General features: G+C 50.0%; 1 protein-coding gene across 1 annotated transcript; it reads left to right on the top strand.

Annotated features, from left to right (window-relative positions):
• Window positions 1-14,495: 14,495 nt before the first annotated feature.
• On the top strand, window positions 14,496-59,387 carry LOC309410740 (uncharacterized protein; the record flags this gene model as incomplete). The annotated part of the gene is given in 36 exon segments (XM_082007186.1): window positions 14,496-14,546; window positions 15,051-15,248; window positions 20,548-20,709; window positions 22,714-22,854; window positions 23,489-23,674; window positions 23,837-23,926; window positions 24,288-24,644; window positions 26,759-27,041; window positions 29,096-29,326; window positions 30,129-30,496; window positions 30,691-30,747; window positions 31,474-31,556; window positions 31,959-32,124; window positions 32,856-32,962; window positions 34,252-34,479; window positions 35,072-35,168; window positions 35,657-35,755; window positions 36,062-36,223; window positions 36,551-36,729; window positions 37,168-37,350; window positions 38,296-38,440; window positions 38,723-38,869; window positions 39,076-39,306; window positions 41,200-41,393; window positions 43,692-43,819; window positions 44,025-44,194; window positions 45,040-45,195; window positions 45,651-45,952; window positions 47,212-47,371; window positions 48,147-48,464; window positions 48,896-49,021; window positions 49,278-49,398; window positions 51,142-51,296; window positions 53,073-55,607; window positions 56,381-56,536; window positions 56,959-59,387. Coding segments are annotated over 36 exon segments (8,694 nt in total). The 3' UTR covers window positions 57,181-59,387.
• Between the last annotated feature and the right edge of the window lie 11,264 nt (window positions 59,388-70,651).

The raw sequence follows: 70,651 nt of genomic DNA, 5'->3' as shown, positions 1-70,651 counted from the left end.
AGGCTCATCTGGGTCATATTGCCCCCAGAGAAACATCTGCTTCCTCCTGCCCTGGGGGTTCCATCATTTGGCATCAGCCAGCACCTGCGTACAGCTGTGCCGCAAAATCTGCTTGGCTCAGTGGCTCAGCTCTGGGTCAGGTTAGCTGGTTGGGTCAGTTCTGGTCAGTCCGTTAAGCCAGTCTGGCAAGTTTAACTTCTCTAGTCAAGCAACACCTAGCGGCACCAGGCTACGAAAAGCCCAGGCAGGCCCTCATGCACCAGCAGTTGCTTGCATCAAAACACCCAGCACTTCCCGAGCTTCTCTAGCTGAAGGGTAGCAGAAAGGGAGGACAAGGCAAAGGTCCACTTTCATCTCCCACATGGGAAGGGAGGGGCAAGAGAGCAGCATTTCCATCCGGAGACCTTTGAGAACCCGTAGGTATTACAAGCCAGGCCAGCGCGGACTCCAGCTGAATCTATAGGATAAACAGAACTGTGTACGAATGAGCAGGGCTGGCATGTGCCCCTGGGGCTCTGGGGATGAGCTCCAACTGTTACTCACCATCATTTGCAAGTCACAGGGAACTAAGGGCAGAGTGGAGGAAAGGAGAACAGCAAAGAACCACCTGAAAATCAGTGAGAGGAGAGATTCTGGAAGTGGTTGAACCTTAAAGCCAATATCACATAGGAGGCAAAAGGGAGAGAAAATAAAGTGATTTAGCAGCAACTCTGGGCTCTTCTGAAGGGGAGCTGCTCTAGCAGTAACCTGATGTCATTTCCTCTGCTTTTAATATACTCAAGTGCAGCCCTGCGGAGAAAGACTTGGGGGTACTGGTGGATGAAAAGCTGGACATGAGCCGGCAACGGGTGCTCGCAGGCCAGGCGGCCAACTCTGTCCTGGGCTGCACCCAAAGCTGTGTGTCCAGCAGGGCGAGGGAGGGGATTCTGCCCCTCTACTCCACAGGGGTGAGACCCCCCTGCAGTGCTGCATCCAGCTCTGGAACCCTGGGCACAGGAGAGACATGGACCTGTTGGAGCGGGGCCGGAGGAGGCCACAAACATGCTCCAAGGGCTGGAACAGCTCTGCTGGGAGGACAGGCTGCGAGAGCTGGGGAGGTTCAGCCTGGAGCAGAGAAGGTTCCGGGGAGACCTTATTGCAGCTGCCAGGGCTTAAAGGGGTCTTAGAAGAAAGATGGGGACAGACTTTTTACCAGGGCCTGTAGCGATAGCACAAGGGGTAACCCTAAAAGAGGGTCAATTTTGACTAGATCTAAGGAAGACATTTTCGACAATAAGGCTGGTGAAGCAATGGCCCAGGTTGCCCAGAGAGGTGGTAGATGCCCCATCCCTGGAAACACCCCAGGTCAGGTTGGATAGGGCTCTGAGCAACCTCATGAATAGAACAGAACAGAATTGAATCGAATAATCTGGGTTGGAAAAGACCTTTAAGACCATCGAGTCCCACTATTAACCTAACACTGCCAAGTCCAACACTAAACCATGTCTCTGAGTAAGTGCCACATCTACACATCTTCTAAGTACCTCGAGGGATGGTCACTCAACCACTTCCCTGGGCGGCCTGTTCCAAAGCTTGATAACCCTCTCAGTGAAGAAATATTTCCGAATATCCCATCTAACCCTCCCCTGGCACAACTTGAGGCCTTTTCCTTTATCCTATCACTTGTTACTTGGGAAAAGAGACTGACACCCACATCGCTACAACCTCCTTTATGGTAGTTGTAGAGATAAGGTCTCCCCTCAGCCTCCTCTTCTCCAGGCTAAACATCCCCAGTTCCCTCAGCTGTTCCTCAGAAGACTTGCGCCCTAACATGTTGAAGATATCCCCACTCATGGCAGGGGGGTTGGACTACATGACCCTTAAAGGTCCCTTCCAACCCAAAGTATTCTGATTCTATGCAATACGTTGACACAGGCAGTGCCGTTTTGCCTCTCCCATAGCTCTGCCTTTTGAAAGCATCCTTTTGCTGACTGAAGCACATGTAGCAGAGACCCATCGTGGTGAGGTGAATCAGCCCATCTCCAGGTGACTGCATTCATGGTGGAGAGAGTGAGACACCTCAGCTCCACTACTATACCCCACCAAGGGCTCCAGCCCACTGTGTTTAAGCACATCTGCCACTCCTTTCCCAACTCCCAAAGGGAGACGCCTCAGCTGGGCTGACGCTGCTGTGGGGCCGCATCACCTGCAGGAGCCCATCCCACAGGGAGGTGGATGCGAGAGGACCTTTGCTCAGCGACTAGAGTTTAAATACCATGAGGCTGGTGCTTAACACAGGGCAAGCCCCATTGCTGCTCCCACTGCCAGGACCAGTGGGGCAACTGTTCTCACCCACACTCTGCTGGCTGCTGTTGCTTCCAGCTGGCTTCCTACCATCTTTCTTCAGCGCTTGCCCACCTGCGTGCACTCCGCTGGGTCTTGTCCCTTACACTAGCTCCTTCCCTGGACAGGAGATTTCCTGCAGGCGTGGGACATAAACAAGACAGTCAGCTGTAACTCAGGGAAACAGTATCTAAACCCCTCTCTGCTGGGCAAAGGAATTAGAGCGAGCCGAGGGGCAGGGAAACACACTGAAATGCTAAACGGCCACCAGCCCCTGCCTTTGGTTGGAAAAGAGTTTTGACCGAGTGCTCAGGGAGATTATCTGCACTGCTCAAAGCTTCCTTTAAAAGCAGAGACTTTGCAAATGCCCCCCACCTCTATTTTCTTTTTTTTTTTCCCCCCAGATGAGGAAACTTGGTCACAGGGTCAGAGACTTACCTAACACTATGTAACAGGTAGGGCAGGGCTTCCCATGCTTCCCACCTGGCTAACCAGTGCTCTGTCCTCTAAACCGAGCTTCCACCTTTTGCCTCAGCCCCTCAACCCCAGCCAGCCGGTTTTGCCGTAGCTTGGACTAACCAGCTCCAAAGCCTGGGCAGGCAAACAATGCGCCAGCGAACACGGGGAACACACATCGCTCTTACTTGACACCAGGGACATTAACACAGACAAATGAGATGGGAACAGAACATTCCTACAAGACACAACTTGAATTCATGTTTATTTTTTATATATATATATATTTTTATATATATTTACCTTTGTCTAGATTAAACTGGGTGAGATTTTATCATATACATTTTTTTGGTATAATACATGAGAAACAGGAACGGGAACATAGCAAATATAAATCAGTACATTCCTTGAGCAAATTCTTTGCCACACTGAGACTGAAAAATGGCATGCAATGGGGAGACAGAGAGAAGGGAAATCAATTTTATTTAAAAAAAAAGAGGAATAAAGACAATCTAGGTACAACTGTCAACAGAGGAGCAGCACTATATACGGCCAACGCGTATAAATTAAAAGTAAATTCCACTCTGACATCTACTATGCTTTAAAGTGCAACGAAGCCCAATTTATTTACCTACAGAATACAGGAAAGATCACCCCCTCTCCCCATTCCAATCTATCCCTTAAAACAAACAAACAAACCAAAACCCAAAACAAACCCAAAGAAAAAACCCAATAAAATAAATCTAAAGGATATACATTATCCATAGTCCAACAGAGACGTCTACATCTACTCAGTAGCACCAAGAATCTGATATGGGTGTAATTAAAATCAATTAAAACTCGGGAGCAATGGTAACATCTGTTTGCTGCTTCTGCAGACCTCCTGCCCTTTACTAGTGTCTTGGAGGAGAGGCGGCTCTCCCTGTGCTGAAAGCAAAGGCGACAGTGTCCTGTCCTCTCTCCCGTCACCGGCCGAACCGTTCTGGCAGCAGGCTACAAGGACGCGCGCACACACATACACAGCACGGTGAGAGCAGCCGAAGGTTACACGCAGGGGATGGGAAGCCGAGGCCCCATGGGTGCGCGTGGGTGTCTGTACGTACGTGCGCACATGGGTGTGCGTGCGTGGAGGGAGCGGGACCCATCGACACAGAGGTGAAGGGCTGTGCAAGTCCAACACACGCCACGAGCCTCTGGTGACAGGGTGATGGGAAGGGGAGGGAGGGAAAGGGAGTCAGCACAGTCCCCTCTGGTTGTGTTGTCTTCCAAGGCCGGGGGCCTGTGCGTCACAGTTCATCTGTCTCGACACGCCACCTCCCGGCAGGCCTCAGTAGCCAAAGGTTTCCTGGGAAGCATAGACCATGTAGAGGAAGCCATCCTCGTCCTTCTCCTGCTCGTAGATCTCTGAGATGGGGGTGGACACACTCACCATGCTGTGCTGGTTCACCAGCAGGAAGAAAGCCTGGGTGGGATTCAGCTGCAAGCGACGCCTGTGGGGGCAAGGGCAGGAGGGCCTGAGTCAACCCACCTGGGGCAGGCACCGCGACGGCACGTCCACCTCCCCCCAGCAATGCTGTTCACATGGGGCCAGGCCCTCCCACAGGCTCAGGACATGGTGCCTGTGAGCCCAGCGGAGCTGCTCGGGGCTCCAAGGCCTCCGGAGTCGGGACTCTGCAAAGCCCCTTTCTCCAAGCGCTGCCGGCACGGGCAAAGCAGAGGGGCCTCTTCCATCTGAGCTGGAGGATAAAAGAAGGGGATTGGAGTCCCCCTCATCAGCTCATGGGGCATCCCTATGAGGGAGACGTCACGGTTCCTCACCAGTTGCTAGGAACCTGCCTCCCCTCAGCCCCCCAAGCACTGTACCACAACACAAGGATGCTGTGGTTGTCATGTCCCCATCACCACCCTCATCAGCTGCCTCTGCCTCACCCTCACCCCACCACCCTGTGTGCAGGGCCTGTGGGTGAGGACAGGCTCACAGCACGCCAGCCGGGGCCACCCCACTCACCAGATTATTTTGACCAATTCACTCATGTTGACATGGTCTGGGACGAGGAACTTGGTCTTGTCCAGCACTGGCAGCTGTTTCTCCCCTTTATAGCGTTCGATGATGACCTGGGAGAAAGTCATCAGGGTCAGCCACAGTTTACAGTGCCCCAAGCACTGGCCTCAAGGTCAAACTAGAACAAGTGGAAAAGTTGAGCTAAGGCCCCACTTTGCTTCACCCTCCCAGGAAAACAACAACAACAACAAAGGACATCAGCAATGACCATCAGGTTGGCTACAGACAGCTCTTGAGCAACGAGTCATCTGTCTGCCTGAGCCACATGGTGGAGAGCATCCAAGGTAAGTGAACTACAGCACCACTTGCTCTGGCTGGCTGACAAACAGCAGGCGTCAGTGGATTGATATAGCTACCTCTCCTGACATGCAGGAGATCCGGAAGAGGAGTGAAGTGTATTTTAACATCATTTTCAGACTGACCAAAACCACAGGTTTTGCTGGCTTGAGCTAAGGATTGAACTCCTGGTGCACAGCAAGAGACATTTTTCTTCCCTTTTGTGCCACTGCTCGGGGCTGCTGCTGTTCAGCGTCACCCTGCTTGCTCGGGAAGAGCTGCGGATATTCCCCAACAAGGAGCTGTTAGAAATCACCCTGAAACCACCCAAAGCATTCCTTCAGAAAAGGGTAGTTTGGATTTCACCAGTCCCACTCCTCATGTTAACGCTAGACACACTGACGCCAAAAAGGATCAGAAACCCATGGACGTTTCTCCTGTGTGCTACCACAACTGTGCGGTGAGCTTCCAGACTTCGGCACAGTGCCACCACGGGGACAGCCCAACCAAGAGGCCTTACCACACTTACGTTCTGAAATGGCTAAACAATGTTTAGTTCGGTTTTCCTGCTATTACAATTAATGAATTTCTTCTGTTAAGGAGTGTCCGCTGACGGCTACAACTGCTATTCTACACCAGCTTGGAAACGCACTATTTGTATTCTAAGAAAGAAGGCAGTTAAAAGAAGTAATTACATTACTTATAAAGCTCAATACGTGCCCATTACAGTGATACACTGACTCTCACATCTCTCCAGTACGTAGTTGTTTTCTCCACAGAAAGACGCTTGTATACTAATCAGTTCATCATCCTCTCCGAGTTGAGACTGAACATTATTTTTCACTATAAGGCAAGGAGTTCCCACAAATAATTCTCCCAGGTCTTTTCCAAAAACACACGGAAGACTGCAAATGCCTTTGGATAGTGAAGGGATGGAGCAGCACGCAGAGAGCAGGATCCCCAGAGGATGGCTCTGTGGAGCCAAAAGCATGAAGGGAACCTCTGGGAACGTTGATTTGCCTTTCCCTTAATCATTTGTTGACACACCAGCCTCCATCAGCAGCAGCAACGTAACTGCTGCTGCCTCTACCCTAAAGCAAATCAGACACTGGTTGGGATGCTGCGGTATCACCAGTGAGCTGGGAATGTCTGATGAGTTCCCCAGACTTGTTTGTCTCAAGGCCTGCCCGGACGGGCCAAGCTTTCTTGCAGGCAGTTCCCGGATGAGGGAGGAGTGCGAGGCACCTTGGCGAGAGCTCTCTACCTAAATGTCCTCTGAAGAGCCCATCCTGGACAAAGCTCACACAAGGGGAACCCAGGAGCCCGAGGGCTGGACAAGCAGCATACGAAGGCCTCCGTGAATCCACAAATGTATTCTCACATTGTCCATTGTCTCCTCTTGATACTAAGCAAGAGTGCCAGAGACAAAGACCAGAGAAAGCCAGGTATTACTCCTTCAGCGCCTCTGGCAAGACGGAGACCTGATGAAAGACTAATTTTCTGCAACAGACTAAATCGTACATCAGATGCCCCTCACCAACCTGCTAATGTCCCTTCCTCCCACCAGGAGGAGAGCAGAGGAAGGAGAAAGACAAGCAGAGCCATCCTACTGTATTTAATTTGAGTCTTACTTGGACAGATGAGAATTTTTGGGAGATGAACAGTCTCAAGGGGCTGGACACTCACAACAACCACATACAGGGCATGCTGCTCTGGCCACTGGGAAACAGGCAAGAGCAGGACCTCAAGTTTCTAACGGCAGTTTGCAGAACGGGGCAGCTACGCAGCAACTGTTTGTGTATATACAAAAGAGGCAGAGAGGGCCCTGCGCACCTGGGCTGTGCCTCATTTCTCACATCTAGCAGGAACAGAGGCGGACATCTCTAATTACCAGCCAGTTCCATCCCACAAAGAAAAGCCTCTTAATTAGCCCGAGAATGGGCTGAGAAGGATGTCCTGGCTGTTAAAGCAGCAACTGCCTTGTGCCCTGAGGAGACAGAGGGCCTGTCATGTAGAAGAGCTCCAACAGTTTCTGTCTCCGGAACACGAGCTGCTCTTTGGGTAACCCAGCTATGGGAATAGGTGGCCAATGGACAAAATGTTCTTGTCTAGCTTTGGAGGGAAACGCATGATCACATGCTAATATTACATCCCTGTGGCCACAGGGCTTGTATACAAAGCCACCTCCCCTGCCGCATCCTCTTCTAAGCTGCTGCCTCAGGCCAGGGGCTTCCTCAGTGTGGGACGCCTGCTCTTGCAGTGGGAACCCACCATAGACCTCACCGCAGAAATAACATGAGCTGGGCACAGGTGGAAAGGCTTAGGGCAGAGCCTGGGGTCCCAGTCCCATTGCAGAGGGGGCTTGGGCAGCATTTCAAAACTCAGACCTTGTTCTGGGGCCAGTCTGAAGACGTGGAAAGGGATTTTGGTAGAGGATGAGGCCAACCTGGGAGCATGGAGCGGTGGCAGCTCCCGAGTTTTAACTGCTTTTAATTACACCCACAACAGATTCTTGGTGCTACTGAGTAGACGTAGGTGTCTCTGTAGGACTGTGGATAATGTATATCCTTTAGATTTATTTTATTGGGTTTTTTGTTGATCCATCTTGAGTCATGTCAGCCCTGGGCACTGGGCCTGCAGCTCCCTGGCACAGCCCTTGCAGGAGCCTAGAAAAGGCTGCCCCTTCCTCCAAGTCTGCACTTTGGGTTTCTGTGCACCACTGTGCCGGGGCAGGGGATTTATTTGGGCTCCCTCACCTGCCGTTGCCTCTCCATGCTCCTCTGTGGGTGTGCAGATGAGCTTTTTATCACGCAACCTAAGAGATCTCTCTGCACGGCCCAAACACGCCGTAGTATTCAGGACAGACCCCTTCACACTGGGATGATGCCACCATTTGCTTTCAGTGGAGGTAACTTCACTGAAACTAGTAATTTGGGCCAGTCAAGCAGCGCTGAGGTCCCCAGGGTGATGGAGGCATGCAGACCTGCCTATTAAAAACAGCCGCCATCCCTACTGAGTAACTGGGGCAGACATCAGAAATGCCCAAGAAGCCCTGTCCTTGTTCCAGAGACCTCCTGTGCACTCTGTTGCCTTGCAATTGTGAGATTTCTCAGTCCCCACAGCAGCATGCTCCCAATAACCCACTGCCGACCACCTACTGCTGCCTCTGGACCACCACTCCAAGCAAACGGCTTAACGGCCCTGGGCAATCCCTGCAAACACAGGTTCAGCTTTACACTTGCACTAAGCACAGGAGTATTTCTTTCAAAAAAAGAAACAAAACAACCAAAAAACACACTCAGAAGGTTTGCAGGGACTCTGGTTAGATGCACTTTTCCTCTACTAATAGCAGGTATCTAGCAAATTGTCAGAACAGGAAAATAGCCAACTCTCCTCAAGGAGCTTTGCCCCTTTTCCCCGCCGCCCCCACAAAATGCAGCCCTAGATAAAACCACATGTCAAATTTGTCAAAAGGCTAAGAACAGCGTTTTCAAAAACGCCCATTAATTCAGGATTTTTTTTTCCCCTCCCCTCTCTTCCCGCCCCACACCTTCACTTTGATACCACAAGAAAAAGGATTAATTCGCTATTATGAGCAAATGCCAATAAAACCCGAATGAACGCTTGCTTTCATAAACTTTCCACCATAACTTTTCAACTATTTTCACTTTCTTTCTTCTGGCCAACACTCCAGCCCTCCGATTCAATACTTGGACAAGGATTACTATGAGATCGACATATATCCTCTAAGATTTTTCCAGCCATGAGGACATTCCCTCTGACCCACAGGACACAAACACTGACAAACCATCTGTGCGCGCTGCTCTCACACTGGCAGCCTGATCACTCAGAGCAGCGGGGAGGGGAGATGCACGACTTTCCCTCAGCATAACACAGCAGCGGGAGAGAGGCTCACGTCAGGAGGAGCTCAAGAGGGAGAACAATCCCCATTTCTCTGTGACAACAAGAAGATACCAGAATCCCTTGGCAAGACAGGAAGGCCTTGCTTCCAAACCAGGAGAAAAAAGGTGTAAGGCAGCATCTGGGCCGGGCACGTTAAAGTTCACCAAGTAAATGGACATACAGAGCTATTCAAGACGGACATCACCAATGGCTCAAGACAAACCTGAGCTACAAAACTACTTGGAGACTGGACATTTGCTACCACTGCCTTGGCACCTAGCACTGGCCTCTGACAAACAGCGTGCTGGAACACGCGGACCTTCGGTCTGACCAAAACAAGCTGTCCTTGAGCAGCAAGGGCAGAGCACGCTAACCAAAACAGTTCTGACAGGGGCTGGGCTACCCTCGCGTATCCCCTTCCCCCCCGGCCAGGCTCGGACGCGGCAGCGGGCGAAGGAAAAGGGCCACGACACAACGCACACGCACCAACCAAAGCTCCTCCCGGGACGCTGATGCTCAGCAGCACACAGGAGGGGCACGACTGCCTTCGCCTGCCGGTTCCCAACCTGCCCAGGCACAGCAGAACGGCTGCCAGCGGCCGCACACCTGAGCCCAGCCCGGCCCGGCAGCAGCAACCAAGACCGGCCGCCTCGGAGCGCGGCAGGACGAGGGCCCACAGCCGATGCACGAAGGCTTCTGGCGGGCGGCGACGGGGCTGGAGCCGGGCGCCGAGGAGCCGCTGCCCGCCCAGCTTTCCAGCGCACAACCCGGCCCCGGCCCTCCCGCCCCACGGTACCCCGGTCCCAGCTGCGGCACCACCGGCCCCGCCGCCTCACAGAACCGCCCGGCCCGGCCCCGCTCGACGCCCCGCCCGGCGCCCCTCCCGCTCCCAGACCGACCCGGCCGGTGCTGGTGTCGGCGGCGGCGCGGAGCAGGGCGCAGAGCAGCGGCAGCAGGGAGCCCGCCGCGGCCAGGCCCCGGCGCCGCCTCGGCGCCATGGCAGCGCGGCGGGGCTCCCGCCAGCGCTCCGGCCCAGCGGCGCCTGCGCGCGGAAGCCGGAAGTGGAAGGCAGCCGCCGCCGCCGCCCCGCCTCTTCCTCCGGCGGGCCGGGCCGGGCCGGGTCGGGCCGGGCCGTGTTCGGGGGTGCCGCTCGCTGCTGCGGCTGCCTCACGGCGTCGTTGGTAACGGTCTGATGGTCTTCAGCAGACGTGTGTGTAGAAGCCCCCGGTGCAGGAGGCCAGCCGTGTACACCCCATGACGAGCCCTGAGAAGAGGAAAAGTGGGGCTGGCAGTTTGTTGGCCGGGGGTCCTGCCTTGAAGCCGTCGCAGTCTGAAAGGAAGTGGGGTGCTTCTGAGATGTGCAGCCAGGTGGAAGCATGGATTTCTGTGCTATCTCAGAGAGACCCAAGGGCTGTGTCAGACCCCATGAAAAGCTGGACATGAGCTGGCGATGTGCCCGTAGCCCAGAAGGCCAGCCAGGGCCTGGGCTGCACCCAAAGCCACATGGCCAGCAGGGCAAGGGAGGGGATTCTGCCCCTCTGCCCCGCTCTGGGGAGACCCCCCTGCAGTGCTGCGTCCAGCTCTGGAGCCCTCAGCACAGGAGACACAGAGACTTGTTGGAGCGAGGCCAGAGGAGGCCACAAACGTGCTCAGAGGGGTGGCACAGCTCTGCTGTGAGGACAGGCTGAGCGAGCTGGGGTGCTTCGGGCTGGAGCAGAGAAGGCTCCGGGGAGACCTTAGTGCAGCCTGCCAGGGCTTAAAGGGGGCTTCTGAGAAAGCTGGGGACAGACCTTTTAGCAGAGCCTGTAGTGGTAGGACAAGGGGTAATGGTTTTAAACTGAAAGAGGGTAGATTTAGGCTAGATGTAAGGCAGAAATTTTTGACAATGAGGGCAGTGAAGCACTGGCCCAGGTTGCCCAGAGAGATGGTAGATGCCCCATCCCTGGAAACATCCCAGGTCAGGTTGGATGGGGCTCTGAGCAACCTGATACAGTCGAAGATGTCCCTGCCCAATGCGCCAGTCTATCTGGATTCCTCTGCAAGGCATCTTGTCCCTCAAGAGAGTCAACAGCACATCCCAGTTTCGTATCCTCAGCAAACTCGCTAATGGTGCATTCCACTCCTCCATCCAGATCATTGATAGAAATATTGAACAGAACTGGCCGCAGGATTGAGCCCTGAAGGACACAGCTGGTGACCGGCCGCCAGCCAGATGTAGCCCCATTCACCTCAACACTTCAGGCCCTGCCCTTCAGCCGGTTCTTCACCCACCGCACCATAAACCTGCTCATCCCACAGATGGACAGCTTGTCCAGAAGGTTGCTGTGAGGGACAGTGTCAGAAGCCTTACTAAAATCCAGAAAAACATCCCCCCCCATCCTCAGGGATGTTAATTCAAAGCTTTTGGGGAATGATAGCATCTAATTGCATATTATTCGACTCAGCCAGTCCCCGTAGCTCAAGGATCCATTGCCTGCGTCTGTGCAATCGCTGCTGCAGCACTCCTAGTTGAACAGAGTGGAAACTGGTGCTTGGACATCCTCCAATGGTATAAGCAGGCAATGTCACCACAGCAAATACACCACTATGAGCTGATTCTAACAATGAAAAACATAGAACTTAAGCAGTGTAATACACTGGACCCTGCTATTCTGCTCCCTTTACCTGGGGAAGGAACTCCTATCAGGACTGTATAGTAACAAGCTGTGAAGCTGAAAAGGCTCGAGGACATTGAACAGATGTGCCATTTCTAGATCCCAGTCTGGAACTATTTGTAAGTGGGTCTTCATATTATCTGAATGGCAAGTGTGTTATGGGTTATTCAATAACTACGGAGAATGGAGTAGTGGAGACTTCACCACTCAGTCTGAAGCTGAGTGCACAAGCAGCAGAATTAATGGCATTAACAGAGGTCTATCAGCTGGCCAAAGAAAAGACTGTGAATATTTGTACTGATTCTCAGCATGCATTTGGAGTATGCCATGCTACTAGGCAGTTATGGAGGCTGTGTGGGTTTATACTAGTGGAAGTGAAACATCCAATGCTCTTCACATTACTGAACTGTTAAAAGCTGTACAATTCCAGAGAAACTTGCTGTCGTTCATCAGCCAGCCCACACCCACAGAAGGACAAAAGAAGAGTTAAGAAATGGTCTAACAGATATTGCCGTTAAAGCCGCAGCACGACAGCCGTACCAACCACCGGGCTTGCAAACAGTCCCAACAGTCCAACCTGGTGTTGCCCACTCCTGCAAGGATGTGTTTGACTGTTCCTGGTGAAGAAATGGCCTCTAGGAAGAGGTATGAAGTTGGTGTACAGCAGAAAATTAGACTTTTCACTAAGTATCCTGTGAAACAGGAGGCCGGGTTACTTCTGGCGTGCCTTACTAACCACCAGCCTCTGGAGGAGGAACTGGAAAGAGGGACTTCAGGGATTGATGAAGGAAACATCTTGCCACAAGGAAGCGCTGGTATGAAATCATCAGAATCCACCATAAGTGGGGGAAAGGTAAAGGCGGCAGGCGGAGATCGCAGCCACTGACTCAACTGAGGGACTGTGCAAATTGCCCCCCCACCTGCCAAGAGCACGCGTGCTGATTGACATAGCAAGCGAGGCTAATTGAAAGATAACTGACCAGTAGCAAGTGTTACGGTAATCACTAGCCAGTGAGCATAGGTTTAGGTGGGTTTTTACTAATCAAGTAACAAGATAAATACGTAGTAGTTCCTTTGTGTGGGCTGCTAGCTTTGTGGAATACCGCCAGCACCCATATCTGCACAAAGACGCAATAACAGAACACCTCTGCGCTGTGTGTATATTGGCGTGTTGCACACCGGTTCTTAAGGAAGAAGTTGAAGTTGTTATTTGTATAAGCTCTGCATAAGACGCTTCGGAGAAGATACGCAGCAGTAGCATAGTTTTGTTTCCACACATTGTAACATAGGGAAGAGATCCCTCGTTTTGTATTTGGAGTTTTTGCGTATGAAACGTTGGCTTAGGAAATTTTTCTCAGTACCGAAATGGGTAAGTACTATCTTTCTAAAAAGCTCCTCTTTTTTCTCTCTTAGGATGCATCCTAAAGAATTGGAATAAATTTGGAGGGGACCAATGACTAAAGATAAATTAAAATGGTATTGTAACCAATGGTGGCCACAATATCAATTGGAAGATGGTGAAAGATGGCCTGAAAATGGGCTTTTGAAGTATAACACTATATTGCAGTTAATGTTGTTTTGTCATCAACTTGGGAAAATGGGATGAAGTTTTGTATGTTGATGCTTTTATGATTCTGTGCAGAAATCCTGATATTCAGAAAAAATGTAAACTAACAACTGACCTAGTGATGTATACAGCTTCTGATTAGAAAAAAAAAAAAGAGCGGTTGTAGCCTAGGCTGTGATAATAAAAAATTGCAGATGAAAAAGAACAGAGGGATGTACAACTGTTAGTCCCAGCAGCCCCACCTGTATTGAAAAATAGCGTGGGACAATTGCCAATTGATTCTAATTCACAATCGGGTGATGAGAATGTCAGCCCCATTTCCAGTCAGACTAGAGGGCACACGCAGCCAGTTATTGAGGCTCCCTGGAGACAAGCAGTGGGACTGAGCGATTGCCAGTTTTTGTACATGTTCTGTTCGCTACCTCTGACCTGTTTAATTGGAAACTGTTGGTTTGTACAGAGAAAATCCTGAAGGAATGCACTGGCTTTTAGAGACTGACTTACAATCCTAGCCAGGGAGGTGTACAACCGCTTTCTTTACAGCAGAGGAAAAAAGAATGATAATAAAAGCCAGGGAAGAGGGTGGGAAAAGAAATCAACAGGAGGACCCTGGGGTTTATTTGCCTCCTAGAAAAGATCCAGAGTGGGATCTTAATAGAGGCGGGGAGAGCCCAGCTGAGGCAATACCAACAGTTAATATTATATGGGGTCCTGCATGGAGTACCAAAACCGAAAAATGTGCCTCCTCCCAGCTTCTTGTGCACGCCCCCTTCTCGCTGGCAGGCCGGCGTGGGAGGCTGGACAGTCCTTGACTGCTTGGCGCTGGCTGGGGACGTGAGTACTTTATCAACATTGGTTTTGTCCCAAATACAAACCACAGCACTATACCAACTACTAGGAAGAAAAGTAACTCTATCTCAGCCAAAACCAGGACAGAGGTGAGACAGGGCCCCAGTGAAAATCCATCGGCCTTTTACGAGAGATTAGGTGAAGTAGTTAGAAAATGGATGGGCTTGAATCTGGACAATGCGGTAAATCAGAGGATGTTCAATATGTTCAAAATGTTCATTGGGCAGTCGACTCAGGATACAAGGAGAAAGTTGCAGAAAGTTGAGGGGGCTGGGGGAATGTCGATTTTGCAAGTGATAGAAATGGCATATAAAGCGTATAACGATTGGGAGGAGGGAAAAAAAAAGGAAAAACAGCAGAATGAGGTTGCAAGTATCTTTGCTGGCAGCAGCAATAAATGGAAACGATGTCAGAGGAAGAGGCAGAGGAAGTGTATGGGGAGGGTTCAGAGGTAGAGGTAAGGGTTGTGGAGGTAGTAGCGGAGGCCACTGTGAAACCCCTCTAAAAACAAATCAATGTGCCCATTGCCAACAGGAGGGTCACTGGGAGAAAGAATGTCCATGTCTTTTGAATGGAGAAAAGAGGGAAACGGGGGAAGCTGTTGGGGTAATGACAGAGATTGCATTAGATTGAAGGGGACCAGAGGAATCTATTAAAGTTTCCCCAGCCGATCCTCTGGTTCTAGTTAAGCTGGGGAATGAAATAATAGATTTTCTGTTTGATCGTGGGGCCACCCATTCTGTAGTGACTAGTTGTAAGGGACCATTAAGCAAGACTAAGATAAGCCTTGTTGGTGTGACAGGGAAAAGAACTTCCAGACCATGTTTACAGCCTATGGAGCTCTCAGTTGGGGATGACACTTAAATTCCTCTATATGCCAGAATGTCCTTTACCATTACTCAGATGAGATTTACTTTGTAAGTTAAATGCACAATTAACCTTCTCTAAGGATTCTGTTCAGTTACGTATTCCTCCAGAGAATGCATGGAGGGCCCAGATGTGTTTGTTAACTGAGAATAATGATGTGGAAGAAGGAGGCATTCCAGATGAAGGAGGCATTCTGGATGCGGTGATACCTTTAGTATGGGCTTCGAGAACGCCAGGACAAGCAAAGAATGTGACTCCGGTCAAGATTGAGCTAAAACCAGGAGCCCAGACGGTAAGAAAGGAGCAATATCCTATTAAATGGGAAGTTTGGAGGGGACTGGAGCCTATAAACAATTCCTTCTTAGAACATAGACAATTTGGGGAATGTCAGTCAATGTTTAACACCCCAATTCTGACTGTAAAGAAACCTCACTCTCATGAATATAGGTTGATACAGGATCTACGAGAGGTTAATGCAAGAGTTACAGACGTGCCCCTATGGTTCCAAATCCATATACCCTCCTCGCCTCAATCCTGATAGTGATACCTACTTTACCGTATCGGACTTGAAAGATGCTTTCTTTTGTATACCTGTGAACTAACAGAGCCAGACCATTTTTGCTTTTAAATGGGAAAACCTGACCACAGGACAGAAAATGCAACTCTGCTGGGCGGTCCTCCCTCAAGGGTTCAAAATTAGCCCCACACTGTTTGGTAATGCATTGGCAAAAGAACTAGAGCAATGGCACAGTTTAGCCAGCTACCGAGTGTCCAAGAAAAAAACCCCATCGGAAAAGAAAGAGTCCAGCATATGGGATTTGAGGTTACAAAAGAAAAAAGAGAATTAAGTACCAAAAGGAAGGCGGCTATTTGTAGGATTGCAGTACCTGCATCAAAGAAACAATGAAGGGGATTTTTAGGAATGGCCGGATGGGCTTGGCTACGGATTCCTAATTTCAGACTAATTGCCAAGCCGTTGTATGCTGCTATAAAAGGACTTGGAGGGATCTTAGAATGGACAGCAAAATGCCATGAAAGCTTTGATGAAATTAAGAGAAAACTGATGGAAGCCCCTGCCTTGGGACTACCGAATTTAAGAAAACCCTCTCAATTATATGTACATGAGAGACAACAGATAGCATTGGGAGCACTAACACAAAACCTGGGAGTCTGGGAGAGACCAGTGGGGTACTTTTCCAAACAAGTGGATGAGGTCAGGAAAGGTTGGCCTACCTGCTTGAGGGCAGTAGTAGCAACTGTAACCCGAATTGTAGAATCTTGAAAACTGACACTGGGGCAACCCATTACTGTGCTTGTGCTTCATGCTGTATGATCCCTCCTTGAAAATAAAGGACACCACTGGATTTCCCCAAATTGATTAGCTAAATATCAAGTTGTGTTATTAGAAGAAGGTGATGTCACACTTTCTTTGACTTCCACCTTGAATCCTGCCACCTTACTCCCAATCTCTGAGTCTGATGAACTGCAACATGATTGTCTAACCACTATTGAACAAGTGTATTCCAGCAGACCAGACCTACGGGATGAACCCCTGCCTGACGCGGAAGTGGAGCTCTTCACTGGTGGCAGCAGCTACACGAGGGAAGGAAAACGAAGAGCTGGATACACAGTGGTAACCAATACCCAGACATGAGAAACCAAAGCACTGCCTAGTCATACATCCGCTCAAAAGGCAGAATTAATAGCCTTGAGCTATTAATTTATTTCCTATTAATTTAGCTATTAATTATAAGTTCCTCGAGACTGGAACTAAGTTGCGGAAAGAACACGGATATATATATTGATTCCAAATACGCATTTGGAGTGGTACATGTACATGGGGCAATTTGGCTATTAAACTCACCGGGGACTCTCATAAAATATGGAATAGAAATTATGAGGCTATCACAAGCAGTCCTCCAACCAAAAGAGGTTGCAATAATGCATTGTAGAGCCCACCAAAAGGGAAATAATGAAATTATAAAAGGAAATAAGAAAGCAGATTGGCTAGCTAGAGAGCCAGCCCTAAAAGACTCAAACCTAGAAGGAGCTTTAATTCAGGGTCTTGTTTAGAATTGCTGCCACCAAAATACATTGAGAAAGAAAACCAACTGGCATAACAATTAGACTGCACCAAAAATGATCAAGGATGGTAGGTAACACCACTAAAACAGTTCTTGGTCCCTGAGAAAATGGTGGAAAATCTGCTTAAAAGACTACACCAAGAAACACATACAGGAGCAGATGCGCTGATAATAACTGCTAAGAGAAATTTTTTTTGACTGAAAACGCAGATTGTAGCAGCCGTTGTAGTGAAGAAATGTACTATCTGCCGTACCAATAACCCAAAATTGGGGAAAAGATTATAGGAGGAAGTGTGAAACAAGGAATAACTCCTGGGTAATACTGGCAAACAGACTTTTCAGAATTACCTAGATGTAACCGATATAAGTATCTATTGGTATTAGTAGATACCTTCTCTGGTTGGCCAGAGGCTTTTCCTTGCTGTACCAACAAAGCTAGAGAACCGATTAGGATTTTGTTAAAAGAAATTATACCTAGATTTGGTATTCCAGAAGGTATCTCTTCTGAAATTGGGCTTTATTCTACTGCAGAAGTAGTGCAAGTTTTTACAAATTAAGTGGGAGTTGCACACCCCTTGGTGGCCAGAGTCTAGTGGGAAAGTAGAAAGAATGAATCAGACTTTCAAAAGACAAGTTGCAAAACTTTGTCAGGAAGCCCACCTTAAGCGGACAGAGGCCTTACCCTTAGCTCTGTTGCAAATTTGAATAAGCCCTAGGGTTAAGGAAAGAGTAAGTCCCTTTGAGATTGTATATGGGAAGGCGAATCTTCTGACCATCAGGGGAGACCAAATGCATATAAAAGGACAGACCAACGTTAAGAATATTTGATTTCTCTTTCACAGACTTTATCTTCACTGCACGGGTACCTAAATCAAAAGGTTTCTCTTCCATTGGATACACCAGTTCACCCATTCCAACCAGGAGACACCGTTTACCTACAGACCTGGAAAGATGAACCACTAAAGGAGAAGTGGAAAGGACCTTATACTGTACTATTAAAGACTTATACTGCAGTCAAAGTAGAGGGGATTGATTCCTGGATACACTACACACGAGTGAAAAGGGCACCAGAACCAGATCAAGAAACGTGAACCTCCACGCCATCTGGAGAACTCAAGCTTCGATTGACCAGGGACTTTTAAAATGCAATTTGCTTATGTAGATGTTGAATGTCTACAAGGCCAATTGTTTTAGTGTTGGGAAAGCAAAAGTCTTGGCAGTGGTTTCAATTTGTTTAATGCTCACTGTGTGTGAAGGCAATCTAGTTTTGCGACTCATCCAGTCATTTGGGAGAATCCATAATAGTAGTTACCTGAGGCAAATGGGAGGCTCTAGTGTGCAGGTGGGTAGGAGTTAACAATACCATAAAGGTTACAACATTAGAATGAAACCAGATCCTGGTGGTCAAGAAGACGAAGAAGTGTTTGTACTTAAGCAGTAAACCGTGAAGACTTAGCTGTTCCCGCACTCTTGAAAAACGTAACTGTCATGAGGTCAGCAGAATCCACAGTAATTGGGATAAAGGTAAAGGTGGCAGAGGGAGATCGTGACCACCGAGTCAAGTGAGGGACTCTGTGAATTACCCCCCTACTCTTTCTAGGACCATGCGCACCAATTTGAGTATGTGTAACCAGTAACGGGCAATGTGGTAATTACCAGCCAGTGAATTTAACCTTGGTGGGTTCTCTGTTGTTTTTGCTGATAACAGGATAATGTAACAGGATAAATATGTGGTAATTCCTCTGTGTGGGGTGCTAGCTTTGTAGAATACCACCTAGCACCCGTATCTGCGCAAATATGCTATAAATAAAATAACTCTGTGTGTATATTGGCGTGTTGCGCACCGGCTATATGACTCCATGTTTGGGACAACGCTATCACAAAGTGTGATGAGCAGGAAAGATTCAAAGGGGAATGCGGGAGGTAGTAACAATTCAAGGGTGGGTTTCACTGCAGAAATTTCTGGGGGCGTTGTTATGCGCTTGGAATTTTACACATCTCCATTCTCATCAGGTCTGCAGTTCACATGAGCGATATAGGTTTGCGCAGACATTGAATGTGTAATGCAGCACGTGCGTTTGGGACGTTCAGATCTTCCAGGAGAGAGTGTGTGTGATTGCCAGGGAGTGTCACAGAGGATTGGCACCTAACAGCCGTATCCCTTTCAAATTCCAGGATGAAGTTTTAACAACGTTTTTCTTTTTCTCTTTCTTTTGTCATGTTGTGTTGATTTACTGCTCGCTGAGCTCCTGAAATTCTCTGCTGTAAAATTCAGTGGATGTCTTTGCAGGGATGTCACCATGCTCACAGCATCACAGGCTATCCCAGCTGATGTGTAGCCATCAGATCCTTCCCCTGATCTTTACTGATACCTAACACACTACAATTATGAAATAGTCTTTATTTTAGGAATGATTGAACTGCAGAGGTCTGACAAACCTTTGAAGGGGTTCTTAGTGTAACTAGAACCTTCTCCTTTTCCGATACCCTGGCATCGAGTGCACAGGGAGTTCTGCTGTGCCATGCCTGGCCTCCCTCTGTCTTCTTTTCTCTAAAGACACAAATCAGGAAGTAGATGTTAACAGCAATGGGTCAAAAATCCCAATCAGCACAAGTCCCCGAGTTGAGCCGCTTGAAACATGGCACGTTGGAAGGCGAGAATGCTGGCGTTCGACATGCAGAGCCGGCTCTGCGCTTTTCTTTCCGCTTCACGGCTAAAGTGAACCCAGGGAACGAAGGGCAGGAGAGTGGGAGAGCGTTCCCGGGCTTCGGGTCGAAGTGAGCGCTCGCGGTCATGAGCTGAGGATGCCTCGCTGTGAGAGTGCAACAGTGGGAGACTGAGGAGAGCTGCTGCCATTAGCTAGTAACGCCCCTCCCCTCCCTTCCTGTCCGTAGTCACGACACCGTTACGCCGGGAAGGAGCCCCGAGCTCCTGAGATGATAGCCAGCAAAGGGAGGGGAAAGCGATGGGTGCTGACGGGAGCGAAGGGAACAGGAGAATTTGACTAAACATGTCCTTTCTCCTTCAGGGCTCCCTTGCAGGCAGGTGGGAAGCCACCGAAGAGCACAGCCTGGAGAAAGCACTGCTTCAGTGGGAAGAGGAGCAGCAAAGGTACCAGGAAGGAGTGGTACTTGGTACCCTGGATGCTTGTGGAAGTGAGGGGAAACCCGTCAGTGCTACCTGGTCACCCCAGGGGAAGCGGCTGGGCAAGCGGCTTTGAAAGGAGAAAGGTCCACAGTCTGTTTTCCGTGGGGCAGTCCTAGGAGTGTGTGCCGAACAGCTCTGTTTTGGGCGGGGGGCTATTCCGGGCGACCTCCAAAGGACCCTTTCCAGCCTAAGCAAATGAGTTTGCCCTCACAGAGAGCTCTCAGTTAATGCTAGAAAGCACTTCTACTGCCTCTCGGTTTGACAACAAAGTCTGTGTGGAGGGAGCTGGGAAATGACGGGGATGCTGCTTGTGGATAGCAGTTGTTCAGAGGCCTCATTGCTGTTTCTCCCTTTCCAAGGTTTTCCTGGCCAAAGTGAACACTGTCCTGCGGGAGCACCTCGATAAAGCGAATGAGGTTAATTCAGCCCTCAGAGAAGATGTTGGAGAACTGACGGCGGATTGGATGAGGGCCCGGCAGGAGCTGGAATTGAGGGAGAGTGAATGGCGCGCTGAACGTGAGGTAAGGAGCGGCTACGGGAGCGTCACGGGCGATGCCAGGGCAGAATGCGAGTGCGTTTTATTTGTGGCCTAGAGGCCTTGCTGTGGGAAGGTTGTGGCTCTGTTGAGGCTGTGTTGGTGTTGACGAGCAGAAGCCAGGGGTGTGAGATGGAGGAGTGTCAGCAAATTGTGGTGATGGAAGATGCCCACCTGCTGTGAGCGTACTGCTCGGTCTTGGAGGCAAATGCTTGCTGTTGCTGGGCACTGCAGGGCAGTCACAGAGGACCGCTCGTCTTTTTAATAGTCCTGGAGTGTCCGTCTAGAGCAGTGGAGACCAGAGAGGACTGTGTGCTTTGAGGTTCAGAGGAGCCAGCAGAAGAACAAGGCAGGCCTCCCTTACCTCCCGTAACAGCCCGTTGGCAGGAAATCTGACGCGGGTCTCGGAGGGGCTTGTTTTTGTCTTCCTCCACCACGACCGCTGGACACCTCGGCAAGGCGAGAGGAGGAATCGTGATCAGTTTGCTTTGCTGCCGTCCACTCCTGCAGGAGGAGCGTGGACGTTCCCTTCTTGGCAGTCAGGTGGCAGGTCTGCTGAGGATGCTTCTGTGGTGGCTCCTGAGCCCTTGATGCCCCTGTTGCAGTGGTTGCTAAAGGAGACCTGGGGATGGTGGCTGTAGTCTCTCCTGTGTAGAGAGACTTGTGCAGTGGCAGCGAAGGCTGACTTGGCATTTCTTTTTGTCTTTGCACGTTCAGCTTTATGACAGCTACTTAAGGGGTGAACATAACCGTCTCCTCGGCCTGTGGCGCCAGGCGGTAACCTTCCGCCGTCATTTCCTGGCAACGAAGACTGCCACTGACCGGTGAGTAGAAGCTAAGGCTAGAGCTCTTGCAGAAGAGCTGTAGCTTCCCTTCACACCTGCTTTTGGAGCCGCGATGTTAACGTTAGTTGCGGCTACAGCTCGGATTTCTCCTAAAGCATTAAGCGTGCTTTAGGCTATTTTCAGAACCGTTTTTGTTCGATGCTGGTTTTCAGCTAAAGCTGAGGGACTCGGGCTAGAAGCAATGCAGGGGCCCTAAACAGGTGACTTGACTATGGTGATGTTTGGTGATTCACAGAGACACGGGCGAGTGTGGACACATTGGAAGTGACTCATCAGCGCTATGCATGCCGCAGGTAGAGCAGTCCCTTTTACAGAATGATGAAAATCTGCCTTAAATCTCACTGAGTTGCTTTTCCCGCTGCTCCCGTTGGAGAGGTCGTTCATGGATGTATTTTTTTTCCTTCTCATTCCCAGCTTACATTTATTCTGGTCAGTTTGCATCCGCTTCTTCAGTGCAAGTCCCCGACTTGAGGCTGCTTTGCCCGTGACAGGGAAGAGGTCGGAAAAGGAAAAGGGGGTAAACCCGAGCCAAGCCCGAGCACCTTTGGTGCGGCAGTCCCTTGCGTCTCCTGCCAGTGGGCGAGGATGCCGGCTTGGCTTCACCGAAGCACGGAACAGTCGAGGTGGGAAGGGGCCTGTGGAGATGGCCTCTCAAAGCCCGGTCAGCAAGAGCGGGTGGCCCTCGGGCCTGTCCAAACAGGCCTCCAGGCGGGCCCGCCCCACCGCCCGGTGGACAGCAGCCGGGCGGCGTCTCGGCAACCCAGTGAGGTGACAATGTGGCGACGTGGCAACGCGATGATGGAACGATGCGCGATTGCGCTCTATAGCTGCTGGCTGGGGGACCGGCTGGGGCGGCCGCAGCTGGGTGCCTCTGGAGCGAGAGGTGCCAGCGCAGGGTCGCAGCTCCAGGAGAGCTCTTGGAAGAGGCCATGGAGCGCCGTGTCGCTGCTGGCGTCCGAAAGGCAGACGCAATGCCGAGCGCACCAGGGAAGGGGAGAGAGGTGAGCAGCGGGCCGCTGGAGGGGGCTGGGCCGGGGAGCCTGCGCCATGGGGGGGCTGCTCCGGGCCCTGGGGACGTGCTCTGTCTTGCAAGGGCCGTGCAGGAGGCCTGTTGAGCTAGCGCCTGATTGTCTCTGTCTTCCTAGTGCGGGCACAGAAGACGGGACCCGGGAGAAGGAGCTGCTGGGCTGATGGACCCTAGGCTGCTGGACCTCCCCCTCGGGTTCAAGGTCCCGATGCCGCCCGGCTGCAAGCCTGTCTTCTGCAGGGCAAAGCTGGGGGAAAAGGTAAAGGCAGTAGAAAGGGGTAGAAAAGCTCTGCTCTTTGGCGGGGTCCCCGTCACGCAGAGAAGCCCTCGTGGCCACCTGCCGTACAGCGGCAGCTGCAGCCCTTGCGTCGGACAGGGCTGGGGAGCCGAGGGAGGCGCCTGGCTCCGTGGTGCCGAGAGGAAGGAGGACTTGCCCGTAGTTCCAGGCTGGCCAGAGGTGGATGGAGAAGAGTGTTGGAGTCAGCTCTTCCCACTACCTTTCCCTTTCCACAAGGGCGGCTTGTGGCACCTCCCATTTTGCAATCGGACTGAATTGCCCGAGGAAAAGACCCGGCTGTAGGCACTGCTTCAGCTTAGCTCCTTCCAGCTGCAGCGCCGGGCACAGCCCTCTCACGCCCGCAGTACGCAGCTCCTTGTATTGCTACAGCAACAGTAGACAGCCCCCAGATGGAGGATGGGGGCACAGGGCCGCTTCTCCGTTGGAGAGTCTCGGAAGTAGAGAGACCTTTCCTCTGGGTGGGAAGTAAGCCCGGGATTAGCCTGTACCTCGGAGGTTTGGAAATGCCGCCCTGCGCGAGGGAGGAGCTCGGGGGTGCGTTCGTCTCTGCTGCGCTCTGCTGCCCCGTTCCTAGTCCGGAACATCCCTCTTACAGCTTCACCGGCCCTCGTGCTACTTTGACCTGGGAGATCCCTACTGTCGCCTAACGCGCACAGAGTACAACAGCCTGCATGACCCGCACCTGCGGGTGTACCACAAGCGCAAAGTCAACATCCGGAGGCTGAAGAGAGGGGGTTACGTCACCGCCGACGGCAAAGTAGGTTTGGACGTCGTCGGACTGGTAAAAAGGCTTCCCTCCGAGCGGGGTTCCCCGAGCGCAGAGGGCGGGTGTGCAGGGGAGCAGCTGCCCTCCGAACCGCTGGGTTCGGGCCGTTTCGGGGAAGGCAGTCTGCGTAGCTGGCTTGACAGCACTCGGGGCATTTCTGCCCTCGTCTCTCCGCAGGTGGTTTGCACTCTGAAGGAGTTCAATGAGTACAGGGAGTACCTGGCCAGGCTCAAGCTGGAGGCAGAGAGAAGGTCGAGGCGAGAAGAGGTAGGCAAAGCTCAGTGTTGGCGGGCAGCGGCCGGCGGCGCGCTGCCGAGGGCTGGGGCTTTACTTGCCGCATCTCGGGGAGGCGGTCGGCGCAGAAGAGGCGAGGGCTGTGCTGCTGGGCCGGGCGTTGTGGCGGGGCCAGGACCAGCCGGCTCGGAGCCGAGCTAGCGCAGGGTGCTGGGGCGGGCACGGGCAGGACGGTCACGTGAAGCACGGGGAGGCCGGAGGGAAGCCCTTCTCGTCTGCCCGCGACGCGTGGCTGAAGCAGAGCGCTGGCCCGGGCCCGCGTGAAGCCTCAGCGCGCAGGGGCGTGAGCGCTTGTCCAGGCAACAGCGAGCCACAACCTGCTGTCTCCTTTCAGGAAAGGCTTCGGGAAGAGCTGCCCAAATTAAAGGACGTCCCCAAGCCGCTGGTAGCGAGCAACACATCTTGCCTGGCAGAGTGGCTGCTGCGCCCTCGGAAGCCATCTTGCTCACCTCCACCCAAGAGCAGAAAGGACTCCCTGAAATCGGGGCGATGCAGAAGAGTGAAAGCAGCCTGCGACGAGGGCCAAACCTGCTCCCAAGCTGAGCTGGGACAGGAAGGTGCCAAGCTGCCCCGGGGGGTCAGTAGCGATGCAGCCAGCGGGTTCCGAGCTGCCTCTGCACAGCAACCTGCAGCAGGAGCCCAGAAGCTTGGAGAGGTGGCTGAGACTGTGGTGGAGGAGGTGTTTGAGAGGGTGAAGGCTCCTTGGGATCAGTGTGCCTGGGTTTTAAGGAGGGCTGCCCTGGCGATCAGAGGAACAATGAGCGGCAGCGCCAGAAGAGCAGAGCCGTCGGAGATTTCTCCTCCAGGTTGCTGTCAGGAGGTTGCCCTGCTGGCCAAAGAGCTTGCAGCGAGCGTGTTGGAGAGCTTGGGCAACCGTTTGGCGTCCAGCATACCCAAAGCGTCCGAGCCAGGGCCAGCAGCCAGGCGGAAGGAGCAGCCTGTTGCCGAAGGAGCCAGCCGAGTGGGCAAATGGGAGGAAGAGAAATCGGGGCAGGCGGAAATGGCAGCTTCCGACGGAGCATTTTCAGAGGCTTCCCTTGCCAGGCTCACCAGAGAAGTTGTTGACGGTGTTTGCTGCACCATGGAATCCTTTGTGGCTTCCCCGTTTAAACAACACTCTTGCTGCAGCGATTCCAAAATCCTGGAGCTTCCCAGGGGAAATGTCTCCAATAGGCAGCTGCAGCCACCCCAGACACCTTTCTCAAGGCAGGGTGGGGAAGAAGGACGAGGATTGCCCAGAGCGTCTGAACAGCGGAGCCTGGCAGCAAGCAAGGGAGCAAAGCTGCCTGTGTCGCAACCACTGGCAAACACAACCGCTGCCGATGACTTGCGACTGAGCCGCACGGCTGCCAGGGAGGGCATCCAAACTGCACGGACCCCCAAAGTTCATTTTGGAAGCCGTGTAGCAGAACCGCCAAGACCACGAGATGGAAAGGAGACCTGTCCCGCTGAGAACGCCCTCCCCGCCACGGGCGCACGCGTTTCCAGACAGCCCGTCCCCCCAGCAGGTCCGAAGCCGCCTGCCCAGACAGGAGCACGGCGCAGATCGGTGCGCGTCACGCACTTGTCCGAGGCGAGCCCCAGCAGCCCGTATGAGAAGCGAGGGCGTTAGTTGGGAGGCTTGTGGACGACGTCCTGAGGAGGCGTGTGGCAAGAGAGGTGCAGAGCCCCTGGGCAGCTCCACCAGGCACCAAGGACAGACCTTACACCCTTGTGCTCGCAATAAAGTGTTCACTCGCAAGTGCTTGCTTGTGCCTACCTTCGTTCAAGCCAGGCCATACTGGGCCTGGGCGTTTTCCCTGCTATAACCTGTCTCATCCTCTTCCCCCCGACAGCCTCTCTCACGCTAAGGCCCAATTTGACAGGGAATCTTAACCAGGGAGGCGAGAAGTAGCCAGCATTTTTGCCTCGTTTAGCAAGCTTTGCTGCCGGGCTGGTGGAGGGACGGGTCCCGTTCTCGGAAGCCTGCTTTTCACATTGTGTGAAGGGTAATGTTGGTCTTTGCCTCGAGAGCCTTTTTCCAGGGCCCTTTCTCCTCCGACCGAGCTCCCCAAGCGGCTCTGCACGAATACTTCTCGCCGCTCCGGGGACGGCTCTGCCACACGGCGTTTGGGTCTCGTCTGTCCGGAGCCCGGGAACGGGTATATTGCGGAGGCCCAGAATCGTGCACGTGAGCAGGTTCAGGCAGGCGGTGCCAGGGCTCACCCCAAGGGAGCGGTGGGAGCAGCCCCCTCTCTACCGGGAACTCGCTACGCTGCGGTGCCGCAGGCTGGGCCCTTGACCCTGCGAGGTGCAGCATCCCCTGGGGAAGGGAGGCCTTCGGCCCCCCGCGGAGACAAGTCAAACCCTTGGCAGGAAGCAGAGCCTAGCCTGCCCTGCTTGCCCCCAAAGCCCGTTGTCCGTGACGCGCTCAGCACTGGCGGCTGGAGCTGGACCCTGGGTGGCAGCCCATGTGCCCGGTGCCGGCTACTGGCGCGGGGGCGAGTGCCTGCATCTTCCCCAGAGTGTGCGGGGGGAGGTGGGGTGGCTGGTGGGAGATTTGTCGTCTGCCAGCAAACGTCAGGCTGGACCAGCTGGCACAGAGGAGGCCCTGGGTGCGGGCTGGTGCCATCTGGGACAGTATTTGCATCCGCAAATGGCACCTGGAACGGTGTCTGCAGCCACACTGGCATCTGCATCTCTATTTGTTTCTGCAATTGTACATGCATCTGCAAGGGCACCTGTGGTTGTATGTGCATCTGCAGTGGTGTCATCTGCATCTGCAAGGGCGTCTGCAAAGCTGTCTTCAGTGGTGTCTCCCCCCAGCAAATGTTCTTCTTCTACTGCATCTGCATCTGCAACGCCATCTCCAATGGTCTGTGCATCTGCAGCAGTATCTCCATCTGGAATGGCCTCTGCACCTGCGATGGTATCTGCACCTGTATGGGCATCTGCAATGGTCTGGGCATCTGCAGCGGCGTCTCCCTCTGCCATGCTGTCGGCATCTGCCATGCTGTCGGCATCTGCAGAGGTATCTCCATCCGCATTTCCATCCTGAATTTCATCTGCGTCTGCAACGGCCTCTGCAAAGATACCTTCCTCTGCAACGGTATCTGCATCAGCAACGCTGTCTCTATCTGCAAGGGCCTCTGCATGTCCCGTTTTGTCTCCATCTGCAGCAGCACATGCAGGGTATCTCAGCACAGGAAAGACACGGGCCTGTTGGAGCGGGGCCAGAGGAGGCCACAAACGTGCTCAGAGGGGTGGCACAGCTCTGCTGTGAGGACAGGCTGAGCGAGCTGGGGTGCTTCGGGCTGGAGCAGAGAAGGCTCCGGGGAGACCTTATTGCAGCCTGCCAGGGCTTAAAGGGGGCTTCTGAGAAAGCTGGGGACAGACCTTTTAGCAGGGCCTGCAGCGGTAGGACAAGGGGTAACGGTTTTAAACGGAAAGAGGGGAAGATCTCGCCTCGATCGAAGGAAGACATTTTTGACAGTGAGGCTGGTGAAGCACTGGCCCAGCTTGCCCGGAGAGGTGGTAGATGTTCCCATCCCTGGAAACATCCCAGGTCAGGTTGGACGGGGCTCTGAGCAACCTGATCTAGTTGAAGGTGTCCCTGCTCATGGCAGGGGGGTTGGACTAGATGGCCTCCAAAGGTCCCTTCCAGCCCAAACCATTCTATGAGTCTAGGAGTCTATGATCTGGAGGGGCACCTGCATCTCCAGTGGCACCTCCACCTGCAATCGCATCAGGAACTGCATGTGTTTCGGCAGGGGTGTCTGCCTCTGCCCTGGCATCTACACTGGCACCTTCATCTGCAACGGCCTCTCTAATGGTTCCAGTATCCGCGTCTGCAGTGGTATCTCTGTGGGTACCTGCGTGCCTCGTTGTGCCTGTGTCTGCATCTGTACGGGCACCTGTATGTGCATCTTCAGTCGCATTCGGACCACACCTGTTTACCGGCGCCTCCATCAGTAACGGTATCGCAAGCGGGGGCTGGAGTTGTAGGTGTAACGGAAAGTGTGCTTGTATCTGCAACTGCACGTGTAATCGTGTCTTTATCTGTAATGGTATCTGCAGTCGTATGCGTACTGGTTTGTGCGACTTTTCTTGCATGAATAATTTTGCGGGGTGTGGTGTCTGTGACGCTAATTGTGTCTGTGTTTATATATATTTTACGCCTGTGTCTGCAACTGAACGGGTGTATGGGCCTTTAGTTATAATGGTGCCGGTGTGTGCTGGGTTTGGCTGGCATAGAGTTAATTCTCTTCATGGGAGCTGTATGGTGCTCTACTTTGGATTTGTAATGACAACAGTATCGATCACACAGCTCTGCTTTAGTTACTTAGTTATGAGTAATGTAGTTAGCTATTTGCAAGAGCTCTTTGTGGTTCAAGAAGCCCTAACCATGGCATAAGAGCTCTTACAGGCGGGTGGAACTCAGTGCTGCACTCCATCAGAGGGGTGTAGTGCTTTTTCTTATATGTACTGGTAGTTGTGAGCTACAGAGGCGGGAGAGATACTGGTTCTAACCGCTGTGGGTGCTTTTCCTGCAGCTGGAATACACTTCGCACCCCGGGCCGCGGGCAAATGCTTGAATGCCCTTTCTCCACATTTCCAATATTGCCCAGGTAGTTGTGTCGATAGGGCAGTGTAACCTGCACATAAATCTTAATCATCTAAGATCTATTTCCTGTCACAGGCTTGGTCAGTGCTGCATCTGGTGTTTTAGGTAAGCCGGTGAGGCTTGGACCCAGATGAGGTGACTCAAACCAATCAGGATCCCATAGGACACCAACATTCTCTAACTGCCTTTACTTTGATTACGGCTGCCTACAGAGCACCAAGTTAATTAATCTGCCAGGAACCCACCACTTGCTCCTTCTGGCAGCCGCAATCATGGCTTCTTTGGCCAAGAAGGTCATACATATATCTGTGGGAATATATATTCGCACATCCTCATGGGAAACATCATCAGAATCCTTCACAGACAATTGAGACGACTGATGATCAAGCACAGCACCGATGTGAAGACTAAACCAGTCCTTGTCCCTCTCTGAAATGTTACAGTGCCAGAAACTTGTGGACGGTGTTAGAGAAACTGTAAAGCAAACCTCACACCAATGCTGGTGCAATTCTTGCCTACAACTTGGTCCGTACCCTTAGGAACATTGTGGGGCACAGTGTGCTCTCAACTGGAAGAGCTGGACCCCTTAATCAGCAGCTACGACCAAGCTGTTGCGTACCAGAACCACGGGACTATCGCTGTCAAAGACGACACTGGCCGGGTTGTCAGCATCGCAACAGAAATTGAACTGCTGGACATCACTGGTGTGATCTTCTGTCCGACTCTGCTGACTTTGGGCGATGGTGGAGACCAGACTGCCAAGCTGGAAGGTACAAAACATCAGCCGGTCCCAAATGCCTTGGGAGCGGATCCAACAGCAGCCGGACTGCTGAGGCTGTGGCGCTTCCCAGAGAGATGCGGGGGACGCCCGCAGCGTGGCGGAGCAGGGAGGAGGAGCACCCTGGCCAGGGAACTAGCCCTTTTTCTTGATTAGCTCGCAAGCGCAGGAATTAAGCGTTACTTAAGTGTAAGCTCTGCAGCCTCAGGGCTTGAGTGGCGGATAAGGGAATCCACGTAACAGCCTGGTCTGGGCAAAGGGGACTGAGCCCCGCTTGCCGTGTGTGTTTGTTGTCTTTCTTCACGAGCTGCTGACAGCGAGCTTCAGTCACAGAGCAGGCTGTCCTGGCAGTGGGTTTGCAGTTCTGTCTGCCACAGCGTGTTTTCTCTTTTCTGCTTGCAGCCCGTCCCGTTCGTGCTGCAACCGGGGAGACGAAGCGCCAGCGACGCCACCCGCGGAGCTCTGGGTTTCGCACCAGACGGGGCCTCCTGCTCCAGCGCAGCCAAGGGCTGAAGCTTGAGCTTTCAGCCGAAAGCTGCCGCTGCTCCGCGGGCTGCCCTGGCCGAGGGAGCTTCCCCGTGCCGCCGCGGTGCCAGCCCCCCCGCCCCAGGGTGCCCACACGCCCCATCGCCGCCCCGGTGCCAGGGGCTGCATCCCGCCGCTCCTGCTCTCGCGGACGCTCCCCGGAGCGCGTGCTGCCCGCAGCGCTTTGCGCGGCCGTTAACGGTCTCCGCGCAGAACGCGCCGGAGCAAACCGCTGCCTGGGCGGCCTCTCCCCCGCGGCAGCCCCGCAGCCCGGCGCGGCACCGTCAGCGAGGAGCGAGAAGGGAAGCGCTGCCACAGAGCGGCCCCGAGCGAGCCCGGCGCTCCCGGCCCCCGGCCCGGCTCCCGGTCGCGCCCGGCGGGCAGGGTGAGCCGCTCCGCCCGGCCCGGCAGGCGCCAGCCCGCGGCCCGGAGCCGCCTGAGCTCGGTCCGCCGGAGCCGGCCGCGGAGCGGCCCCCGCCGCGGGGCCCGTCAGGCGGCGGAGCCCCGCGGGCGGCGGGCCCGGCGGGCGAGCGGGGCCATGGCGGCGCGGAGCCAGGCCTCCCTGCGGCGCCGACTGCAGAGCTCGCAGGAGGCGCGGCAGCGCCAAGCGGTGCTGGTGCGGCTGCTACAGGCGAAGGTGAGGAACGCGGGCGCCTGCCCGGCCCGTGTCGGGAGCTGCCCCGGGCCGCCACGGCTCCCTGTTGCCCGTGTGGGCAGCGCCGGGCAGGGCCCGGTGCTGGGGCTGTCGGGACCGGGAGAAAAGCCGGGGCGGGAGGAGCCGAGCCCCTCACAGGCTGCAGCCGCTCATGGCCACTGCGTGTGCCCATCCAGGTCCTGCAGTACCGGGCTCGGTGTCGAGAGCTGGAGCGGCGAGCGGGAGCAGCAGGGGTGAGTGTGCAGGTTGCGGACGAGAGGTCGCCTGCGTAGCATTCGTTGACGCAGACAGCACAAAGCTCCCCGAAGCCGGGGCAGAGGAAAACGAGGTTCTGCCACCTGAGGCTGGAAGGAAGCCCTGTACGGTTGCCCGTCGGTGGTTTGTCCGGTTGCCGCTCGTAGAGCAGCCGGTAGGCGCAGAAATGCCCATCCAGAAAAGCCTGTCAGGAAGGCTTTTAGCTGCGTGCAAGAGGGCTTTGCTGCTGGAGCAGCGTTTGTCCTAGGTCTCGGGAAAGGGCTGTGCTGCCTGGTACGCTACATGGCTGTCTCTGAAAAAGAGCCGCTTGAAACATGGCATGTTGGAAGGCGAGAATGCTGGCGTTCCACATGCAGAGCCGGCTCTGCGCTTTTCTTTCTGCTTCACGGCTAAAGTGAACCCAGGGAACGAAGGGCAGGAGAGTGGGAGAGCGTTCCTGGGGTTCGGGTCAAAGTGAGCGCTCGCGGTCATGAGCTGAGGATACCTCGCTGTGAGAGTGCAACAGTGGGAGACTGAGGAGAGCTGCTGCCGTTAGCTAGTAACGCCCTTCCCCTCCCTTCCTGTCCGTAGTCACAACACCGTTACGCCGGGAAGGAGCCCCGAGCTCCTGAGATGATAGCCAGCAAAGGGAGGGGAAAGCGATGGGTGCTGACGGGAGCGAAGGGAACAGGAGAATTTGACTAAACATGTCCTTTCTCCTTCAGGGCTCCCTTGCAGGCAGGTGGGAAGCCGCCGAAGAGCACCCCCTGAAGAAAGCACTGCTTCAGTGGGAAGAGGAGCAGCAAAGGTACCAGGAAGGAGCGTTCCCTCATACTTGATACACTGGATGCTCGTGGAAGTGAGGGGAAACCTGTCAGTGCTACCTGGTCACCCCAGGGGAAGCGGCTGGGCAAGCTGCTTTGAAAGCAGAAAGGTCCACAGTCTGTTTTCCGTGGGGCAGTCCTAGGGGTGTGTGCTGAACAGCTCTGTTTTGGGTGGGGGGCTATTCCGGGCGACCTCCAAAGGACCCTTTCCAGCCTAAGCAAATGAGTTTGCCCTCACAGAGAGCTCTCAGTTAATGCTAGAAAGCACTTCTACTGCCTCTCGGTTTGACAACAAAGTCTGTGTGGAGGGAGCTGGGAAATGACGGGGATGCTGCTTGTGGATAGCAGTTGTTCAGAGGCCTCATTGCTGTTTCTCCCTTTCAAAGGTGTAAGAAGCTGGCCAAAGTGAACACTGTCCTGCGGGAGCACCTCGATAAAGCGAATGAGGTTAATTCAGCCCTCAGAGAAAATGTTGGAAAACTGACGGCGGATTGGATGAGGGCCCGGCAGGAGCTGGAATTGAGGGAGAGTGAATGGCGCGCTGAACGTGAGGTAAGGAGCGGCTACGGGAGCGTCACGGGCGATGCCAGGGTGGAATGCGAGTGCATTTTATTTGTGGCCTAGAGGCCTTGCTGTGGGAAAGTTGTGGCTTTGTTGAGGCTGTGTTGGTGTTGACGAGCAGAAGCCAGGGGTGTGAGATGGAGGAGTGTCAGCAAATTGTGGTGATGGAAGATGCCCACCTGCTGTGAGCGTACTGCTCGGTCTTGGAGGCAAATGCTTGCTGTTGCTGGGCACTGCAGGGCAGTCACAGAGGACCGCTCGTCTTTTTAATAGTCCTGAGGTGTCTGTCTAGAGCAGTGGAGACCAGAGAGGACTGTGTGCTTTGAGGTTCAGAGGAGCCAGCAGAAGAACAAGGCAGGCCTCCCTTACCTCCCGTAACAGCCTGTTGGCAGGAAATCTGACGCGGGTCTCGGAGGGGCTTGTTTTTGTCTTCCTCCACCACGACCGCTGGACACCTCGGCAAGGCGAGAGGAGGAATCATGATCAGTTTGCTTTGCTGCCGTCCACTCCTGCAGGAGGAGCGTGGACGTTCCCTTCTTGGCAGTCAGGTGGCAGGTCTGCTGAGGATGCTTCTGTGGTGGCTCCTGAGCCCTTGATGCCCCTGTTGCAGTGGTTGCTAAAGGAGACCTGGGGATGGTGGCTGTAGTCTCTCCTGTGTAGAGAGACTTGTGCAGTGGCAGCGAAGGCTGACTTGGCATTTCTTTTTGTCTTTGCACGTTCAGCTTTATGACAGCTACTTAAGGGGTGAACATAACCGTCTCCTCGGCCTGTGGCGCCAGGCGGTAACCTTCCGCCGTCATTTCCTGGCAATGAAGACTGCCACTGACCGGTGAGTAGAAGCTAAGGCTAGAGCTCTTGCAGAAGAGCTGTAGCTTCCCTTCACACCTGCTTTTTGAGCCTCGATGTTAACTTTAGTTGTGGCTAAAGCTCAGATTTCTCCTAAAGCATTAAGCGTGCTTTAGGCTATTTTCAGAAGCATTTTGTTCGATGCTGGTTTTCAGGTAACGCTGAGGGGCTCGGGCTATAGGCAATGCAGGGGCCTTATTCAGGTGACTTGACTATGGTGATGTTTGGGCATATTCACAGAGACACAGGCGTGTGTGGACACATTGGAAGAGACTCACCAGCGCTATGCATGCCGCACGTAGAGCAGTCCCTTCTATAGAATGATGAAAATCTGCCTTAAATCTCACTGAGTTTCTTTTCCCACTGCTCCCGATGGAGAGATCATTCATGGATATATTTTTTTTTTTTCTTCTCAATTCCAGCTTACATTTATTCTGGTCGCTTTGTATGTGCTTAGTTCTGTACCAGCATTGCTGAGAGAAAGAATATCTTCTCTACCCTGTTTCTGCATTTATCCAATTAATTTTGCTTAGTCCAATACCTCTTTTTGTGATTGTTTTCTTGTATTTGGGCTCTCTGAAGTTCCTTTCTCACAGTTGCCTTCTACACAAACAAATGTAGCGTAGCCGTAATAGTACCTTCTTCTGGTGTCAGCATGCAGTTTATTTCCAACTCTGGGTTATTGTCAGCCATTTACCTTCTTTGGCGATAAGCCATCCTTAGTGTGTGGAGTGTGCCTGACTTACTATTCAATTCTTGTGATATTTGTGCTTTTTTTGTTACAACATTTTAAGCTTATTCTTACAGCACCTTGCTGGAATGTTTATTCTGTAGATATTGTTGTGAGCCTCTTAGCAGTCCAAGGGTTGATAATAATAGCCCGCTTAAGGCTGATCCCCTAGGTAGGTATAGAAGCTGGGGACCTTGGTAAAATGCCTTACATCTGTTGATGATAACTAGAGGATATTAATAAGAGAGAGCAGGAGCAACAGTTAATAAGAGTAATGAGAGGCTCATGAAGACTTCTGGCTGTGCCCTCCATTTCTTCCTCTCTCTGAGGAGAAAACAGGCTCATTTCTCAACCGTCCCTAGACTTGTTGCTCACCTGTCAAGATGTGTCCTGGTCCCAAAGTGTCAGATGAATGATTCGTCCGCAACGAAGATGTCATCTTTCCTGCCAGCTTTTACTGTTGCACAATTACGTGCTTCAGAGGTGAGTCGGCTGCTAAAGATGGTGGCGTGAACATGAGCTCTTTCTTTATTCTTCTTCAGAGATTTGTCTGAGCTGAAGGCAGAGCAAATGAGGGTTTCTGGATCTATACTTGTAAACTGCTCCCATCTAAAATCCGTCGTACAGCTCCGGCAGCCCATCACGCTGGGTAGAGCTGTCCTCAAGGATCGGGCAGAGCAGCAAGCGGGACAGGAGATAAACCAGGAGACTCAGGAAGTGATGAGCTTACAAGTCAAGGGGGACCAGGAGAAGAAGGAGCTTCAAGACAGGTGAAGGTGTTTTAAATGTGGCTGTTGCCAGCGTGATCTTTTGTGGCTGCTACTTGGATTCCTAGCTGGGCTGTGCTCACGTTTAAAACACAGCCATTCTGCACAGCCTTGTTTCTGTCCCTCGTCAAAGTACTGCCTTCCGCAGAAAGGACAGAAAAAACGGTCTGAGTGACAGCAGCTCTTCTGAGTAAGCCCGGACTGGAAAAGAGATTGCGTCTTTCAGTGCTTTTGCCGTTAAGTGGTTCTTGGTGAGCGGTTGAGACCAGTATAAAGAGAGCTCTGTCTCGCGTACAGTCCTTTTGCTAGCCAGGGCTGTGCTAAAGGGAGTTGGGAGGCATTTGCCCAGGGCCATCATAAGCAGTGTAGCACCTGTGTACTGACAAGTCCTTGCAAGGCTGAGTGCAGAAGGCCTCTTTGGGGCAAGAAGTGCTGTTTTGCAACATTGAGCATATGAACCTGTAGAGATGAATGCTGCCCTTGCTGTATTTTCTGGGTTGAACTTTCTCTGCTATGCTTCTGGGAGCTGCTGAGCTCTTTAACAGGCGATGGTGTGCAATGCTTCTGGAATGGCACGTGGACCTTCTGTTCTCAGGGTGATGGAGCTCTCGGCCTTGCTTGTACAGTCTCAGAAACAGAATGAGGAGAAGGAGACGACCATGAGGACACTTCACGACACCGTGGAGATTCTAGTATGTTCTCCCTTTATCTGGGAGGTGGCACAGCGTTTGCTCTCCAGGCTCAGCACAAAGAGGTGTAGCTTCCTCAAGAGAAAGAGTGGCAAAGGTGCTAACTGTCTGGGAACGTCAGGCACATGGCCCAATATTCCTCGTGCGTTGGGCCCATGTGGAGTCAGTCCAGGTGCAGGCAGTGGCAGGGGGGCTGGAGACAGTTCAGGTGTCTTCCTCAGGGGGGTTGCAGCGGTGCTATTGTGCCTGTGGCTTTCAGTCTCTAGGGATGAGAGTTCCTTGGAATGGACAGCTTGACAGCAGTCTGTAGAAACTAGCTGTTGGTCTTTCTCCTCTTAGTTTTTGCAAAGAAGAAATTGAATAGATGTGGGAGGGAATATACTGGAGTCACTAGGGCTGAGGCTTATCGGCATGGCAGTGCTACTGAGGATGGGAATGCTACAGAGGGGAGCAGCTCTCCCCTGCCCACCCTTGCCTTATTCTGTTCCCAGGAAGGAAGTCGATTAGAGAAAGAATATGAAGCTTCATTGACTAGAAGTGTCAAAGAAGAGAATCTTTCCCTCCAGAAGCTGATAAAAGATATAATGGAGGTGAGTACAGAGTTCAGAGACTCATAGAACCATGGAATAGTCTGGGTTGGAAGGGGCCTTTAAAGATCACCTAGTCCAACCCCCCGGCAGTGAGCAGGGGCATCTTTAACTGGATCAGGTTGCTCAGGAGTTGGGACCACAATCGCGGAGCACTTGTGGCCACAGGGACAAAACTGCTTTGTTGACTGAAGAAATGAGAGAATTGAGTTTTGAATGACTCTAGGGTGAAGTGGGGGGAAAAGGAGAAATAGATAAAGGAAGCCCAATAGAATGAGCAAAGAGTAACGGCTTGATGCGGGCTTTCAGGTGGTGTTAGATGACAGTGACAGTATGGTCAGCATTACCTGCCCTGAGAGTTCCCAGCATGCAGAGCCTAGCAACATCCTCTCTTGTCTGAGCCCCCTTGATGCAGAGCGTGCCTTTGTATTGGTTCAGGAAGCACTGGCAAGGAGGCGAGGAGCAACACAGGTGAGAATTTCTGCTTGTCTTCCCTGCTGGCTCAGCTGCTAATGCCATGCTTAGCTTGACAGCTTTCCATTTACTTTGCCAGTTGAGCCAGTTCCTTTCTAGCCTGCCCACTCTTGCTATTGAGTATTGCTACCTTGAGTATTACCTTGGCAGTCTCGCCAGCTCTGTGTTCTACTTCTTTTCTCTCCTTGATCTCCACCCCCTCGTGACAGCTTTTGCCTTCAGGCGAGCTGTCTCTCTGCTTGCTGCTTCCACTCCAGCTACCTGGAGCCATCTTCCCTGCTCCTTATGGCTTTTTTGTGCTCTTTCCCTGCCCATTCCTTGCAGGCCGTAAGAGAAGAGCTTTCTGCCAGGCAGGACTCTCTCAATTTCCTGCAGCAGCAGCACAGACAGCAGGAAGAGAAGTGCAGGAAGCTGCAGCAAAGGCTTGAGCAACTGGAGGAGGAATGCAAGGCGTTCAGCAGCCACCGGCAGCACCTCCAGGCTCTGGTAGAAGCCCTCCAAAGGTGAGTGTTTCCTCCTCCTCCTGCGCTCTAGAGGCAATCTGCTTCCAGTGCTGGGAGTCCGGAGGATTTATGGGCAAAGAACTCGCCTGCCCTGCCACGCTTGGCACTTTGTCATCCTCCTGTCACTGCTTTTCATGCTCTACTGTGCATCGTAAGGCTGTCTTGGAGATTCCGAGCGTTGTTGGACTACAAGAGGCCTCCCTCTCGACATGCTGCTTCTCTGAATTGTGTTCTTTGGGTGCCCTTCCTAGCCACTGCTGCTCACTGAATGAAGGCAAAAGCCTGCCTTCCTTTCTCCTTCCCTCCTCGGTTACCTGGCAAGGGGGAGAGCAAGTTCTTCCTTACTGTGCTCCCCACAACTCCATCCTGGCATGATGAAAATGGGACCTGTGACTCTTCAGGCCTCTGTGTTCTTCTAAGTGAGCCTTGTCTCTGCAGTGACTGTGCAAACCTTGAGCAAACCAGGGAAGAGCTACAGCAACAGCTTGAAGTAACGGAGCAAGAAGCCTCGCGTCTGCGTCAAAGTAACTCTGAACTGCAGTTGAAGGGAGATTCAGCCCAGAGGGAAAAGGTGGAGCAGCAACAGGCGATGGAGAGAGCACGTTGTGACCAGGAGCTCCTGTGAGCGTTAAAGCTTTCTCTGGGCAGGGGTGGGCATTGCTGGACTTGAGGAGGCCCACCGTAAAAGAATGAATTTTGCATGCTCCTCGTTTGTAGCACAGAAGGGTGATGGGACTGCGTGGGCAGGTCTGGCTACCTACTGACACACAGCATAGCTGCCTCCTTGTACTTTCTTTATGACCCTTTAAAAAAAGTCATTCCAAACCTGGCCAGAGTAGTTGCTGACAGGCATAAGCTGAAACAAGGGAGGCTCAGACTGGATTCAAGGAGAACAAAAAATTTGAACCATGAAGGCGATCATGCAGCAGAACAGGTTGCTCAGGGAGGCCATCCAGATGCCATCCCTTGAAATTTGGGAGACCCGAGTGGAGAGAGCCTCGAGCAACCTGGGCTGATCCCATAGCTGACCCCAGGTGCTTTGAGTTGAAGATTGGGCTAGAGGCCTCCTGGGGTCCCTGCCAGCCTGAACCATCCTGTGATCCTATGATTATTGGACTGGAAATTCATACACATCTCCTCCCCAAACAGATTGCAGGCTCTTCCTTCATCTCACTGCTGAAGGCAAGAGCAATTGTGGGAATATGAATCTGGACTTAGAAAGTCTGTCTTGCCCAAAGACGAACTTTGGAAAGTCTCGTATCCAATGTGTGGAAAAGGAGAGAGAGAACTAACAGGCAGGAAGCGGTTGAGAGTACCTGAACCTTTTGGAAACGTTCTGTGATTTCTGGAAGCTTGTTTTACTTTCTCAGTGACAAGTGTTTCACCTACATCAATGACAAAGAGTGAGGCAGCTCTAGTCAGGGAATTCCAGTATTTGTTAGGTGCAAATAGGAAGCTGTTGGAAGTCATTCAAACTGCCATATCTGGGACACAGGATGTGCTCTTGGTTTTGGAAATGAGCATATTTTTACATTAACCACTTGTTTGCCTTTCCCCTTCTCCTAGACTGAAGGACTTAGCTGCACTTGAAGGCAAACATTCATTATTACAGAGTGAGCTGGCAGTCGCGAGAGAGGCACTGGAGGAATCGCACCTTCAGAGGGATCTGCTGAAGCAAGAGAAACACGAGCTTACGGTGGCACTGGTGAAGGTATGGTCACCATCTTGCTAGGCAGCGCTTGTGGGAGAGGGAGTTGTGATAACAAGACCACCGCAGATGCTGCTTCTGGCAGTAGAGAACAGGGACAACGTTGTTCTCCATCTTGGAAAACGGTGATCAGAGCACCCAGGCTCTTTGGGGTAGTTAGTCCCCACGTGCTTATTGGGAGCGCTGAACTGGGAGTATGTCAGAAACGCACGGCGGTGTGGACTTGCTGCTTGAAGTCGGGGATTTTCCTGCTTTTATTGTCATGTTGTTCTTTTGTCTCTTCAGGCTGAGCAGTTGGTAGCAGAGTTGACCGGGGCTCACAGTGAGCTGAGTGCTGAAAATGCTGATCTGCATGTTGCAACAGCAACCATGAGCAGCATCAATGAAGCTCTCGCACTGGATAAAGTGCAGCTGAACAAACTTGTGCTGCAGGTGAGCAGCGCTGCCAAAGAGCTTGTGAGGTGTTTGTCTCCAGCTGCTGCTGCTTCTGAGACTTCTTGCCTTCCGACTGTACGGCTGACTGAATATGGACATGTTGTTCCTCTTCCTGTGCATGCCAAAGCTTCTTCATAGTAAACTCTGTATTTTATTTATACATAAAACTGTATTTTGTTTCCTCTCTGCTTCTGTGATTGTAGCTGGAGCAAGAGAATGAAGTTCTGTCAGGTAGAGTGGCCGACATGGCGAGAGCAAAGATGTCTGACCAGGAGAAGCTGAGCCTGTGTAAAAGAGCAAATGACGAGCTCTGCGCAGAGAAAGCCCACCTGGAGCAGCTGCTGCAGGAAGCAGAGGAGCAACAGGAGAGGCTGCAGGCAGAGCTGAGGTGGCTGGCAGAGGAGAAGGAAGAAACCCAAGAGAAACTCAGTCAGGTGAGACCAAAAACCTGGTGCTTCTGGGTGGGCATTGGGCTGCTTGGCTCAGTGAAGCTGCATCCGTTGGATTCTGCAGTGGTTTTGTCCAGGAGACACATGGCAGTGCTGGAGGTCATGCTTTTACTGTCATGTTTACTTCTTCTTGGAAACGTCTTGATGGCTTGCAGAGCTTTTGATAAGCTGCAAAGAGACGATTGCATTGTCCATGAATCTGAGTGGGGCTACTACTCTCACATGTGGCCAAAGCAGCAAACTGTGTAGCTCTGAGTCCTTTTTCTGAGGTGAAAAGCAGGGCTGCATGTTCCTATTTATGTTTTTCATTGAGAAGTCTGCAACTTTCAAAACTCCATTTGTCTGAGCCTAGAGAGCGGGACAAAGCTGCAAGTCAGTGCCTGCTGTCATGTATTGCTAAGAGCGGCAGTGACATCCTGAAATTGTTGAAATGGTATTGTAAGACATACATGCAACTTTGTGGCTGGAAAGCTGCCTAGGGGAAAAGGACCTGGGGGTGCTGGTCGACAGCCAGCTGCGTATCGTCTGGCAGCGTGCCCAGGTGGCCAAGAAGGCCAACAGCATCCTGGCTTGTGTCAGAAACAGGTCCTGCCCAGCAGGACTAGGGCAGGCAGTGATCGTGCCCCTGTGCTTGGCAGTGGTGAGGCCCCACCTCAACTACTGTGTTCAGTTTTATGCCCCTTGCTCCAAGAAAGACACTGAGGTGCTGGAGCGTGTCCAGAGAAGGGCAACGAAGCTGGTGAGGGGTCTGGAGCACAAGTCTGATGAGGAGCAGCTGAGGGAACTGGGGATGTTTAGCCTGGAGAAGAGGAGGCTGAGGGGAGACCTTATCACTCTCTACAAGTACCTGAACGGGGGTTGTAGCGAGGTGGGTGTCAGTCTTGGCCATTATTAGGTGTGCGGTGGGACTCGATGATCTTAAAGGTCTTTCCCAACCGAAATGATTCTGTGATTCTATGGATTGTTAGAGTCTCTTTAGGCGTTGAGGAAGAAGAGGAGAAAGAGGTGATCACACAAGACTCTTCAGTCAGGACTAACTGATTTTGGTAGCCTGGAAGAAGAGCTTGGGAGAATCATGTCCCTGGAGGAGACTAGGGAGTTTGTCATCACGGAAATGTCAGTGTCACAATGTATGATCTTGGGTATTATGGGATAGCTTTGAGAGAATTGTTTGTTTCTGACGGTCTGTTCTCTGTTAGATAGCCTTAGTTTTGGAGTATGTGGTATGTTTGGCAAATACCCAGCAGCGGTGTTAGACTGAAGAAAAAAGCCCAAAAATTGTGGTTAATCTTCAAGCTGGAATACCAGCAAGGTATATTAGACAACTTGTTTGTGTAAGACAAGTAAACAGTGTTCTTGACATGAGCTACTGTGCCAACAGAGTCTACCATCTCTTTGGCCACATCAGCCAGACTTTAGACACCAAAGTAGGTGACACTTTGAGTATTTTCTTTTTCTAGAAGGTGAAACCATGTGTATTTTCACTTTCTCCCATGAGCAAAGATGCTTTTGCTCAAACCTTCCTGAAAATTTCCAGCACTACAATAGATCCTGGTAGAATGTCAGTTTGCAAGGTGGCAGTTCTGGAAAATGCAGAATTTGTGCATGAAAACACGTAGTGTGGGATACGTACGTTTGTCGTGAAGGAGCTGTGTGGTCCCCGGCACGCCAGCAGGGCCTTACGCATCTCTTCCAAGTTAACGGTGCCAGTGCCTTTTGGCAGCCCAGGGTATGAGCGCGGTATACAGCAGATGCTGTTAAGCTTTCAGCCCACGGTACAGGAGCTCTTTCTGCGGTAGCTGGTTCACCAGTGGCACTGGCTGGCTCTGCACAGAACTCCAGAGAAAGGGCTCTAACTGTATTTTGTCCCGCTTTCAGGTTTACCATCAGCAAGAGTTGGCAAGCAGTGGTCTGGAGCAGTTGCGCCAGGAGTCCTGTCGCCAAGGGCACGCGCTGGCCGAGGCATCCAAAGAGAAGGAATTGCTGGTGCATGAGAAGGCCGCCCTAGAGGTGCGACTGGCAGCCATGGAGCGGGACAACCAAGGCCTTTCAGAGCAGTTGGCGGAAACCAGGTAAAGGCAGGGAGGAGAGCCTAGGCAGGACGTTATTTAATGTCTGTAATTATAAAGGTAATCATTACACGAGGTTTTATTGCATCTTGCGTGCTTTTCAGATGTTTTCACCTTCCATGCACAGAAAATGGAAGACTCTCGAGCCAAAAGAAAAAAGAGTCTACCATGATTTGAGTGTTATTTTCTGACAGCTAAAGCTCCCCTGAGCCTTGGGCTCATGTTTCTGCCCCCTTGCACTTCACACAGGTGTGAAGTCCAAAGTAAGCCAACTTGGCTCTGCGTTGAGTAGCAATTAAACCATGCAGACATTTACTGAAACCTGAAGTTTCTCTCTAGTTTTGGTTTCTTGTTCTGTGCCTTTGAACATAGATCTTCCCTTAATAAGTAGCTTGGCATGGGATCTTCAGAATTCAAGGCTGTTGCGTACGGACATTGTGAGGAGGACACTGCCATTTAGGGTGAAGCTAGAGGCTGAAAATCTTGAGGGCCTTCTGTTTCTAAGCTAACTCCTGTCAAGTATGGTGCAGGACCTAGAGCTGGTTACAGCAGCAGCAGAGAAACCTCTTTTGAATTCTCACCAGTCTTTGGGGATTGTTGGCCATCACTGATGCCTGGGTCCTGGGCTCCTTACCACCTGCTGTTCAGAGACAGACGTTGTGGAGAAGTTATACAGGGAAGGAACAAGCTTCTGTGCTTCTGCTGTATCGGGTTTCTGAGATCACATGTGACAAGTTCTGCTTTTCCCTTCCACAAAGAAAAAGAGAAAAAGACTTGAGATGTTTGTCCTCCTCTTAGGTGTTTTTTAGAAGACTCCTGAACTTGCAGATCTGTACATTTGGTATTTGAGATTGATTGTCGTACTTCTTGACTTCTACACTTTACCACTCCAGAGTATGTTGTTAGCAAAGCTGATAAACGCCATTTTGACTCAGTGTGTTTCTTGAGAGCTGCTGCTTCTTTGGAGCTCCAGCTTCTCTTATTTGATCCAACTGAATTATGTTTGGTCAATTATTGGGCTGTTATTAAATTATTAAATGTTCAGCTCCTTTTTTTTTTTTTTTTCCGCCAAAGAGATAAATGCTATTTTTAAAAAGAGATCAGTTAGTTATGAAGAACCTTTGGCAATAGATAATGAAAAATCAGCAACTGTTCTTGCCAGATGCTGTTCTCAAGAGCCTTTTGTTGTCACAGTTTTGGAGTCCCATCTTTTCTGTTTTAGAGCCTGAGTTCTATTTATCCATGAAATGGGGCACATTTACTCTGGACTGCCCGAGATCGGCGTAATCAGAAATCTGTGCTTGTTCTCCTTCTTGGAGATCAATCCTCCATTGTCCATCAAAGCAGTGAAATCCTCCCGTTGAGGGTTTTACTGTTGTACCACTCGGGTGCCCCGTTGCCCTGAAGGACGTTACCCTGATGGCATCCCTGTACTAGTGAGGCGGTGCTGTGTATTGGAGGACGCTGGCACGCAGGGCGCTGTGTGAGGTCAGGGAGGTAACTGCAGCTCCTGGTTCCAGAATCCTGTGTATCTATGCACCAGCTGGTTGAAGTCTCTGGAGTAACAGTTTGCCTCTGCAGTACTACAGCTTCCTGTCTAAGGAGTGACAAGTCATTTGGGCTACTGCCTACTTAGTTAGCAACGTGGAAATAAAGGTAGCAAGTTTTTCTCTTGACCTTCCCAGCGTTTAAACGGAAGGATACCTGTCTCTCCTTTCAGATCGTTCTTGTTCAGATAAAATCTAGTTCTGATTTCTTACAAATGCTGCTACCAGCATGAGATTTTACTATATCACCTGATGTATTTCTTTGGCCCCTTTTAAATATAGGGAGTCTGGAAAACTACCTACCTATACCTATGCTATGAACAGCACTAAAAAGTCACGAGTCAGACAGGGTAATACTCTTCTGTTTTCTGTGCTGCTGCAGAGCAACCTGGAAGTGCTGATGAGATTAAGGGCTGCGAGCAGAGGCTGGGCTTTTGCTTGCCGGCACAGACGTTGTGGGCACAGCTACCCGCGTGTCCTAGATCGGACAACAGCAATTTAAGATTTGTCTACTGAGATCAAACTCGGCTGGGCTTTTTTGCGTTACGCTAGGTCGTAAGGAAAGCCCGGGCATTCCCTCGGAGGGGCCTGCATTGCTCTTGCAACGGTAGAAATGTGATGTCTGTATACACGTTTCCATGCAAGCCATTTTCCATCCTCAGGTGTAGGGACCTTGAACGACTTCCTACTGGCATAAGTCTGCGTGGATGTCAGGAGCAAGAAGCTCCTTTCTCTCCGTATTCACAACTTGCAGGTCTGTGAAGGAGACCCTGGTATCCAGCCTGTTTGAGGCTCAGCAGCACTTATTTCAGCTGGAGATCAGCAGGAGTCAGCTTGAAATCCAACTTCACGCAGTCAAGCAAGCCAAGGAGGTGATACAAGGTGAGAGCCTCATGTGCCTTGTTTCTGGTGGTGCCCTGCCCTAGGGAAGGTGGTATAAAAATGGCTCTGTGTCCGCAGTGCTTCTGAGGAGTGAAGGAGCTGGAGGCAGATCCCTCCTAGACCGAAATTCAAATGGCGTAAGGTCAGTAAAGTCAGAAGCGCTGCTTGTGTAGACTCTGAATCTTGCTGTTTGCCGTGTTTGCAGGGGAAGTGCAGTGCCTTCGATATGAGCTGGAAGCAGAGCGATCTCTCATGAAGCAGGAACGGGAAAACATGGCGCAGCAGCTCTTGCGGACAGAACAGCAGTGTGACAGTACCCTCCAGCTTCGGGAGGCTGATCATGAAGCGGAAATAAACAAGCTCCTGCAAGACCTGGTAGGAAACAATATGCTTCTGAATTCTTGACGCAAGCCTTGTGGGCTGGCTTCAGGAGAAGAACAGCCTGAGCATGTGAAAGGGCAGCAATCATCTGTCACAGGCCACACGTTGCTAGGCCAGGCAGCAGAGCCAATGGCTCGCACTTGAAGGCCCGTGAAGACCCACGGGGCTATGGTGGGAGAGTATATGCAGCCACAGGTTCTGTGTGGGCGTAAGACGAGTTCAACAGAAGATTGGGTGGTCTCCACCCAAAGCGTGGCAGCTTACGGAACAGGCCCCTGGTTCCTGGTACTTCAGTTCGTGGCCTGTGTTGTGACTAGGGCATCAGGGTACTGGTCTCTTTCTCACCCTGCAGTCCACCTGCACCTTGTCATTGATGAAAAGGCAGGTGAGCTTTGAAAATAGAGACTCTGAGAATAGAGAGAAATCATGAGAAGAGAGGTGCTAGGAAACAGGCAGCCATCAAAGAGGGGAAGGAGACATCCCCTTTTCTTTGTGGTTGGACTCAATGGTCTTAAAGGTGTTTTCCAACCTAAATGATTCTATGGTTCTTCTCTGTGCTGAGCCTCCCTTTAAGTTCCTTGATGGGACATGATTTATGGATGGCAGAGAGCCACTGCTGTGCACTGTTGAGGTGGGGGTTTGTGGGAGGGATGAAGCTTTGCTTTTTTTTTGCGGAGCTTGTCTGGGAGTTCATCTTGAAGCCTTTTCCTCCACTCCTCAGGCAAGCAGAAGCAGAGCGGGGCAGAAAAGCAGAAAGAAGTGGCTGAGTGAATGTGATTCTGAGACAGGAAGAGGAGAGAGGTGACCCTGATGGCATGTCCCAGTAACTTGCTCTCCATTTGTGTTTACAGAACATCACAGAAAAGCTGCAAGCAGAGCTGGACAAAACTCGGAGAGAGATCAAGGCAGTGGAGAAGAGGCACAATGAGGAAATCCAAACCACCAAAGAGGAAATTAATACTGTTCTGCAGGAGAGGGATGCTCTACGAAACCAGGTGACTGGAACAGCAATAGATGACTCCAGTCATCAAACAGGTGGTCTCTCCCCTTCTTGCCTTTCCATTGCAGAGCAGCAGGCTGATGGGGTAGTCCCTCCGACTGCCACCTTACTGTGGTCTCCATCTCAGCTGGTCTGAAGGAGACTTACTGGTCAGCTGAATTGCAGCTGCTGCCCTGGACAGATGGGTTAGTCCCTCTGCCTGTTTGCCAGCGATCATCAGAATGGATTTCTGCTGGCCAGTTACTGCTAGCCATGTTTCGTGAGGTGGTTTTTCAGATGAACGTGGTGACCCACGTGGATTTTTCAACAAGTCGGCTGTATCCACTGTGAATCTAGTACTGTCGTGACAGGGTGAAATTTAAAGTTGTTCTGTCCCTTTCCTCACAGTGTGTGATATGTCTGGCAGTGACAAGCTGTAGTCTTTGACTGCTTTGTTCTGTTTTGCTTGAGGTGGAAGAGTTGACGTCTCAGTTAGCAGCCTCCAAAGAGTCCCAGCAAGTGATTGGCCGCAAAGCTCAGCAAGATCTGAGTGAGGCACAGGAACTGTCAAGGCAGAAGGTGCTGGAGGTTGTGCACCTCCAGAAGATCCTGGAGGAGAAGAGGAGTCAATGGGAGGAGGCAGAACATCAGAATGAGGAGCTGCAAGCGTGTCTGCAGTCCTTGCAGGAGGAAAGGAGTCGATGGGAAGAAGCGGAGCACTGCAACAGAGAATTTCAGGCTTTGCTGAAGGTCCTTGAGAGTGAAAAAGCCAGGTAAACAAAAGCCAGTGAGAGTCTCCCTTCTGTTTGATGGCTTGATGCCATTTCCAGATCTTTGCATATACAAGCGGCTCTGGCAGCATTTCCTAAAAAGCAGACTTCTGAACTACCCATGCAGAGATGTTTCATTCTCTTGATGCTGTGTTTCATTTTCTTCTAATCCTTCAGTTACTGTTTTTCTGAAGACGGTGGCTTTTGGAGTAGTCCTTTCCTTCAAAGGCGGTGTTCTTTTGTTAGGTCGGCACATTAATACTGATAAACGAGACTTTCAGGGGGTTCAAACCTGAAATGCACCGAAGGAGGCAGGTGGAGCTGCAGTACAGTGAGCTGGATTGATCCATCAGCTCCTCCTCGGGTCCAGTAAACTTGAAGCATTTGGGATCTGTATCGGTCTTCCAGCCCGATACCTCTGGTTGGGAGAAGCCATCTTAAAACCATGGTTTTGAACTAAGCCAGATTCCCCTCTGAGACACCCAAGAAAGAAGAATGTTTCTGATTGCCATCTGTTTCCTCGCTCCTCAGAAAATCCCCACAGGTGTCTGGAGAGGCTCGAGCAGGGTCCCTGCCAGCCTCAGCAGCTGCAGATAGGACTGACTGTCCAAGGAGTGCACGAAAGAAGAGAAAGGGTAGGCAGGCTACTTCCCCTGGTAAAGTCCTGCCAGTCTTCAGCACATGTCTTCCCTGAAGAAGAGAAATAAAAGGCAGTGCAGTCTTGCTTCCCCTGCGAGGGATCCTGCGTCTTCTAGACGGATCTGAGCATTTCCTCCAAGCCTCCATTACCACGGCTGGTGTCAGCCGTCATTTCTCTAGCTGAAAGTGATATGGGTGCTGGCAAAACTCCCCAAGGATCACCTTGCTGTCAGTTGCTGCTCTTCCTATCAGGACATACAAGCTAGGGGGAGAAAATGTCTCTGCATTATTGACAAAACGTCTCCCTTGGCATCTCATTAGTCAGAAGAAAAACTTTCCTCTTCCCTGATGTCTTCATTTCAGGACTTGGTTGTGTTTCTATTCACATTCCCATCTCCAGAAAGATCGGGTATGTAGGCAGTAATTCCCCTTTCTTCTGTGGAAGCAAGCGTAGTGGGCACATGCTTGGGTGTGGCTGCCAACCTGGCTTAGGACTGAAGCAGCAGCCCGGATGTTTAGACAAACCTCAGCAGACAAAGCACTTTTCCCCTTGGTGGTGGAAGTCCTAAGAGTTTATTAAACGTTATGCCACGTAGTAATGAGTTGCATGCTTTGTCTGGCAGGCTGACCTTGTCTCTGGAAGAGAAGGAACTGAGCCTCAGAACCCTGGAAGAAAACAACCTTGCCCAGCAAAACGAGGTGTCTCAGCTTCTTTCTGCTGTTCACCAGGCCCAGAAGCTGCATTCAGACCACAGAAGGGAAATACAAGAGCTCAACAACCAGGTGAGCTAGGCACTAGCATCTTCTTCTCCAGGGACATAGAATCCCACCTTCAGGTTGTAGGCCCCAGCTTGTTTCCCCTCCCAACAACGTACACACCTGCTGTACTCTGCCCAGGGACTTTGCACATGGAGGTCAAGGCTGGATCTGCGATGTTCTGCCTGTGCTTTCCCCTATTCTCTCATGGTTCACGGCATTAAATCTCTGAGGAGAAACGGAAGGCTCCTTTGGAGCTTCTCAGTACCTCTGTTACAAACGTCGTCCCCAGATGGCGTTTCTGCCTTCGACGGGCACTGAGCAGTCTGGTGAAACAGAAGTGGTTATGGCAGTCTGTGGAAGTCACTTCCATCTCAGCCGGTTCCTCGGGCATTTTGGAGATGCCCCATGAAGGATGCTGATTGTCTCCCTTTCACTTCTACTCCTGAGCATCCCTGGCAGCCCCTCTCTCCATGTGGGGATGCTTGATCTGCCACCTCACCTGCCAGCCACCCGCTCTCACACTCACCCCGCCCACAGAGCTTCGTTTCTGAGGTTGGAAAGCACGAAAGCCTGACAGTTTGATCGTTCCTTTGGGGATGGGGAAACCGCCTTCGGGCCCCTCAGCCTCCGGATACCTGTTTCTAGCTTATTTTGCTCAGTTTGAATCCTTGGCTTTGTGCCTTCTGTTTCCAGTGGTTGATTTGCTTGAGGTGATTTCTCCTTCATTGCTTCCTCTAGTTCCCGCTCCGCTGCCTCAGGAGCAGCGGTGTCCCTGAGGCTCTGTGCGTCTGTGTTCTAGATACAGTCACTGCAGGCGGTAGTGCTGGAGAAGGAGGCTGACCTGGCAGCTCAAGAGAAGCAGCTGCTGCAGGATCTGGAGGAGTCCCGAGCCGGCGAACGTTGCCTGAGGGAGACTCTGCGCACGCTGGAGGCTGAGACGTCTGAACTGCGCTTGAGGCTTCGTAGCACAGAGAACAGAGCAGAGGCATTGGCCGCGGAGCGTCAGCAGGCTGACAGCGCCCGCTGTGAAGCGCGATCCCAGCTGGAGCAACTGCACTTGGTTCTCCACCACACGATCTGTGACAGCAGAGACTTGGTCGCTTGGAGCTCAGGCAAGTGTGGCAGACTGGCTGAGCAAGTCCATAGAGCACGTACAGGAGAGCAGATGGAGGGAGGGGTGGTTCGCTGTAATCCCGATGTGGTAGCCTCATCCTTTCCACTTCGGCTGCCTCAAGCCTCGGGAAGTCTTGAAAGCCTGTCATCGCTGCAGAGAGGCAAGTCCATGTTTGTACATGGAGAAATGACCAGCATGAAAACGAAAGAGGGCCCAAGTCATGCCAAGTCAGAGGGCACGTGCCTTCTTCCTTGGGGCAGCGCTGTCTTTAGCGGTCGTCCAAATAACGCTAGCCTGTGACACACGTCTTGCTGTAATGTGAGCTCTCGGACGACGTCAAAGGCACCGCCACCTTCTCCTGTGTAGAAAGGTGGCCTTGTTGGTTGGAGGCCCTTCAGTTAAAGCTTGAAACAGAATGGCTTCTTTCTTCAGAACAGGGACATGTGTGGGGCCAAACTGTTTCTCAGGCCAGGGACCCCCCTGCAGAGCTGACAGTGGACAGAGTGGCAGCAGCCCTACAAGACCTGCGTCAGCACCTGAAGCAGACTCAGCAAGATCTGGTAACGTGTGTCTGGTGCAGCCAGAGATCCCGTCCCTCGGCGGGACAGAACCGACGAGCAGAGTGCCCAAGCCAGAATGGGGGTAAATTCTTGTAGGGCAGGTTGGCTTGCTGCCGTGGGGAGTAAGGAGAATGATGATAACAGCTACCATTACTGTCCAACACCCCCTCCTGCCTTGGCTACTTCTGCCTTAGCGTTTGCACCTCTTTGTCTCCTGCCAGCAGTGAGGTGATGCTTCTCTTCTCTCCTCTTCCAGAATGATGCGAGGAAGAAGATAGAGGACTTGGAGCTGGAGCTGAGCAAGAGGCAAGCTGAGAGGGACCATTTCAGCGCCCACAATCAAGAGCTGCAGAAACAGTTGGCTCAAAGCCAGGAAGGTACAGCTTCTCCTTTCCAACCCACTGACCCCGTCCTGTCTCACCAGCGGGGTTCTCTGATACCAGGCGGAGGGAAAGTGCAGTGCCCAGAGATGGGAAAAGGAGTAAAACAACAAGCAAGAGACTTCTCGGTAGAACTACTAGTGGAAGCTTTTGAGAGAGAAGGATCCAGTGGCTGGCAGTGCATCTCGCTGTGCTACCGGTGACACATGTGCAGAGGTGGTGCCTTCGGGTCACGGGTCACTGCTAGGTAGGGGTAGCTTGATGCCTCACAGCATCCGTCTCCATATGCTCTGTAACAGCACCAACCTGCAAAAAGGCTTGTCTTTAGTGACTTCCTTTTCCTCTTACGTGGCAGATTCACCGAGCGTTAGTTCAGTGTTAAGTTCCTGCGTTATTGCATCCTTTCTTCCGCTGCTTTTCCTCGTTCCCCGGTGCCTCGTGCTTCTGCATCCTTCTTACCTGTTTTCTTGCTGATACTGATTTGGTGTCTGAGCTTAGAGCCATAGCAAACACAGGTTCTGACTTCCCTAGCCACTTCTTACTTACGCCTTTGCTAACGTGTTCACGTTGGGTTTATCTACAAACTGTTTTTCACATGTAGCTAGTCACCTCTTCCTCTAATCTGCAGGCCATCCCAGAGCCTCCAGGGCTATTGGCCTCTCTACATCATAGCTGGACAGGCATCCCTGCTCCTTCCTCTGTCATTGTTTTCCCACTCTCCCCATCAGAAAAGCTTTTTCATCTCATCGCCTTGTTTTCCGTGTCTCAGACTGCAGGAACAGGGAAGGGTGGGCATTGCTCATTGCCTCTGCCACAGGCTGTCGCCTGCTCATGTCCTGCCTTTACGTGCTCAGCATTTCTTCATGTTCCCGCTCTGAGATGGCACTGCTGGTCATTTTTCAGACTCTTTACAGGAGAGATTGTCTCAGACCTTAGATCATCCCTTTTTCTGGAACAGCCGTAGTTTTACCACATGTGTTACATATGATAAGAGCTTCTGTACTTTAAATTCTGCCATTGGATGGATCCTGCTTGGCCCACGCCTCAGTTCTTTTCCTCTTTAGTTCCTGTCTATCAGTTTGGTCTATTGGCTTAGTTTTAGTTCCTGTCTATCTGTAGTCCTCCTTGCTTCAGGTCTCGGTCCTGGTGTGATGCTCAGTTGTTCTGGCCTTGCTGTTGTCCTAGTATCACTGGGATACTTCCTTTCTTCTTTTTTCTGCCCATGCACAACGTACTCCCCAGCGTCCTTTTGGACAAGTAGCAAAGTGCATCTTCAAGCACAACACTGACATCTGTTCTTTTCTCTAACGTCTCTTAAGTCTTCCTGGTCAATTAGCTGTGTTATAGTCAGTCTTTGCTTTTGCTGCTGCTTCCTTTTCCTTTCGCGCACTAGATCTGGCTCTCACCTGCTGTCTGTGTCCTTGCTTCGTGGACGTTGGTTCAACCTGCTTCTGACACTGTGGGTGATGTGCTGCCATGCCCTTAGCCCCGGCCTTTCAACAAGCAGAAGAGCAAACACATTTTCATATTCTTCTGAACCTTGCCACATTCCATTCTTCTTTTTTTTCTCTGCCTGGAAGTTTCCTGTACTCATGTCTACTTTGAAAGCCCGTGTGGGCTTAGTCCTGGAAAACACAGACAGGCAGAGAAAAAATGATGTTTTCTCGATAGGGTGCAAATCAGGGTTTGGTTTTGCTTCGCTTTTCACCTTCTCCTTCTCCTTCCCCTTTGCTGCTGCAGAGACACAGATGGCAGAACGCAAGAAGAACTCTCTACAAGCTGCCTTGCAGGAAGAGGCCACTGCTCTAAAGGAGGAGGCTGTGACTCTGCATCAAGAGGTGGCATCTTTGGCAAGGAAACTGGAGAGCACCGAGAAGCAAAGGAAGGATGTCCTGGTGAGGCTGGCAGATGCCGTGAAGCGCCATTCCTTACACTTTTTTTTTGCCTTCTGTTACTAATTCTGAGGAGCAACTTTTTCCGTTGGAGAGCTGATTTTGGGTGGTGGTGTACAGGTTCAGTCCAGATGTGAGAAGATGCAGAGTAGTTTCCCTCATTTTCCCCTTCCTTCCACTCCTCCTTCCTTGTTTCCCAGGCTTTTGCTTTCCTGCCAGGCCGTGTAGCTGCATTAGCAGGGTCATCGCCTTGGGTAAGAGAAGACAGTCCAGAAAGGAGAGATTGCTAAGATGACCAATGTCACAGACTATGTGGAGAGACCACAGACCACTACAAGAGCAGAAGAATACTGCTTAGACCAGTGGTGTTTTTTCTGGTTTAACATTTCCAGTTGCGTTCTTGTGAATAAGTAGGAAAAGATGCCATAGTCATAGAAAACTCAGTTATGATTTGGGGTGTTTATTTTCCTCAGTTCTGAAGATTTCTACGCTTGAAGCTTAAGTCAAGGTAATTTCCAAACTTGTTGCTTACCTTGCTTACTTACTTACCTTGCATGGTTTGGCAATTATTGGTGTCCAAATCCATATGTAGATTTCTCAATGTCTGGATCAGGAAAACAGGGGGAGAAGACAAAGCTGGATAATAACAGAAAGTTGTTCAACATTGCCCGTCTGAGCACAGACAGCGGGGAGAAAACAGAGGCATTTGGGAAATGAAAGTGCTGATCCAGCTAAATATGCATGTCTGCAAGGGGAAAACTAGTCCTGATTTCAGCCACAGAAACGCAGAGTGATAGACTGTGATCTGACCATTACTCTTTCAAGAGAGGACAGTGGGGTTCTAGAGGATGGTACCATGAAAATTCTGCACAGTAGAAGTCCAAAACCAAAAAAAAAGGTGAATGAGGTATTCTCTCTTCCCATCCTAATAGAGAGAACTTCATCATGCCACTGCCTAAATGATGCTTAGTCTGGACTTCAAATCCTGGCTGCAGTTCTGGCAGCTCCTGCCCAGAAGAACACACTAGAGCCAGAAGAGCTTCCGAGAGGGGCAAAAAGAAAGATGGGGCTGGCTGAAGAAGCTGGGCAAGACGCAACCTAAAGAGTGGTGCAGGAAAGGGCTCCACCGTCCTGAGAGGCAGGGAGAGAGGGGGCAGCGGTCGTTCACTCTCTTCTCCGGGAGATGAACAAGAGCCACCTGATGAAGGTAGTGAGAGCCTCTGCTGCAGGCAGAGGACAGGAGGTGGTGTACTTACAGCAGAGCAGACCTGTTGAACGCCTTGGCAAAGGGTGCTGCAAATACAGCAGGTCTGCATGGCCTCAGGAGGAGGCTGCGAAAGTTCTCACAAGCTGGAACGTGCTGGGCTTGGGGAGGTATCATGTCAGTCTACCCCACCCTGAGGCTTTCTTCCCAGTGTATGCGCTTATAGGCAGGAGAGTAGCTCAGACATTTGAGCCAGTGCAGCTGTTCTTACATGACCAATATTTTCCCACTTCTCCATTTCACAATGACTCCAAAAATCAGCTGTGGACAGAGTTTGGTAAACACAGTGCACTTCCCAAATCTTCGTTGAGAGACAGCAGAACATTTACATCGAGCAGGGAAACCAACTGAATAGCTGCTAATTTCTAGTAAAAGCTCAAACTTCAGTGCTTGACTGCCACTGGAGCTGGAGTTCAACTCTTGTAGGAAAAACAAACGTCTAGATATATTTTAGACCTATATATATTTTTCTGTATATATATATGAAAATAGATATTTTCCTCCCTGTTTTGCAGCATGAACGGGAGAGGCTTCAAGCAGTTGGAGAAAAACTGGTATGGAAGATAAAACTTCTTCAGGAATCAGTCACAGGCTCTGAAACCCAAGCAAATACAGCAAGAGATTATATGAATCACTCCCGGGAACATGAACTCCAAACTACATTGTCTATCTTAAAAATTGAAAATGAGGACCTGAGAATGCGGTGGGAGAAAATCCAGATGCTACAGAAAGACGCAGCAGAGGTGAAAGCTTTGCAGGATACTCTCACTCACATGACTGCCCTCCTGTCAGAGAGGGAGGGAGAATTGAAGTTATACCAGGAACAGATGAGAATGCTGGAAAAGCAGAAAGAAATGCATAAAACTGCTCTTGATCAGGTTATTAAGGACATAGCAGAGGAAAAAGAGAAGACAGAATCCCAGCAAGAACACATACAGGAGCTGGAGAAGCAGCATGAAAAACAAAGGACTGCTGTCAGCAAGATGAGCCAAGAGCTGGAGGAGAGAGACCGGAAGATCAGATCCCAGCAAGAAAAGATACAGGAGCTGGAGAAGCAGCTGGAATTGCAGAGGGCTGCTGTCAGCAAGATGAGCAAAGAGCTGGAGGGGAGAGACCAGGAGATCAGATCCCAGGAGGGGAAAATAATGATTCTAGAGCAACGCGGTACATCACAAGTGAGAAATCTGCTTGCGGATCTTGATCATATGAAAGGAAACTTGAAGGAGAAAAACTTAGAGCTTATGTCTCTGACTCAGCAGATGCAGGAACTGGAAAAGGAGAGAGAACAGGTAAAATCTCTGCACGCAAGCCTTGAACACCTGAAGGCACTTCTGAAGGACAGAGAGAGTGAGTGTGATTCTCAAAGGGATCAGTTAAGTCTCTTGCAGCGGTACAAGGAACAGCAAGAGGGACACCTGCAAGAGCTTCGTGGTAAAGTAGAGAAGATGACACTTTCTTTATCTGAAAAAGAGCGAGAGCTTGAGTCACAACAAAAGCAAATCCAGGAAGCTGAAGAAGTCATGGGAATGCAGTTAAGGACTGTCCGTGACCAACTGGAGCAGACCTCAGCAACCTTAAAAGAAAAGGACAGACTCCTAGACATGCACAAGCAGCAAACAAGGAGCTATGAGGAAAAAACAGAAGAACAGATTAATATCTTACACAGAGACTTAGAATACACTAAGGCAATACTGCAAGACAAGGATTTAATGATTGAGTCTCAGAGGGAAGTGATTGAGGCCTTCCAAAAACAAGAACAAGACTCTGAACAGCAGAAGGAAATTCTGCAGCATCTTCAAGTGGCACTACAGGAGCAAGGACAAGAAATCTTATGCCTTAGAAAGCAATGTGAGGCACGCAAGGAAAAGGAGGAAGAGCATGCAGCTGAGCAAAACACATCTCAAACACATCTTCAAGCACCAAAACTGACTCTGAAAGACAGCGAAAAAAAGATAGAGGTTCTGGAGGAGACTATCTCTAGGCTTCAACAGCAAAAGGAGGAGGCAGTGCTGCAGACTAAAGCCATCCTGCACAAACTAGAACATGCTGAATCGTTTCTAGAAGCTAGAGATCAAGAGATAGTGTCTTTGCAAGAGCATGTCCGGGCCCTTCAGGAGCAGAAGGAGTTGGAAGGCAAGCAGGCCAAGAGTCTAGAGCAGGATCTAGACAAAATGAGCCAAATAGTGAAGAAGAACCATTTGGAGTTCCTCAGGCAGACAGAGCAAATGAACATGTTGCAGCTTCATGAAGAAAGCGTGAAAGAAGCACTAGCATCCTGCCAGAAGCAAGTGAATCTGCTTGAGGAAGTGGTGAGGAAGAGAGATGAAGACAATGCAACTCTTCTGCAAAAACTGGAGCTCCAAGAAGAAGACCTGGAGGCCTTGCAGAATCTCCAGCTTAGGCGAACCAAGAAGAACGAAGAGCTTAGACAGCACGGAGAGCAAGAGAAGCTCCTGGAAGAAGGCTTGCCTGAGAGGGAAGGAGAGACCAAGGCTCAAGGTGAGCTACAAGAGTTAGAAGAGGAAATAAGAGGTCTTCGGGAAGACCTCCAGCACGTTCAGCAGACTCTGACAAAGAAGGATGAAGAGATCAAGCGCCAGAGAGACAGAGTCAGGTATTTAGAGAAGACTCTGACAGGGAGAGAACGAGAGCTTAGGAGGCAGAGTGAACTCGTGAAAAAACTGGCATCAGCTTTGCGATGGAACGGTGAAGGGGAGACCCTACAGAAACAAATCCAGAAACTCCAGAAATGGGAGGAAGAGGAAGCCGAGAAGAGGAAAGTTCTCCAGGAGAGAGACCATCTCCTGAAAAGGCAGAAGGAGCTAAGCCGACAACTGGAAGATGAGAGGAGAGCAAAGGGGGAAGAATTGGAGCGTGTGGTTGCTATTTTGAAGCAGACTGAAAGCGGAGAAATCGAATGGAAAGAGAAGGCACAAGCACTGACTCTTGCCCTCACCAAGAGTGAAATGGCCAATGGGACTCTGAGGCAAGAAGTAGCCATCCTGCAGAGTATGGTTTCGGAGAGGGACAAGGACCGGTTTCATCTTCAGGTAGGCACTGTGATTGATCATCAGTCACCTAAAATGTCTAGAAGGGATTCTAAAGATGTTTCCCATAAAAACATGGGAATATATGTTTCCCATAAAGATATGACCTGCTTGGCCAAAGAAACCAGGATTGCAGCCAGCAGGCTTGCCTGTCTGTGTAGCTGCGGCCAGAGACCGTTCACATGCTCGAATGTGTTCTGTTGAGTCCAGAAGTACTCAAAGAACTACAGAGCTTGCTGTGAAAACTCAGTCAAGTCCAAAGGTTGGGGGTGGGTAATTCCCATCTCCTGTCTAGGCAAGTTTAGCCGGCGTGTCATGGTTAGGATTGGGCATGGAAAGGAAAGGGCACAGCGGACCAAACTAATGCGCTAAACTTGGTAGAATTTTATAGCGATGTCTGAACAGCAGCTACACTGCCGGTGCTTAGAGGATGCTTTCAGAGGTGCAGATTTCTGAGGTGCAGCTTTTCCACTGTATTAAATAGAATGGAATTTGTAGCGTTGCCTGATCAGGGTAAAAGCTTCACTGCACACTCAGGATGTCCGTGTGCCACAGTCCAAAAAGCACGAAGGCAAATTTGTGCGCATTTCTCCAAGTTGATGTGGAGGAGGGCCCCTAGGAAGAACGTGTGTTGTTTTGGCCTGTGGACCAGGAGGAGAAGAAGGGACTTGGCACTGTCCATTCCCGAGTCCGCTCACTCTCCCTGGCGTGTTGATCCTGGCCCTCCTAACCTTTATGTGGCACCAGCTCCCATAATCTCCTCTCTGGACACCCAGCAGGCTGTTGCAGAAGGGGAGCAGCTACCGTGGCTCTCGGAGAAGGGACTCCTGTTGCAGCGGCTGGAATGTCTGCAGCGAGCAGTTGCGAGGCTGGCACATGAGAAGACGGAGCTGCAGCAGTTCAATGCTGAGCTCAGGAGGACTCTTGAGCAGGTAAAATAGGCTTTCGCCGCCTCTGCAAAGCCTCGCGGTCCTCTGGAGCACAACACATTTCCACAGGCAGCGCTTTGGAGTCCTCTGCTTGTTTCCTTCCCTCTCCCACTTCCCCCTGTGGACACACACTTTTGTACTTTCCCTCTCTTCTGGCACCCCATTGCCCTCACAAATGCACATTCACTCCGGTACCACCCTTCTCGCCCACACACCCATTTGACTCTCGTGTGTGTCAGGAACTGTTTCCTCTTGCTCTTTCTCTTTGCACAGTCTACATCGAGCGCCTTCTGCCCGTAACGTTCTCTGGTGCAATGAACAGTCTCTGAGCAGACATCTCCTTGCCATGGCGTGATGTCCAGAGGTCCTTTTGCTCCTTGTTCGGTGGCAGGTTTCTGTGACCCTTTCTCCTCTGCAACGTGCAGGTGGAACGTGAACGGAGGAGACTGAAGAGAGTTTATGGTGGTCGGTCGCTGCCAGATGCCCGTGGATTTTCTCTCTCGGAGTCTGACCAGCACAAGATGCCTGCTTCTAGGGAGGTGAGGACAGAATCTGACTTGGTGGGAGGAGGCTGTGGCCACAAGGAGGAACAATGGCAACTCCCAGTGGCAGCAGCCCCCCAGTACAGACCTAATAACGGAAGTTGAATATATTCAACCGTGCCCCGACCAAACTGGAGACTAAAAAGAAACGCTTGCATTTTCTTCACAGGAGGAGTCTCCTGCTCACTGCAGTCGATTATCTGAGCTACAGAACCAGGTGAGGAGTAGGAGAGCTCTCGCCAAAAACCACTGTGGCTGTCCTGATGGGCACAGCTTTGCATTGTGCTTCAGGCCGAGTTTTGTCTGGCTGTCAGGAAGGGGCCACCCCAGTCACTGTCAGTTAGACACATCTGTTGGCCCTGGCCAAACAACATCATTCACCTAGGTCTAGTCTCTGACTCGCCTCAAGGTCAGGCAGGGTTGGAGGAAAGTCAGAAAACTGGAACTTGCCTGAAAATAGAGAATATTCCATGGATGTTCCCCTTGAGTCTTACTCATCTTGTTGACTGCTTCCATTTTCCCTTGACTCCGTTAACAGTGGAGCTTGCATCGTATCAGATCTGCAGGGACCTGAGGGAGTGCCAGCACTTGTAGCCTTCAGGCGATTGTTGGTCTCATACTGCTGTGCCGTGCTAATCGTGTCTTGTGGTTTAGCCCCAGCCAGCAATTAAGCAGCACGCAGTTGATCGCTCACCCCCCGCCCAGGTGGGATGGGAGAGAGACTCGGGGAAAAAAACCTCATGGGTTGAGACAAACACAGTTTAACAGGACAGCAAAAGAAAAGGAAACAACAAGGATAACAATAATAACATTAGTGATAAAGGAATATACAAGAACTGGTGATGCGCGGTGCAACAATTGCTCACTACCCGGTGATCCATAGCCCATCCCTGAGCAGCAATTCCCACCCCCCCACCCCGACAGCTCCAGTTTATACGCTGGGCATGACGTTATCTGGTGGGGAATATCCCTTTGGCCAGGTTGGGTCAGCTGTCCTGGCTGTGCCCCCTCCCAGCTCCTTGTGCACCTCCCTGCTGGCAGAGCCCGGGGAGCTGAAAAGTTCTTGACTGAGTAGAAACACTACAACTACTTAGCAACAACCAAAAACGTCAGTGCGTTATCAACATTATTCTCATACCAAATCCAAAGCACAGCACTATACCAGCTGTCAGGAAGAAAAACGAAAGAAAAATCCCAGCCAAAACCAGGACATCGTGATCCCAGTATCGGACCGAGTCAGAGACCTAAGCTCTTTTTATCGGTGTAAGAATGTACATTCCAGCTACTGAACCCTACTGCATCCTCTGACAGTGGTGCTGGCAGCAGCAGCAGCAGTCGCCAGACTGCGCTTCCGTGTACTTTTATGGGTCTGGTGCACCCCGGTCTCCCTGAGGCGGTGAATCTTCACAGGCGCTCAGGGCAAAATGCATATTTATGTCAGTCAAGTATGCATGTCCTTACTCATGAACCAGCCAAAAGGGAAAGCACAGGAGAAGTCGTATCTTTTCTAGATACAACAGGGGTTAAACTTTATCAGTTCTCAAGTCTTCCAGGTAGGTATGCTAGAAATGTGAATAGGGCTGGCTGGCTGGCTAAAAATTGAATTAATGCAGCAGAGCCTGACCTTGCTCTTCAGTTATCTAAAGACAGATAAACACCCTCCCTCCATTTCCAAATCATGTTTCCTTCTGAGCCTGGTCTTAAGAGAAAGCAAAAGGAATGCAAAACTGTATTTAATGAGTGTGCAGAACAACTTTCATCGAGGTTGGGTACGTGTGTATAAATACAGAACCAACATCAAAAGAACATGAAACCAAAGGTTACATACGAGCATTGAAAAACATCCACACCAATAGTAAGTGAAGTGAAATAATCCCCCTGGGATTTAACATTCATGCAAGCAGAAACAAAACAAACTAAAAAGGACAAAATAACTTTTTTCTTACAAGCGGGCAAGCTTTTTATTTAAGAAAACAATTTTAGTTTTTCAGCATTTCCAGTGTTTCTTGTTCCTTCAGACACGTGAATATTGCATAAAGACAGGGAGGAGAACTTGTGTTAAAACAAGCAAAATGCCCAACACTTACTTTGCAGAGAAAAAAGATGATCATCATCAGGAGACGGTCAGAGGTCCTCAGGGCATAAAGATTACCATGGTATAAGGATATTAAGAAATAATTCTGGGGTCACATAAGGTTTGGGTAACGCACTTTTTTCTGAGAAAGTCGGAGATGTTAGGGGCTTGATTTTTTATGAAAAACGCTCAGAACATTTAGAATGCCAAACAGAAGTGAAATGTGGTTTGAATCTGTTTCAGCAGCTGTTACCCAATGATGAGATGACAGTGCACTTACATCTCTTAAGAGCATGAGATTCATAGGCTACCTGTTTCAAAACACTGATTCGTGTTAGTCTATAGACATGTCTGCGTTAAAACAGACATATATACCATACTGTGTCAATAAATAACTCGGAATATCCCAATGTGGTTGTAACTAATAAAACCTGACATACAGTAACTCTGAAGAAAGACCTTCATGAGGTTTACCCACTCACACAGTATTTAAAAGTGAAAAAAACTGGAGAGCAATTGCTGGTAATCTGATTTTGGTGGCTCCTCATTAGCTTTCTCCTCATTGGCAAAGTAATTGAATTTAGCTAATGTTAGCAAACTTGTATGTAACTTCAGTCTTTTTTTTCCTAGTCTAAACAGGACCTCTGTCGTAATGGAAGGATTTCTGCCAAGCCAAAGACAGAGAATCAAGGCTCATAGATCTGAGAAATGGGATCAACTCCGCTGGGCGAGGGCACTCCCTGCCTTTTACCTATATTCCTCTCAGATTCTGCTGGCGCCGTCAAACCTCTCCTTATGATGAGTATTAGAATCTATAAAGCATTATTTCAGGCAAATGATTTCTGGGGACAAAATGCGAGTAAGTGAGAACAAAAACACTGGCAAGGAGAGAGAACTGAAGGGTACACTGAAGGGTAGGGCTGCAATTCAGAAGGACCTTGACGGGCTGGAGAAATGGGCTGGACTAAGAGGAGCCAGGAATCCTTCCTCTCAACCACCTGTCTTAAGCCTACAAAAGCCCCCTCCTCGCCCAGTGGAGGGATAGACTGTCAGAGTTACAGCACCCAGCACTCTCTAACATGTTATCTTTCCTTCCTGGTTTTTGCTGGGAACAAAAACACTATTAACGACTTGCCCTTGGTTGTGCAAATGAGAGGTTTTGTTGCAATTATCTTAATGGTCATTTTAATCCTAATTCTTTACATTCTTTTTCCTGGCACTGCTGACTTCCTGTTTGGTCAGCAGACTGCTTTTATGTTTTTGTAATAAAGGCATTCTTTAACTCTTGTTTCCAGAGCTGATGTGAATATACAAACCACTTACTTACTAAAAGGACAATCAATTAGAGGACTGACCCTGAAGAAGTGGTCAGTGAAACCTTACTAGAAGTCCTCTTCCCAGGTAGAGGGCAGACCCACAGTCCTTTCCATTAGCCAACAGTGCTCCTTCTCCCATCAAGCAATTCAGTGATCTGTTTTACACATCAGACTCTAAAAAGTTCTTGAGAAATCTCAAGAACAGTTGAGACAAAGGTCACACTCTGTCTTTGTCTTGAGCACAGCTGCTTCCTGTTTGGCTATTCTGAGGTTTGAACAACCTGTCCTTTCAGGGCAGAATCAGCAGCTTCAACTCCTGATAATGAGATATTTTCTGTCTTGCTGAAAGTTTAAATTCTACATGAGTCTCCACAGAATGAATTCAGTAAAGAAGAAAAGGGAGAGTGGAAGGAAAGTTTACTCATTGCAAACAAAATCCAAACCTATAGTTTGCAATTGTTAAAAGCCAAAAAAAGAGTGGTGGTGAAAAAAGATGCTGGGAACTGAGTTTTAAAGATAGGTGGGTGGTGGAGAATGCTTTTTTTTTTTAGTAAGGGTTGATTTCAAAGTCACTGACAGAAATAGACTGTCAGACCTGCTGCTGACATTTACAGCTGATGTCAGACATTGACTGTAAATTTAGGCAAAAGGTATATTGGGGGGTGAGGAACCAGAACAAAAGGAGAAGGAGAGAAGGGAAAGGGAACACCGTCCCCAGAGAGCAGCCAAGAAGAGCAGCAACTAGATTTTCAAGAGTGTCCTCTCACAGGCATCCCCTCTGCTATGGCAGGGGGTTCCCAACACTTCTCCTATATAATAACTGCACGCTTCTCCTCAGGATCTTCTCAAATGTCCTATTAGCCACTACTCTTACAGTCATAATCAGGGTATGCCTTTCTCAGGGGGAGGTGTGGCTTGCTGATTAGCTAGAAGAGGAGCCCTGGGGAGAACGCAGGTCACCAAGGCATTAGGACATGCTCCCTGCTCTAACTCCTGGACTTTACTTCCACTAAAGGCTGATAAACACAGGTGTCCAGGTTTGCAGGCACCCTACCCTTCTCTTTCCACTGAACACTTCATCTACAGTCTGCAGAAGCAACCAAAACATCCAGGACATAAGGAACCTCCTCCCTGCAAGCTAGAGGAGGACCCAGGTGTTTAGGACTTCTTCAAACCCCCACTTTCCTCTTACCGATGGGAGGACAAAGGCATGCAGGGTCAAAGCACCCTCCTCCTACTCTAACTTCAAGGTTCCCACCCAGCTGGCAGGAGGATCCAGAGCCCAGGGCACAGGCTCCCACAGAGGAATCCTGTGATGGACCCTGTGAAGGACCCCAGCTTCCATGCTCCATGAGGAGCCACAGCCTTGATGCCTGTCCTGCTTATAGAGTCCTGGTGCCACTGGGGCAGAAGTCCCCACTGGATGGCAGCACTCTTCCTCTTCCTGGCTGGAGCCACCCCTCATTCCTATGGTCCCCAGAAGCTCACAGACACACTTCCCACTGATGTCATGCCTGGCCTCAGCTCCTTCTTGCACCCTATGCTCACCACAGAAGATAACTGCAGATAAGAGACAGAAGCCATGTATTCAGTCTTCCCAGTCTTGAAGGCACATGAGCCTCCACCTTCTACAACTGGTCAAGGGTCAGGGCACCTGACAGTGACGTGCGGAAAACAGACTCCACAATCTATAAGATTGTAAAGTAGGTATGTTTATTCAGCGCTGGGCAGCACGGGGGGTAGTCCCACCAAAAACCGTGCGTGCCCAACGCGGCACTTACTTCAAATATATACAGCAAAGTGTTGCATATACATAAAGTTTAGCAATATACCTATACATATGCATGATCTATCCCCGCTTCGTATTAAAATGAGTTCTCCTGCCATCTGCGCTTGCGTGTTGCCTCCTGGTGGTGGTCGTCGGGGGTCGTGGGGATGAAGGCCGGTGGTTCCTCTTCATCACCGCTAGTAACCTTTTGACTTTGCGCAGGCTCCGTTGTTTTTTGGTTTCTATCCAAACTGCAGAGTCAGTTTTAGCTAGTTTCTTGAGGTAAGTTCTTAATTCTTATCAGGGACCGTCCTTGTGAGGAGCCACAAATCTTCTTTCCTCTTTTCAGTTTATCAGGACCTGTCTTTGGGAGGAACTACAGTTCTCCTGCTTTAACAATAGCTAACAAGATTTCAAGCTTCATCTACTAATTAACTGCTAAGACTCCCTTAACCCCTTCTCTCAGTCCCCCCTTTTTAGAAAAGTTAGTAAATTCTTTTACTAGATTTATTTCTGATACTATTTCTAATACAATGTTTCTTTATCTAACATTTTCAAAGTACTTGTTAGATTCCAATTTGCGTCGTAATTGGTTTTTCTTCCATTCACTGTAAGAGTCTCCTGTGTTCTGAAAACACCAGAGACCACATCGAACTGTAATACAGAGAGTTATAACCAAAGAGATAATCGCAATTATCAGAACAAATAATTGTCTTAACCAAGTCAAGTTTGGGAGCCAAGAAGTCAACTTATTCCAAAGATCAGAGAAACCCAGTGAAGTGTCATCTAGTGTTACTAGGTGTAATATTTTTGACTGTTTCCAAATTTGGTTGATGTCTGCGGCAATTCTTTTACTCTGATCAATATAAGAACAACAACTACTATTAATCACTGCACACGTTCCTCCCTGATTAGCAAATAAAATACCTAAAGCCATCCTATTCTGTGCCGCAAACAGTCGCAAACTCTCTATTTCTTTTTGCTGAGACAACAGGGCATCTCCTGTTGCATTTAAAGACAACTCCATTGTTGCTGATATGTTTAGGATAGCTTTTTCAAGTTCGCTTACTCCTAACCAAGGGAGGAACCATCGAGCGAAACTGTGAAAACTAGTAGGTCTATCTATCAATGGGTTATTCCGTTTTACTCGTACCCAGGGGCTCCTCAGGACTCCTGAAGGTACCTCAGTTTGATTAACGATCCTATATTGTGTTGTGAGATACCCAAGAGTACAGGTCCCTTGCCAAGCTCTGGGTAATATCTTTTGTGCACGTCCATCTCCACATAACCACCAAGTCCCTTGAGGGGTTGGACATATAGGTACTGGGCTTGCCGCGTTACTCCTTCTTTGGGCAGTTATATTAAGATAGATTCCATTCAAAGTCACCTGTAGGTCGTCATTAACCAGGTTACTTAAGGTTCCGATTGATTCCTGTTCTGTAAATCAATGATAGTACCGTTTATGGTGCTCAAATTAAAGCTTCCAAATTGAGGGGCCCTAATACATGCTTCGGAGCTCTTGTTCTTACATCTCTCAAAAAATATTCCTCCCTCCAGGACCTGAAGTTCAAATTTAGGTCCTCTTTCTCTAATTGTCACCTTAGTTTGACACTCTAGTTTGGATGTGTTTCCTGACTTCCACATGTCCACCTCAGTGACTTCATTAATTATAGACCAATTAGAAGACATGACTCCAAAAGTGGGTATCTCCATCTGACCTCTGGGAAGAGCTATGCACACCCAACAGCTAGACAAGTTCATGTTATCTACTATTGATTTAGTCATTTGTACATACATATTTTGGTCCCATGTACACACAGCTTTTGCCCATAGTCCCATTATACAAACGATCAGGGTTCGTCTTTTCGTTGGAGGCGTAATTTCAAAGGTCCAGCTAATGTTGACTTCCATGGTAGCCGAGGAGCTTTCTTGACTCTGGTATGATGAATCCAAGCGTTTTGTTCTTTAATTTTAATTGCTGTAAAAGAGGTAAGGAGGACTTGGAAAGGTCCTTTCTACTGTGGCTCCAGAGTCTTTTCTGCAAGAGATTTTACATATACGTAGTCTCCTGGTTGTATATTATGTACAGGTCCATCCAAACCTCTCCCCCTAGTCCCAATTACGTGTTTTCTAATATTATTGAGTTGTTTTCCTAGGGCAACCATGTAAGAGGTCATGACTTCGTTTCCAGCTTGTATGGATATTCCTCTCTGTATTCCATATGGTTGTCCATACAAGATTTCAAATGGGCTCAGTCCCTCCTTCGCCCTTGGCCTAGTTCGTATACGCAAGAGGGCTAAAGGAAGAGACTGAGGCCAGGCTAGATTTGCTTCCTGTCCTAGTTTCACAATCTGTTGCTTGATGAGGTGGTTCATTTTTTCTACTTGGCCACTTGACTGGGGGCGGTATGGGGTATGAAGTTGCCAATCTATGCCTAAATGGTGGCTAACTTGTTGTACTATTTTTGAAACAAAATGTGGTCCCCTATCAGAGGACATTATCATTGGGACCCCAAAACGTGGTATTATCTCTTGTATTAATGCTTTAACTACTTCTCGAGCCTTAGCGGTTCTAGTTGGAAATGCTTCTGGCCAACCTGAAAAGGTATCAGTTAATACCAATAAATATCGATACCCCCCTTTTCTTGGAAGTTCTGTAAAATCAATCTGCCATTGTTGCCCAGGCCCATTGCCTTTCCCAATTTGGCCCATTTCTAGCCTGGGAATATTCTTGGGATTAATCTGGAGGCAAAGATCACATTGCTGAGTAACCTGTCTCACCGTAGTATATAAATTTCTGGCCACAATTTCTCTAATTAAATGTTTATATAGAGCCTCTATTCCGCAATGCCTCTTCCTGTGTTCCTCTCTTACCAAATGCCATATTAGGCAAGAGGGAATAACTAGTTTTCCTTGTGGGGTATAAGCCCACCCCTCTTCATTGTATAATCCTTCCAGATCTGTAATAAGTTTTTGATCTTCCTTGGTATATTTTGGCTTACCTTCTAAAGAGATTCACCTGTCGGGGACTAAAGCTCCTTCTGTTTTTACCTCTGCTTTGGCTACCTGTTTTGCCTCTCTATCTGCCAGTTCATTTCCTCTTTCCAATTCTGAGCTTACTTTCTGGTGTGCCTTAATATGCATAATCGCCACTTTCTCAGGAAGTTGGATTGCTTCCAACAGTCTCAAAATTTCTTCTGCATGCTTAATATTTTTCCCTTGAGAGCTCAATAACCCTCTTTCTTTCCAAATTGCTCCATGCGCATGTACAACTCCAAAAGCATATCTTGAATCTGTATAGATATTCACAACTTTGCCTCGGGCCAACTCCAAGGCACGGGTCAGAGCAATTATTTCTGCCTTTTGTGCAGAAGTATTTATGGGTAAAGGTCTTGACTCTATTATTTCTTGACTAGTGGTAATGGCATATCCCGCGTGTCTTTTACCACTTAGGACATAGCTGCTTCCATCTGTGAACCAGTTTTCTCCGCTTTCCGTAGGGCTGTCTTTCAGATCTGGGCGGCTTGCATACGTTGCTTCAATAGTCTCCAAGCAGTCATGATGCACTGGTTCCCCCGTGTTTCCACTGAGGAAAGAGGCTGGGTTGACAATGTTAGTAACTACGATCTCCACATCATCCTGTTCTACCAGTATAGCTTGATATCTCAGGAATCTTTGTGGGGAAAGCCAATGCCCACCCTTCGCTTCCAACACTGCGGATACGGTGTGAGACACTAAGACGGTCATTTTCTGGCCCAGAGTAAATTTTCGGGCTTCTTGTATATTCAATATTACAGCTGCAACTGCTCGCAGGCATCCAGGCCAACCTTTCGCAGTTGCTTCTAACTGTTTGGAAAAGAATGCAACCGCTCGTCGATAGGGGCCCAGATCTTGTGCTAATACTCCCAGAGCGATTCCTTGTTTCTCGTAGGAAAAAAGGAAAAACGGTTTACTCACGTCTGGGAGCCCTAGGGCCGGAGCCGACATCAGAGCTTTCTTTAGTAGCTCAAAGGCTCGTGCGGTCTCCTTGTTCCATTCAAGGTGTTTCTGTTCAGTGGTTGTTAATGCATACAATGGTTTAACAAGAAGTCCATAGTTTTATATCCACAGTCTTCACCACCCAGTCATTCCCAGGAAAGTTCGTAATTCTTTTACTGTCTGAGGTCTCGGGGTTTGGCATATTGCTTCTTTGCGGGCTTGTCCCAAAGTTCTCTGTCCCGCACTAATTTCGTAGCCCAAATAGATCACTTTCTGCTGTATTACTTGGGCCTTCTTCTTAGATACCCGATACCCTTGAAGCCCCAAAAAATTTAGTAGACTCACCATCCAGGTCATACAATCGTCCTCTGTTTTGGTGGCGATCAGGATATCATCTACATATTGTAACAGTTTCCCTTTTTCAGACGGGATTTCCCAAGATTCCAGGTCTTTTGCGAGCTGGTTGCCAAAGATGGTAGGACTGTTTTTAAATCCTTGTGGCAACACCGTCCAAGTGAGCTGAGTTTTGCGACCAGTTTTGGGGTTTTCCCATTCGAATGCAAATAATTTTTGGCTGGCTTTATGGAGAGGGAGGCAAAAGAAGGCATCCTTTAGATCTAAAACAGTAAACCAAGTTAGCTCGGGTGTCAATACAGTCAACAGGGTATATGGATTCGCCACTACGGGGTAAAGGTCCTCAGTTATTTTATTTACAGCCCGTAGATCCTGGACCACACGGTATGACCCGTCAGGCTTACGGACAGGTAATATAGGTGTGTTAAAATCAGACTCACATTCTTTTAATAATCCTAATTGTAAAAATTTTGCAATGACTGGTCGGATCCCTTCCCTATCTTCCTTCCTCAAGGGGTACTGTTTAACCCTTACGGGTTGCCGACCTCCTTTGAGTTTAACTTCAACGGGTGGGGCATTCTTTGCCCTTCCAGGTACATCAGTGGCCCATACCCCAGGATATACTTGATTTAGGATCTTTTCACTAATCTCTCCTTCTCCAGGAAGACTGGCTAGAAATAGGCTCAGTACTTGAATATAATCGTGGTCTTTTATCTCCAGAATAATCTCTCCCTTTCTAAATGTAATTTTTGCACCCAATTGTTCTAACAAATCTCTTCCCAAAAGGGCCTTTGGGGAGTTAGGCATATATAGGAATTTATGGATCCCCCATTGTTTTCCAAATTTATACTTCAAAGGTTTGCAAAAATATGCCTTTTCGCTTTGGCCAGTCGCCCCTTTTACCATGATGTAATCATTCCCCAGGGGCATCAAGGCTTGATTCAAAACCGAGTAGGTTGCCCCTGTATCAACTAAGAACTCCACTTCCTGTTGTTCTTTCCCTAGCCTCATTATAACCAGCGGATCCGCTAGGGTAGATTCCCCAGGTCCCCGTCAATCTTCTTTTACATGGGCTACCATCTTCCCAATCTGGTAGCCCCGTCTCTTTTCCTTGTTTGGACATTCTCTTTTCCAATGACCAAATTTCCTGCATAGTGCACATTGGTCTTTGCCTCACTGAGATGGTTCTCGTTTGTACCTTTTTCCTTCCTCTTCTCTGAGAGCCGCTATTACTTTCCGCTGTCCTTGTCTATATCCTTCTTCTCTATTGCTGAACACTCTCCATGCCTCATCTAACAATATTTCCAGATTCCTTCCTTCTGTAGTGCGTAGCTTCTGAAGCTTACGCCTGGTGTCCCCTGTAGATTGACCCAGGAACAGAGAAACTAATTGTTGTATCCCTATTTCTGACCCAGGATCTAGCGGTGTGTTACGGCGCATTACATCTCTCAACCGATCCAGGAATTCAGACGAGGACTCGGAGGGGCCCTGTTTGACTGCATACAAAGCTGACCAATTTATTGTTTTGGGGATAGCTCTTTCTATTCCTCTCGAAATCCATTCCTGATACCCCTGCAATCTTTCCATATGTGAGGATTTGTTAGGATCCCATTTCGGATCTTGGAGAGGAAAATAATCTTTGACGTCCCCTCCTATACTCTTATAATGATCTTCGGCTAAATTCCCTGCCGTCTTTAAAATCAGCTGGTTTTCTGTCTCAGTCATATATTCTAATAATAACTGTATATCTTTCCAGTCAGGGTTGTGCTGTTTCACAATAAATTGAAAATGCCTCATTACTCTCACTGGATCAGCTCTGTAATCCTTCGCAGCCCCTTCCCATCCTTGTAAGTCAGCAATAGAAAAAGGCACTCTGATTAGCATTGTCCCACCTTCGGGTCCTACCGCCTCTCGGAGAGGTGCCTGTAAGGCCACTGGAGCAGACTTCCCCCTAGTGTGGGAAGATACGGGGCTATCTGGGGGGGTGGAAGTTTCGTCTGAGTCCACATCCCGTTCCTGAGATCGAGGGGGAGGCTTAAATAGGTCAGTTAAATCTGGTTCCGGTGCCTGGTGGGTTTTGTTTACTTTAATGCATCTTTGTCCAATGCTGCACGCCGAGCAACATCGCTTTAATTTACCTCTAAGTTCTTTATTATTTTCCCGCTCAAGTGCGAGTACCAGGGGGTCCTGTGGTGGCACCATTCCACAGTCCCTTTGCCACTCCGGATGGTTTCGGAGGGTGAAAAACATGTCTGCATATGAAACTTCATCCCATTTCCCTTCTCTCCTTAAAAACAACATCAATTGTAAAAGGGTATTATAGTCTATAGATCCATTAAGTGGCCACTTAGCATCATTCTCTAACTTATACAACGGCCACCACTGATTACAATATTTAATAAGGGTTTTTTTACTTTCTGTTCCCCCAATCCCAACAATGTTTTTCCAATGAGCAAGCACACAGCCTAGGGGGCTTTTCTTTAAAACTCCCTTTTGAGTGTTACCCATTTTTGCAAAGCTTTTCTATTACTTTAGTTTCTGATATACTTTTCAATAAGTTTCCACACAAGCTGTTCCTTAGACTTCTTTATGGTTTCTTTCCAGTTCTTTTCCCACACTTCCCAAATTTCCGGGATTAGATTTTCCTTTCCACACACAAAACAGGGAATTACTCCTATTTGTCCACCAACACTGGGATTTACAAAAAACGTCTGAAGGTTGTTCCCAATCTGAGGCCACTTTCCACCCTGCAGGAGTCACATACGCTCCTCAGAAAAAATTGTTCATTTCCCCTTTTTATCCAATGTCTTCCTTCATTTAGATATCCCCAAGGTTCGAGCCCGAACCACTGAAGGAGTAATTCCCTTTGCCCCGCTTCTTCATTAACATATAAAGGTATTCACAATCTTTCTATATATTACACACATAAAGACAGAGACTTTTAACATAAAATTCCCGGGTACTTAATTTATACATTCATCACTCCAGGTAACACCCATCCAGCAGCTGCAAATATATAAAATAATAACCCTACCGCAATTGCGAGGAGGTCCGCTTACCCTTCTCCTGCTTCTTATATACTAGTCATTAGCAGGTCCATCCTGGCTCCCGACACTGGGATGCAGCGGTGACCTCGGATTTGCTCGATCTACCCTCAAGATCGCTAGCGGCCTCCCCTTCGGTCAGCAAATCCCCCTATTCCCATACAGGGTACCCTCCTCCTACAGGGACTGTGCTGCACGCCAGACGTCTCCGCGCGATTTACCAGCTGCCCCGGCCACGCGTACGACTTACAGGCTCCCCTCATAAAACATACCGTTTTCTTCCGCAGCTTCAGGAGGTTGTTGTCTGCTCCCGCGGTGAGCGGCTGGCAGCGGACTCCCCTCCGAGGAAAGTGCTCGAGGCGCGCCCAGGGGCGTCCGCTCTGTAACCAAGGTGGTAGAGAATTAAAATAAAATAGGGTTAGAAAATAGGTTTGTGAATTTGTAGAAAGTTGTAACTGTAAGAACATTATGCACCAGCAATGCTGCTCGAGAACCCACCTAACCCTTCTCATCTTGATTTAATTATCAAGGAGTTAAGTGTAACGTTGTGATCATGGTATTATGTTTTGTTCTAATAACAAGTAGTCAGAAAGAAGGAACACCTTGGTGAGTTCTACGGTCCGGTGGGTAGGTAATTATTCATTCTATAGTCTTGTCTTAAAACAAAGGACTGTGGGGTGAATGATTGCATACTGGACCGATAGCCTGTGAAGATCTATTTAGTGTTGCCAAGCTTAAGTGAACTTTGTAGGAAAGGTAACTCCGGCAGGGGGAGATCGCGACCACCGACTCAGAGACCACCCACTCAAGAAACCCTCCGACTCAAAAGATTAAGGAAGTAAAATCCCAAGAAATTATAGTGAGCATGCATGGTCATTTACATGGTAGGCGAGGAATACTTAACCAATCATTGTATGGACACTTGATGAATATGTATTAATCTTGCCTATAAATGTTTGATTTTTGAACTGATCGAGCGAACACGATTTAGGAGGAGCTATCCCCCGTGTTCCCGGCGCCGTGAATAAAGAATGCCTGCCTTT

The sequence above is a fragment of the Phaethon aethereus genome (assembly GCF_964289735.1).
Source record: "Phaethon aethereus genome assembly, chromosome: 16".
NCBI classification, from domain to species: Eukaryota; Metazoa; Chordata; class Aves; order Phaethontiformes; family Phaethontidae; genus Phaethon; species Phaethon aethereus.
This window is presented reverse-complemented; position numbering and strand designations above follow the sequence as displayed.